Consider the following 72089-nt stretch of genomic DNA (forward strand, 5'->3'; position numbering starts at 1 on the left):
TTCAAAATAATTTGGAGGAAACATGCATATGATTTTATAAATTGATCTATTTTAAATTATGTTAAAAAAAAGCTCTATGTCAATGAGGGAGTTATAAACAACCATTTAAAAAATAAGTGACAACTTCAATGCTATCAAGAAGATTTATTTGGGAAAAAAAATCATAAAAAACAGCACCACATTCTCAACTATGTTTACTGAAAGGGTGTTCATTGTAGTAATGACAGCACACTTTTTACAAGAAATCTCAATAACAAAAAGTTAATTGGGAGGTTTTTTCAAGCAGTTATTTGTCTCTAAAGTCCCCCTTCTGACATCATTTGAAGAAAGGCAGAATAGCAATTCAATCAATATATTTTAAAAGAACATTTAAAAAGTAATAATAACACCTTTTTATGAATCAATTTTATATTGCATCATTAAGAGTTGGGAGATTATTATTCTTCAGAACCTGTTTTTGTAAACCACGTAAGGTAATTTTATTTCCTTACCTTAATTCTCATTTAGGTATGTTTTAGAAAAAAATTACTGGAAAATACAATAAATGCACTTAAGCATATTTTGAAGATTTGCTCTAAATATAGAACTGAAAATATTTATATATTAAAATGTGATCCACTTTTTCTCATTATTTAAACATTTTAAATATCCATTTTGTACAACTCTTTAAAGTCAGTGTTAATATTAGCAGAAATATCAACAGTAATAATAATGCATCCAGATTTTTGGTTTTTACCACAATGATAAAATTTGACATGTAAGACATACCTTTTTCTCTATTTATTGTATAGTTGCGCTAATGGATTTTCAGTTTTTTATTTGCTTATTATTGAAATTTTCTTGTTCTATTATTTTTTCCTAGATTTTTAATGATGGGAGGTGGAATTAGAAAAGTAATTGACTTTTTATTTATTTAGTGTTTGTGACTCCAAAGTACCTGTCTTTAAGCATTTTAGGGACACTTTTTATGACAAAATAGATACCTAATGAATTCCACCTCAGTTTTTCCTATATCATTGTTGTGGTTTGACATGGAAGTAAATACTTTCAGGAAGATGGGTCAAACCAATGAGTGGTCAAGTTTAGATATTGGCACCTAAAGTGACCACTGAAGATAGGGATACGCCTCTGAGAACACAGGGGGTTAAAAGCAAGAACTCCCAAGAGCTCTCTTTCTTTGGTTCCGGTCAGGGTGCTGTGCAGATCTCCCCTGCACAGCCATGGGGCTGGGTGGGGGAGGGGGAAGCCATGCGGCCTGGTCGAGGTGAGCCGAGGGGTAGAAGGACTGGAACCGAGCAAGCACCTGTGGACGGAAGGGTGGAGAGAAGCAGAGATGTCTTTGTCGTCCCTTCCCCCCCCAGAGGGAAGAGACAGTCCGGACAGCACCTGTAACTTTGCTGGCGGAGGAGAAGGCGGGGGGGGAAGGCGCCCAGCCTTGGCCTTGGGAATCGGCTGCTGGGCAGAAATTTCAGCCGTACAGGGAGTCTGAACTTTTAACCCTGTCCTGGGAAATGAAGTCTTTGTAAAATATTACTCCTCCTTGATTTGAAGTAGAAGAGAGACAGTCTGGGATCCAAGATAATGGAAGAGGAAATTGTTGAGTTGGAAGGAGATGATGGAGTGGCTTGTGGCTGGACTTTTCTTGTTAGCCATAGACTGAACCAAATTCTCCTAACAGAAGCTGCACTTTGGGGGGTGCGTTGGTGAGCCAAGAGACCTGTTTCAGTGATTACCAACAGAGGAGTGGAGAGAACAGAGGAGAGTTGAAGAAGGTGTGGAGAGGCCCTCTGTCTTCAAGGAAGAAGAAGAGGAGAAGAAGATCTCTGTTCTTGGACCCTCGGCCCCAGGGGAAAATGTGGGGGACTGTAGTCCCGAGATGAGAAACTAAACTGTTGTCTCTTTTGGTCCATGGCAAAGCATCCTTAAAGGAGCCCTATGAGCAGTGTGTCCATGCACAGTGGTGAGAGCACTGTGACATGGAAAGGAGAGTGTCACACTGGCAGATTTTCTCTGGGTGGTTGCCATGTGTGACATGGAAACACAAGGGTGGCAATTGTGTTTCCTGGGGAGTCTGTGGCACAGGAGAGATTCCTGTCTCCCTTGAAGGACTGAGTATTTGATTATCTGAAGGGTGGCAACTTGATCAGGATCCTGGGTGGTGTCTCACTGTGGGGTTGTTTGGAAATTAGGTGGGAGGAGGAAGGGTGTTTTGAAAGGTCTTCATCCAGGATTTAGTGTTTGTAGTTTTATAGTAGTAGTAGTTTAATAAAGTTCTTTTCTTTGTTATTAAGCTTGGGCCTGCTCTGCTCTGTTCCTGATCACATCTCACAGCAATTATTTAGGAAGGTGTATTTTCATGGGGGCACTGGCATTGTGCCAGTGTCAAACCATGACAATCATACAGTAAATTTATTACAATAATAACTGCTCTGCTTTGTTTGTAGGCATGCATTGATCTGAAAGAATTTATTAAGAAACAAAATACCTGTTTATTCTGACAAATAGCTGTAAATTATACACACACTTGTTTTGATTCAAAGATGCAGAATCTAATTTTTTATATAATTTAATCAAATTTACATATTCAGATTTTCCTACTTGTCTGGTTCTATTAAACATACACACAAATTTGCTAACTAAAAATATTTTTAGAAGCATATATATTCATTTCCAGCCAAATAGTATTTTTTTTTTAATTTTATGCCAGCATCCATGAATTTAGGCCCTGCAACTAACATACAACAAAGCACACCTTGCTGGCTGGAAATTTAAAGATACTTAGCATGGAACATGGAATGGGGTACTGAGTAGAGTACCCCAATCTGGAACGCAAAATCAAACTTTTTGTAATAAATATCATTCATGGTCACAAATATCTTTCAATTTTCACTATGAAAATCAGGGATTAATAATTTCTTGTTCTTGCCTCCTACATAGAAGCAGTTCTAAAAAGCATCAAACAGCAGTGAAATTTCTTTACATCTTTTAAAGTTAAATACTTCTTCTAAATATCCTTTTTAATTTAAAATCCAAGAACATGACCAACTCTGCCATACTTTTTTAAATTTTTCAGTTTATAAATTAACTGAGCAATTCCCTCAGTTCCAATAGATAGGTACTACTCAAATAAATTACTCCTGTGATTATGATTAAAGGAGTAAGTTCTCCGAGTGTCATAACCCATATTCTAAATTTCCGTATGACAATTGAATATTCATGAGAATATATAGGTATTAATTTTGCATATCCATAACTGTTGTTTGAGAATTTTGTTGGCCTACAGAAGAAGGATGGCCTATTTATGGCAGAGTCAACATTTATGATTCATGTCATGGTGTAACTTGGGTTGTAATAGCTCTTTTAGAAACAGGTCTAGTATATTAATTAATTAAATTATTATATTAATGAAAATGCTTGAACCATGTGTCCAGAAAACACTACAGCACTCGTTTTCTGAGGCTGTTTTTTATCTAGTAGACTCTTTCCAAGACAAATCTGCAATGGATAGTAGTAGTAGTAAGCAATTTCAGATGTCATCCTGGTAGAACTATGGCATTATTGAATAGTCTAGTTTGGTAAAAACCTTTAAGATTATCAAGCCCAACCATTAAGTTAATACTGCCATGTCCACCACTAAACTATGTCTAAGAAAGGCAACTCTGAAACAAGGACAAAATTAGGCATCTAGGGCATTGTAAAGTAGGTTGATATTGAATTGTGTGGAGCATGATAAAAAGTGCCAGTACAGAAGTACACCTAAATTTTGTAGAAAATCTTAAAATCTCCTGTTAATGACTATTAAGACTCTTGTGGGAATACCCCAGTGTGAACTGATGTGTAACATCAGTTACCAAAGTACTGGAAGAAAGGTTGGGCTGACTGAAAGGATAGAAATTTGGGTGGACTGCCCATCTGTTGGCTCCAGAGTACCTAGCAGGAGCCTGATTATGGTGTTTAGATGTGCTTTGCCTCATTTTTGCCTGACTTAAATCTCTTTCTTTGTTAAGCAGACACTTGGCTATTTTATAATATCCGACTCAATTCCTACTGCTTGATCTTGTCTGTTTTGTATAAATATTGAATTATTAATTAGAAAAAAAGTAGGTTATCCGAAATCAAGCATGAATATTGCAAACCCAGGGTAAAACCAAAGGAAAATGGGGATTAATTGCTTTGGAGTTAAGTCTCTTTTTTGCTCCCTGAAAATTTTGAATGTTCCCTCATTACAGTCTTACTGGTCAATAAGAAAATCCACAAGGGATACATTTAGCCAAGCTTTCTGGCCAGCACTGCATAAAAGCATGTGGGAAATCACAAAAATTTTCCAAGAGTGGGAAAATTACATCTCTCTAGATCAGCACATTACATTTCTATTGCTTGGTAATAAGACGACACAGCAAGTTTACCACACCAGAGGGACTTAATGCCTCTTGCAAAGTACTCGTGTTTTGCTTACAGTTCTGCACAATTTAAGCTAGTATTTAAATACCATATATTATGTTAATTTCTGTAAGCCTCAGCCAGCATCTGACTGTCATCAGTAATTTCTAGATTCAAATTAAAGAAACTATCTTAAATTTCTATGTAGACATTTAGAACAATAATGCTAAATATTCTGATGCTCACCTAAATAACTTGCTCCACTTAAAACACATGAACCAATCTATTTGTTAAATAGCATTCTCTTAAACGGAGAACACAAAAAGAATATTAATAAAAATAAACCAATAGTAACATAGGTAAATACTATTCCATCCAGGACATAACTTCAGGAATAAAACCAAAAGCATTTAATAGTTTATGAAACATGCATGAAGCAAGTTCAGTTCAGTCATTTCCTTCATAAGTGGTTTCCTCATGGAAACATTTTACTTTGTTGGGCAGTTTTTTGTGTTTTGGAATTTTTTAAATTCCTTTCAAAGGTAATCAAACAACATTGAAGAGCTAACCACTCCTAAGATTTCCACATTGATCTCTCCATCAATATCTTCTCTTTTTCATAAAATATCATGCAATTGTCTTTTGAAGTTCATCTTTCTTGAGTAATTTTTTTTGAGGGCAAAAATGGTGTGGTTATGGATGGTTTACTTTTTTTGCTTTATCCTTTAACTGCCTAATATCCACAAAGAAAGCAGGCCATGGGACCACAAACCTAAAGAACAGTAGGTCTGGAAAAGATGTTTTAGCTCAACCCTTGCACTGTCACAAGTTCAGGAATGCTTTGATGATAGTACCATATAGTGCGTTGTCTGTTTAAAAATATCATAAAATTCTACACTGTCTATCAGCAGTGCTTCCCAGTCAACTGTACTACAAACCGCTTTCAGCTGTCCTTATTTCAAAATCAACTGACTACTTCAAGCTGCTTTCTGAGAATTAATGGAGAAGAATCAGTCATCTATAGCAATCTGCAGTATAATGGTTCCTTTTTCCACCCTTTTGACTTTCTTCTTTTAGTAGCCAGAGGCTTGAATATATCTGTAAAAAATTTAGTCATGTTTCAGGCCATCTCCACAGGCAATCAAGATCATTTTGAATTCCAATCTTGTCTTCTAAACCTTACTCAATCCAGTAGATTAATGGAACCTACACTTCTCACTTCTAGGGGAAACCATTTTTTGCTGATCTAAATACTGACTGAGTCAAGGAAAATTTCTGAAGGTTTATACATATGTCTTTTTAGTTGACAGTGAATTGTTATAACTCTTATTTTGAAACCATTTTTTCATATATACATATGTATATATTTATTTATATATACTTTACTAGAATATGAGCTTAAGAAAAACATAATAACAATGTAAAAATTACTAAAGTTAATATTTTTGTTAAACTTTAATTTTTATTTTGCTATTATCAATATTAATAACTTTAAGGTTTTTTCACCTGACGTTTTCATACTAGTCCAAATTTCTCATCGTGGTTTTTAAGGGGATGTAAAAAAGTAAAATTTTTTTTTTATATAGAATGCATTATCCTGCTCAAGAAAACTGGAGGTTTGCTACGTGCAAATGTACGTTTTAATTTACAGAATGCTTCTCCAAGAATTATTCTTCAATGCTAAGCTGAGACCAAAGGCAAGAATCTAAAATACACTCTAAGGAGTACATGACTTAAAATTGCTTAATAACAACATTGAAAAAGTTTTAAATTAAGTATATTTCACTTTCTAACAGGGAATAGCAAAACATTCATTAAGTTCCGCTTCTCTTCTCATAGATCATCATGTAATTGCATCTACATAAAATATTTCTCAGGTATCATATAGATACATGACTGTGCTATAAGAGTGGAAATCTTTGAATAGAACTGGAAAAATTGCATTAGAAGTAACTGATTGATATCTATGAACACTTCTATATCATCATATATATTTAAATAGACCCTTAATATTTTTTTTAATTATGAGGGATTTTTCACTAGACAAGTAATTGGACATTTATATTTCACAGAAACTCGTATTCTGAAAGTAGATTTTATCACAGAAATCAATTTATGACTGAAGTGAATTAGATAAGTCATATAAATCCTTAAATTAGCACACTCTTCTCTGGAGAAATGAGTATAACCACGATGAACTTTAGGGTCTGATCTCTATCATGCTGGAGATCACATTCTGTGTTTATGAGGAAGTTACACTTTAACAGCAGTTCACTCAGTCTGTATCATTCTGCCCCTCAACAAAGAGTAGACTGTTCCCATTGGGAGAAAAAGCTGGTTTCCACAAATAACATTTTTTGGTATGTCTAAGGCAACAAGTTTTTCCCACATTTGCTATAATATTCTTAGATTTATCAACTGCATGTTGCAATGGTCTTTGAAAAAAAAAGCTTATCTGAGTGCTTAACAGAACCCTCCTGCCTATTCCAAACAAACCAAATCTACCAGAGCATCATTATTATAAAAGGAAATTGAGTTCCATATTTTGAAGGAGGCCTGAATGCATGATATAAATATCCTTAATGTTTGATATCATGCTTGCATAATATTACTATTTCCTGTGCATCTGGGAGTTGTGCTAATTTTTTACTTTTGTGCTTTTCCACTATGTTGTTCACATCTTACATTTTTCTTTTTTTATTGCAGCCTTCCATAATTATTTACATGTCCTTGCACTGGATATTTCTTCATATTGGCCCTTTTTATCCTGCCCATCTACTAATAATGAAAGGCCAATGTTCACAGTGTTATTTCTACACCTCAGCATTTTATAGTGCATAATTTTCATACAAATATTTTTCATAACACACCCTTCCTTCCTTCCTTCCTTCCTTCCTTCCTTCCTTCCTTCCTTCCTTCCTTCCTTCCTTCCTTCCTTCCTTCCTTCCTTCCTTCCTTCCTTCCTTCCTTCCTTCCTTCCTTCCTTCCTTCCTTCCTTCCTTCCTTCCTTCCTTCCTTCCTTCCTTCCTTCCTTCCTTCCTTCCTTCCTTCCTTCCTTCCTTCCTTCCTTCCTTCCTTCCTTCCTTCCTTCCTTCCTTCCTTCCTTCCTTCCTTCCTTCCTTCCTTCCTTCCTTCCTTCCTTCCTTCCTTCCCTCCCTCCCTCCCTCCCTCCCTCCCTCCCTCTCCTAAAGAGAGTAAGACTAAGTCAAGACTCCTAAACCAGGCTCATATTTTTCACAACAGTATTTCATAAATATATCTAGGACCTTCAGTGTCTGAAATTGAAAGAAGTTATGTGTCTTCCTTGATTGTTACCTCTTTTTTATGTCTTTATCCTTCACTTGGTACTATAATCCCCTTGTCATAACTTTCATCTAAGTACCCAAAAAATGGATTTCTGCTTCCAGCAAGAAAAGTATGTGAAAGAGTGACAGGTCTTCTACCTGGGGGCTGTTTCAATGTTTAATGCTCTTGTACATAAACATGAACTTAACAAAATTCTTGAGGAAGCTATATTTTTGACAGGTAAGGAAACACAAAACACTGTGGTAACCAAAGAGCTGAAAAAATATTAATTGTGGATGCTCAATAAGTATTAACAAGTTTAATTACAATAGCTGTTCTACTGGATGTGAAAATCTGGGGGGTAATTTTCGAAATGCCAGACAGTCAAAAAAGGATATGAAAATTCATGCAAAATTCAATGCTGGGATAAGGTCCACATTTGTGGCAAAAGTAGATATATAAATTATCACATTATAGGGCTAGTTCTACAGTACCAATAACTGATCATGGATATTGCTTACCCAAATCTTTGATCATGCAATTGCTAGTCTGGCCTTTGGGCATTGGTACCTCATTTAGAATCCAATCGCTGTGCAAATTGTTGTACGAATTATAATTTTCTCATTTATTCCGACTGAGACTATATTAACTCGATGACCCTATAAGAGATCTTGAGTTTTCCCTTTGCACATAACTAGCTGCAGACAATAGTGCAGCTGTTTTATCCAGGAGCACCTGCAAACCTCATAAACTCTGTGGAGCTCGTCAAAGTTGAACCTCCAGTGGGGGAGTTCAGAAATACATGTCTGCAGTCATAGAGATGTGCAACATTTTTCCAACTACTCACCTGAGGATGAACAACCTTGAATCAAAAACTACTTTAAATACACATTAAAAATACAGAAATCCATAAGGCAGAATATCCTTTCCAATGTAAATTTGTTAAAGATCAGCTAACTCTAAGTTATCTGACAAAACACTTAAAAACAGTCAATAGGACTTTTGACTCATTAAAGCCAAAATAGCGACTCTAGATTATGCTAGTAAATAATTTTAAAATTAAATAAAACAGAAAAGGGCATGCATGACAAGAGTGTTGATGCTGTGTAAATATTACTGAATATGAAGAATTCAGTCTCATTTTTATGGGAGAAATAAGCACAGCAGATATGAAAATAATTTTTAAAAATTAAATAAACCCCAATATAGAACACTAGAAAACAAAGGGTGCTGAAAAGGTAACTGTAATTTATATAATAATAGCTGGGGGTGGGGAGTGGGGGTAGGACAGTTAAATCAGAAATTCAAAATCTAAGAATAATAATAGATAGGATAAATTAAAAAAAAATTGCATGCCCCGAATAAAATATATCATAAATCTTCTTTATAGCTATAGTGAAATACTGAAAAAAGAGGCAAACATAGAGAAGCAGACAAGAGAAAAGTATTTTTAGATGAATTTTGAAACAGATGGAGAATCATGTGGCTACAAACCCATTTAAATATATGGGACTTTAAAAATTCAGGAAAATGTTGGTGGTGTTAGACTGAAAATAGATATCTATATATCAGGACAAATTCAAAAAACATGAGAAGTGTAACTTAGATGGTGACCTGAGGAAAACAGGGGAGGGAAGAGGTATAGGGAGAAGGAGGGAGGGAGTGAGAGAAATGTTTCTTATAACTGTTTACAATTCCTTTATGTTGGTTAATCTTAGTTGCCAAGAAGCTGAAAAATGTACAAGGTAGAAGTTAAAATTATTGTATTTCCTGCATTCCATTCAAAGCTTCTATTTATCCAACCTCTTAAATGTGTAATTTATGCTAATTTTACTCTTTCTGAGATATTTTAAAGCATTTGTGGAAAAGTTTACATGACAATTAATATCCTTTAGGGCATGAACACTTACAGTAAAACATTTTTTACAGTTGCCAGAAGGAGTCATGGCTAGGACCCAGAGGTTATTCTATATGACCTCACATCATTTTCAGGGAATGTGGGAAGGACTCACTTCCAAGTTGAGGTAACATGTTGGATTCTAAGGGTTTTTCCTAGGGGCTTGAGCAGTAAGGTGTCCTTTCTCGCACCCTCTGTCATCAGTATTGTTTTTGTAACTGTTAGTTTTCTTATCTCATTGCTGTTTCCAGTAATTTGTTCTTTTCTCAGCCTGTGATCTTTACCTTTTTGTACCTCCATTTTACTTCTCCAGCCTTATACATAGGACGAGAGGGTAAGGAGGAGTGAGTGAGTGGCATATTGTTTGATGTGGTTTCAGTGGCAACATTAAATTAGATAATACCATTCCTAAACCATGACACATACAAATTGTCATCAAGAATGTAATCAATGACACTTTTATTGACATATTTCTCTATGTATGTTTACTGAATCTCAGAACATGAAGTTATTTTTCTTGTACGCATAAATTCTTATCTAGCTGCTATGCAAAAAGAAGTTGAGATCAAATTTTTAAACCATTGTTAGTATTGCAGAGTGCTATTCCTGATACATGTTTCATTGTTATTATACTGATTTTTCAGCATTGCGTCATAAAAGTTCCATTTAACACTGGGACAAATTTTATTGAGTATCAAGAATAAATTTGTGGTGAATTCACTGTGGCAGGCTGCCAGATGCCCACCAGCTGCTCTCTCCCTCACCCTGCTCAATAGTACACAAGAAGAGTGTTAGATGGAAAACCTCATGGTTTAAGATAAGCACATCACTCAGTAGCTACCATCACTCATGTATCACTCAGTAGTACAGCAAAACCAGACTTGATTCAGGGAAAATTAATTTAATTTATTGCTGATTTAAAAAAGAGTAGGATGGTCAGAAAAAAAGAATAAAACGAAATATCTTTTCCCTATCCCTGCCTTCCTCTCAGGCTCAGCTTCATTCTGTCATTCCCAGTTCCTTTAGCTCTTCATCCCCAAGCAGTGCAGAGGAACATGACAAGGGGTTTGTGATCAGTTCATAACACTTTATATATCCCTCTTCTTACTCTTCACAGTATACCCCTGTTTTAAAATATGGTCCCCAACATGAGATCAAGTCCTTCAGAAAAAGACTGCTCCATTGTGAGGTCTTCCAAGGGCTGCAGTGTGGTTACCTGCCCTGATGTGGTCATTTCCACAGGCTGCAATGACTATCTGCTTCACAGAGCTCCTCACATGCTGCAGCAGGACAACCTATCTCACCAGACAAGAAGGAAAATGTATGTTTCAAATAATGTATTGACATATACCTGCACCCTTTTAAGAGAATTAATCAGCCAAAAACATACATTTAAAAAATTTAGAAAGGGTAGGAGTCAATTGCCTTTAAGAAATAAATTAACTAGTACTAATGGCAAAAAAACCTCTTGCACAGCATCTAAACTTTCCATCAGAATTTATTAATCAAAGATTAGCTCTTACTGTGATTGTGTTCAATTTTAAACAAAAAAAAAATCCTTTGCATGTTTTTAAGTCTGAGTATGTAAATGTGAAATTGTCCATATTTGAGATGTGGAAAATGAAATTGTATATAAATCATGTCTATCCTTCTGAGGATTTTATTTCTGACTCATGTTGATGCCCAAAAATTATTCTTTACCTTTTTTCATTACTGTTGGAAATGGCTGCCTCTTACAGTAAATGAGGTCTTATCCAGACCTAGATGTTTAAAAAAATGATTGAGTTGGATCAACATGTTGGATTTGTTATAAAGGAATTAATTTTAAAGACATTACAGTGTGCACTGAGAATATTTAATATTCATCTCTTTGTTCTGCATCCTGAATCCAACTTGCACATGTGCTCACCAGAGAAGGACATGAAAGCCAATATTCATTTGGCATTTTTCCTTTAAGCTTCCTCCATACATCATGCATTTCCAATGTTATTCAGTTTGAGGTTATGGGCACAGAGCTAATGTGAGCATTGTACTAAAGCCAGCTAAACCAGAAAGAACAATGCCGACTACATGCCAGTGTTTTCATTTTCTGATCAAATGTCTTACAGTTCCAAAAAGCCAGAGGCATTTAATATGCCTGTCTGGCAAGTAAGATCAATATGCATGTTTAGGAGGTCTAGGAGAAGGAAGAAATTAATGAAGATTCATGTATCAATCAATTCTTTTAAAGAATGGGAAGTAAATGTAAAACATTATGTTAATGAAAATTCAGGTTCCACAAATTAAAGCTGTATTTTATGTTATATATCTTTGGGCATAAAGCTAATTTATCTTGCTGTGCACAGTGCTTTCCAAGCAACAATGAAACAGATGATGAACCTAGGTGAAACAAGGGTAAGACTGTCTACTTCCCATAATGCTAAACATTTTTTTCTAATTTATTGCAAGAACAATCCTAAACATTCTACAAAAATTATTCTTTATTTTTAATTAATTTTTAATTTTTAACTTTACTTATATTTCGCATACATTGCATTTTCTAACAGAAACTGCCAGAGGGATCCACATCAATGCAACTTGCAGATTCCTTCTTTCAACATGAAGGGTACAGCTTAAGCATCTGAAAGATCCATGGTCCTTATTCAAATAGACTACACCAGAGACAATTTCTTAAGCCTTAGAAAAATTATTGCCATGTTACTGATAATGCAAATAATGACTCACTTGTGCAACAGTGAATGACTTAAGCTCAAACCAAAACAAAACTTCATTAAATGTATGTCGTTTATACTGAAATGTCCTATGGAAAATAAGCAATAAATAAATACTGACAGCCCTGTTTTTATGAAGTTTTTGGAAAGACAGAAGTGTAGTGAGAAACACTTGTGTTTACACAACAGGTTTTGTGTTTATAAACAGCTTTAAAAGCTTTCAGAGGAAATTTGTGTACTATGTTATTTGAAAGAATGGAAAACATTTATGGACAACAAAAAGGGAGCATTTTACAGATGCACTATTGCAGTAGAGGCAAAAGGAAGAAAAGTCGCACTACAAATACTTCCTTATTTTGTTTCAGAAGCCATAACAATATGTCTATTGTTTTAGAAACAAACAGGAAATTTAAGTGCTTCAGTAGCAAAGCAAACAAATTTGTGTTATGGACAAAATCAGTGATGAATGCTGACTATATAAGAAAAATAATGTATTCTTATAATGAGAAATCATTATAAGTGAAGAAACTAGCATTTATTATATTTTAGTGCTGAAAATAAGTTATAGTGTGGTGTCTTCTATCTTGAACAACTTTAGTTTAATCACTGGGAGCTTGATATCAGTTTCCATCAGTGTGGGCTCTTGAATATGATAAATGGATGGCGTGGGGTCATAATGCATGCAGTAAAGAACACAATGTACTTCAGTAAAAATCAAAGCTTTTATCTTAGTTGTAAATGCAGTCAATTCAAATAGAAACTATGACTAAATCCCAATAGAAACCAAGGTGATGATATGTACCTGTGACGTTTCGTTTTTCTTTGCCCTGGTCCCGGGCAGTGGGGGTGTCCGGCTAGCGCACTGCTTCTCGGCGAGACCGGGGCCGCCGCATGTGTGCGGAGCTCTAGGGCTGTGCCTCCGTGTGGGTCTGCCATGCCATAGCCAGATGCTGAGGCAAGACAAAGGGTGAGAGAATGGCGCACTCTGTTCACGTGGTTGAGAACCCTTTATTCCTGCATGGCTAAAGCGGTGGATAATGCAGCTGTTCTCAAGCCAGCATGGGCAAGAGTGGCCCCGAACAAAGGGGGCACGTTGGGTTTTATAGGGGGCGGGCCGACAGGGGCGGAAGTCCCCCTCGCCAAATGGGGACAGACAACAGGGGAGTGACGTGGGCTACGGTAACAGATGGGAACACGACAGGGGTGTGTGCTGGGTTCCGGGACAAATGGGAATGCAGGGGTGGGGTAACAGACACAGAACTCTCAGGAGTGGACAAGGGGGTGGTTACTGGACTGGCATGGTGATACTCCAATGGTAAGTGACCTGGAGCGGACCACCACAGGGGCAACATGGGGGTATGCAGGGGTACACAGAACTGGCTAGCTAAGATATATCAGAATCCCTAATTTGAACCCAAACCCGGGATGCAACATGTTCCAATGTATTTAAACCTTCTTGATTAGAGACTTTGGAAAACAGAGCCATACAAAATTAAAATAAACAGGGAAAAAACTGTTTGAATTATAGTATTATCAGAACTTCTACAAGTGCTTTATTTTGACACTCTCTTGCTTTCTAGTTGATGTAAGAGGTCCTTCAAGATGCTCTGCCCAGGGGAGAACCCAGATGAACAACTCCTTGCAAGAATAAAGCAAAATGAATAAATAGCTCTAGAATATATTGCTGTTTTTCTCAGGCTTATTGTCAATCTTAGTGTTCCCAGAAGGCTCCTGAAGAAAACAGATCCTGATGATGATTTTAACATATCTCCGGTTGAACTGGTGAATAGATGTCTGTAGTACAGACATAAAATTGTTGAAATGAGAAATCCTGTTAAAAAGATGAAGTTCTAAAAATGAGAAAAGGAGACAATTAAAAAAAAAAAAACAGACCCATTTAAATAAAACAAAACAAAGGCAAACAAGGATACAGAATAGCAATAAGCTAGCAGAAATTATTAAAATTCCTATTTCAAATCAAAGTGGATGGAATTATAACAGAATTCCTAATGGATACAAGCTTTGGCTAATAGGTAGTCATTTTCCCCTTCTCTAACCCCTTAAATGGCAGTATTCTATTCCATATGCAGTCTGTAGTATTTGCTGGCACTTGACCCACAGCTTGTCCTACATGACTGGCAGTCCCCAGTTCCTCATATCTTTCCCCAGTTTATCCTATGCTGTAGCATGGAGGAAGTCTCATGCTACTAATTTCCCTCGCTGTGTATTTCTGATGCACTCAAGTGTGGCACTGGTGCACTTCATGGTTTCCTGATATGAGGTACTAAGGCTGAAGCAATACCCTAGGAAACCTTTGGAAATGTTCCTCTTGCAGTGGGGATGTTCAGTCAGTTAGCACTTTGCTGTCTGTCAGACTGAAAACTGCCATGAGCATTCTTACTGGTAATCTGGTTGTGAATGTATGGAGTCTCACAGTGGATAAACATCATGTCCTTCTCTCTTTGCCTTTCTTTAGTTGTTAATCAAATGCATCTGTGGTACATGTCAAATTTTCTGGATGTTCTGTGTCCTACTCAGTAAAAAGCTAACTAAACATGCTTTACTATGTTTAATTTTGACATTTTATTTAAATTTTCTTTCTCTCAATACATTCTGTATGATATGCAACTGTTGTAAATGCATAATGATCTTCCTGTTCAAATTATGTGATAGTAAGGAACATTCAAAATATGTCATAGTTAAGCATGACTTACATTCATATCTGGAAGTGCAAAAGGAAAAAATGAAATTGAGTGTATATTGCAGTAAGATCAACCACCCAGAGAAGGCAGGGGCATACTAAACAAGAAAGATAAAAATTATTTGGGAATAACATTTACACCCAAGAGGGTCAGTAAGATGTTGAAGAACATTATTTTTTATTGTTGTTGCCAGAATCACTGGCCTGTCATGGGCTACCAATATCTTCTCTGCTGTTGATCCATCAGCAGAATATTCCCCATGGCCAGCTTATTTCACTGGACTGAATAGGCAGAGGTGTTCTGCAACAAAGTCACAGAAACTACTACACAGAATAGCAGAGTTGATTTTTCCCTTCCTTACATTTTCCAGGTGCTCTTTCCACTTTCACAATTATAATTCTTGGATTATTGTTTTTGATATTCAGGTCAGCTGGTGCTTAGGCTGAATTTATCTTTTTGCCACCTGGTGCAGGATCTACTGACTTCTTTTGTTTCTACTCCATTACTTAGGAAGTTAAATTGCTAATCACAGCTGGGTTCACCCCATGAAAGAATAAAATGCATTGTCATTAAAATGATGACACAAACAAGCAAGCAAATAAAAATTCTCCTTAAAGCTGTAGCTGGGAATTTCTTCCACCCACAGTTAGTATCAAACACACACAGTCATCTTCTCTTTGTTATAAGTCATCTTCTCTTTGTTATACATTTGCCATTAGCTTTTAGAAGAGTAAGCAGCTCCTCATCAAGATATACATTCCAACATATTGCAGCACCTGCATTACTTTCAGCCTGGAAAATGTACCATTCTAAGCTGGTAAAAGCAGGATTCTAACATTCAGATGTACAAGATCTTTTCACCCGGTCTGCCCTTGGTAGTTGTACTTCCTATACTGCTTTTATATTTTTTCCTTCCTCGAATGCTGGTCATAGTAGCAAGCTTTACTTAACTTACCCACACCAACACTAACATCTCCTGTTGTTCACAAGCCTCTTATAAGAATTTGACATATACGGATCACCAGAGAAGCAGAATGACACTCTGAAAACATGGTAACAAGTCCAAAACACTTTAAAGATACTGGAGAGATTATCAATGGGATTTGAAAAATGTCAAAAATCTCCGTAAGACACATAGGGGCATTTTGAAATGCCATATATTTGAATGCGAATGAGCAATGCATGGTATAAGTGACATATTAGGTGGACAAAAGTTGTGCTTCAGTTCTATTCATATTCCATGCATTCAACTAATTGCTCAGCTGGTTACATATTTAAAGAATGCTTCCTGAAGCCCTTGATCCAGCAAAGCATTTTGTTTACCTTACCCAAGGCACATGATGTAAACCATAAAAGATTTGTCACAACTGATTTATACTTAAACATTAGTTCATGTAAGCTTAATAGGTCAGTGAATGCATATACACGTTACAGATTTTCTCTGTACAAATTACCATATTTTAATTCTATGAAAATTGTTAATTAAACTTCTGTTAGCACTTTTAACAGTTACTTCAGCAAGAGCTTTATTAAAAGAAGTTAAAATTCTATGCTTCTGAATTCTTAATAAGCTTTCAAATCATAAATCTATAGGAAACATGGTATTTTTTAAAAAATTTTGTTTGTTAGCAGTTCACTTGCAGAGCCACAAATATCTTACTTACAAAAATGTCAACTGAATAATTTTCAGAAAAAAAATCCATAATGATTTATAGCTAATTTCACATCACCAAGAATACCAACATTGAATCTAAAATATAATTTATTTGTTACACTAGGCTCCTTGCAGTTCCTTTCTTGACAAGAAAGCAGTCAGATACCAGAAGTCCCATTAAATAGAGTGCAGGTCAGTTAAAAAGAATTCTGTGGCAAAAGCTAACGAACATTTCAATAGCTAAGGCTGTTTTCTGTGTAGGCAACACTCTGGAAGACTGGCAACGCTCTGGGCTACAATAGTGCCAGTCTCATTAAGGATTCATAGTTTTCAGAACAATATAAAACTCTCCCAAGGAGCCGCATGTTAAGAACTGTGATGAAGACTAAGCCAAATACACAAAGGAGACATTGGAATATTCTGAAAAAAGTGAAACTTTTGAGCCTTTTCACTGTTTTTTTGTATGAGAGATATTTAACGCTATGAGCATGTTTCAGCATACAGGTGAAAAAATTACTTGCAACAATTGAAATTGAATAAAAAATGATAATACATTGTTCTTTTGCTACCTTGAAGAGATGGAAGTTGTGTAGTTATCTCTTTAGAAATATTCTCCACTTGTCCTTTCTTTGATAATTTGAAAAAACCAAAACATATGTGAACGTATTAATATGATCTCTACTTTAATGCACTGAGTTTCAGTGTTTAAACTGCAAATGACATCAAGCTGTGTTTTCAATTAATTTTTAAAAGGAAACTCCTTGCAATTACTGTGGCTAGGATTCCCATCACAGAGGACTAATATCAGCAATCTGTTTCTAATTTTACAATTATATCAGAATTTTTTTCTAAACTGAGTAGGCATTTTGCATGTAGGAGACAAGTCACATAAGATGTAAAATTTGGAAACTTATACTGCTTTATATTAAAGATATTATGCAAAAATGCTGGCAATTTTTTTTTCTTAAAAAACCTTACAGCTCACACCAAATTATTCTTAGTACATTTCATGCTAATAATTTCTAATCAGTTTAATGCAATTATCTCCACATTATGTCCAACTATTAAAAAAAAATGTACTGCTGTTCTGTACTGCTTTCCCCAGGAACAGAAACAATCCTTTTGTTTTGTTAGAGCATGTTTCTAAAAAGACAACTGGTTACTTTTCAAAGACCTAAAGAAAAATGTCATTTGAATATTTCTATTTTTTTCCCTTGAAGTTTTTCTCTTACAATTCTGAATTAAGTATATGTGAAAAACAAAAACTGATAGAGGAAAAAGTTCTATGATTTCATAAAGATGTTTTGCAGGAGAAGGGATTTTGGGACTGTGGTTTTTCTTTTGGTAGGATTTTTTTTATTGTTTGTTTTAGTTTGGAATTGTTTAGGATTTTTTTTCCTGAGCTGAAAGAATATGTTCCATGGTTTTTTTTTTTAGATGTGTTGAGTCCAAGGGATTCTGAGCACTCTTACTTACCTTGTATGAGGAGACTGCATGAGTGGAAAAGGCTACTCAACAGCAATACACTGTAGAACTTTGCTGCAGTTTAGGGATAGATGGAATGGTGTATTCATGCATTATGGATGTGAGGATGCATCCAAAGACATTCTTGGGATTTCCAAATATTTTCAAACATAGGGACAACCAGCAATGTTTAAACACACAAATAAACAAATAACAATAAAAAAAAACCAGAACCAAATAAACAACCCATAAAACAACAAGAGAAAATATGTTTGTTAAAACTGTGGTGAATTCTGCAGGTAAGTTATATATTCATAAAGTGAAAAATATTCATAATTAAATACTTTTTCATTATAATGCAGTAGCTAATATGTGTAGACTGTGTAGTCATAGGTTTAAAAATCATAAGCAACTGAGTACAAAACAGACTGAATTAAAAGAAATAATTTTTTTTAAAATGTGTAAAAATACAGTCATATCTTGATCTAAACATATTTATTATATAAGATACACAACTATAATTTATCACTATTTTGTCTTCAACAACATTTTCACAGCTTAATATTTTTTAAAGTAGCTGGTCATAGAATTTAAGTAGGACACACCTTTAAAGGGCACTGAAAATTAAAATCATCTGTCACTGTTCTTCAAAAATTTTTGAGAGGAAAATTGCAGTGCCTGTTCAGTAAACAAGCTGTGACATGTAAAAAAGATCAGGAACACCATGTGGGTAACTGCTGAAAACTGAAAAGGGTATGAGTATTCTTTAAACACCCACATTCAATATGTGTAACTTTATGCAAGATGGAAATCACAGGAGAATCAACACTATCAGTTAAGTGAGTCATGGCTGATAGAGACCCAATACAAACGTATGACAAAGCTGAACCAAAAACTGTTAAATTATGTAGGTTTTCTTCTATGACTTGAGTAAATCTTAAACTAAGGGGGAAAATATATTTCTAATAGTATTATTTTTATTTTTCTCTCCTAATCAAGAAGAAAAATCACTATATGGGGGGTTTCAAGTGTACTCCAACGTTCTTTTAGTAAATCTATAAAATATACGACCAGTAAGCAAATTCTTCCACTAAAATAAAAAAAAATATTATAAAGAGAGATGGTAGGACAGAAATCTGCATTTCATACTAAAAACTTTGTAACGCAGTTTTTAAACTATAAGTATTTCAGCATTGTTCAATGGCTAATAGGGTTAACACATCTTCAATAAAAGCATATCCAAAAATAAGCATGCTATCAAATTCCTTACAAATATCCCCTTGCTGTGTCTCACTCAGCATCATTGCATTTCTACTCCATCCTCCTACATGAGGGAAAAGTGAGAAACTGGGTTCTCACCCCTAAAAAAGAGGTTAGTTGCTGCTAAGATCCTCATACAACTAGCATAATAAATGCTTCAGCTTGACACCTCTGCTCTCCCCTCTCTCACCACTTTTAAGATATTTACTTCTTTAAAGCATTTTCAAAATGGTCTCTCAGATGCCAGAAATAACCTAGCATAATTGATTCTAACCCTAGGTTCTACCAGTAATTGACTTTTTTGATTTCTTCCTTTAGATAAAAAATAATCCCTTGTGTTCTGTTTTTATTTCCTGTCATCTATGAACAACATCTTTCTGATTTCATGCACATTTATTTACATAAGCAAGTTTTAAAAAAATTTTGTCTGGAATTTCAAAGCAGCAATTGAGAAGAATGAAGCCAAATTTAATTAATTGGAAGGAACAAAATATTATTTGACTGAATACTTTTAATCATGAGTGAAAACCTTGCATATCAGAATACAGATGCAGTAGATGATGAAGCCATAAAGTCTAAATAGTCTTCAGAGATCTGGTGTTGCTCACAGATGCTTCCTGCCTTTACCTGATATATTTATTATATTTTTTTATTAGAAAAATTACATCATGGTCTACTTTGAAGTGTTTTAGATGTTTCTCAAGAGAGGATAATAAGCTAATTACTTCCTTACACTTTTTTTTCAAATAATTTAATAATTCCATATTAAACTATTTTTTTCTGTGTATTCTAAAGAACTGTTTGGGTTTAAAAGAAATGTTACTGGTGTTGATTCATAGAGACTTCTCAATTAGCATGAAACAGTCACTATAAACAGATACATATCATCAACTGTGATTCTTTAGATTCAGATGTGCTTTCCACAAATAGCCATGTTTCATAAAGGATTTTTTCAGTTTTGAAGGTCAATCAAGCTTTTCTCCACTTATTCCTGTCATACCAAGTCTCATATTGGTAAAAATGCCTTCCCTTATGGTAAGTGGTATGCATAAGAAATGTGCCTTCCTGTGTGTCCAACTCCTCAGAATCAATTTCATCTTTCACTAAATTTTAAAGCAATTGAGTACAAATTTGTAGTAGTGGAATACCTAAAAGTAAAAAAAACCCCAAAATGCATTTGAAAATATACTTTAGGGAATTCATTTTTTCCTTCTCCAATGTCTCTAATAATTTTTAGATTAAGCCATAATTTCCATCAGGGATGCAGATCCAACTTTTAGACACCTCAGATTTTTTTATCTGAGTATAGCTGTTGTCATGTAAAGTAGACTATCTAAGCTCACAGAGTTTAGTGGAAATCTGAGCTAAATCTACAGGTATACAGGTGTCTAATACTATCTGATGACACATGGAAATCAAAATCTATCCACACAATAGAAACAGAAACAACGTAGGACACGTTAGAAGTTCATTAGCAGACCAAAGGAATGACAGCTTGATGCCAGTTCTGATATGCTAGTGCATCACAAGCAAATTTCTTGAGGTACAATCCTGTAGAAAAACAGTGAAGATTCTTTGATGAAGAGGGGTTTTGGCTACTGTAACATCACTAGGATAATGTTACAAAAAAAGTCAAAGGATATCCTTTTCAAATGCAGTCTAAGATTCCTGAATTTTATTTCTGTTCTTTCATGCTGAATAAAATTCCTATTTCTAGTAATATAGTGTTGATACAACATGTTAAGGCAGATGGTGCTACTTCCTACCTTAAACACTTGGATTCAGAGTATTTATTTCTATTAAAATCTGAAGACATGGTGCTTAAATTTTATGAAACTTGAGATGAAAACTAGGGAATCATCAAACTTATTACTATTAAACGTATTAATTATAGTATCATTGATTAGTACTTTAAATATCAAGTACAATATCTGCTTCTTCCTGTTTTGGTGGGGGATTTTTTGAGCAACTGACTCAGTTCTCTATTACTGTTTGCAAAAAAGAAGAAATAACTACAGACGTATGAAAAAAAATCTATAGGATTTTATGAGATGTTAAGTTAAAAACTAATTTTTGAATATGAAAATGCCTATTTCCTTACATTAACTGGTATGTCCAGTGCCATTTCAAAACAGATTTCCCAGCTTCCACTACAATTAGAATTTTTTTTTCTCTTTAACCTGAAGACATTTTAATGCATTAATCTTGGGTCCTCAACCGCATTAAAGCATTCATATTGAATCATAAACTGGGACATCAGAGAAACAATTCAGATTTTATTTATTAGATGTGCTGACATCCTGCACCTTTTCAAAACCACATTAATTCACATTATCATGTGATGTTTATATTTTGGTGGAAACATTAACATTCACAGTGTAAGTTGGGACCTCATGTATTAGTTTTTGTAGAAACATGTAGAAGTTAAATCAGCCTAACAGTGAAATTTTCTATTTACATTATCAACTCAGAGATTCAATCATAGGCATGAAACATCAAAAATACTTATTTGAAGTATTTGTCTATTATGCAGTGTGGTACAAGCCACTGTTTTCCACAGTTTCAACCCAAAAATAAGTTTATTAACTGCCCAAATCTTTCCAATCAATAAAGAAAGTAATTCTGGCAATGGTAGATAATGGCTTTACTGTAGTGCCCTATAGGACTTGTTAAAGGATAATCAGTTAATTTCAAAGAAGATTGAAAATTATATCAGAAAACAATTACTTCTAAAAGTAATATATGTAGATTCTATTCAAATGCATGACCTAATGCTTTTATTTTCTTTTTCTCCTAATAAATTGTTTTAAGTAATACAATTTGGTTAGAGTAATTGAAATAAGAACTTATTTCTAAGAAATAAATGTGACAGGGAAATGCCTACATTTCTACTAAATTTTAACTTTCATTTAATAAACTGCAATTGATGATGAACAAAAGTTTTTAATCAAATAATTCAGACAGAATTCTGCAATGCTGTAATGTGTTGGATAGTATGAACACAAAAAATTGCAGCATTCTGTGATACATTTGGTTTATGTGGTGCTGGCACATAGCTCTGACATGATTTACATTTTCAAATATTTACTTGGAGTGCTGTGGTGGTATGATATACAAACTACAGATGCTATTAATCAGAGTATTTGGTTCTGAACACTGATATTAGCTCATTATTTTTCCTGCAGTTTAAATGTGTTTCCATTAAGTCAAAATTTTGCCATTAGCATTAAGTGTGAGTCAAAAGGTTGATATTACAACTTCACTTGTAATGTGTTCTATGAATGTTCAATCTGCAAGCTATTAAGAAGAGATGAACCAATCAGAGATAAAAATCATGTACAATCTAACTCCTGGCTGGGTGCATTTGATTGCAATCAAGAATCATCTGATCATCTAACTAGGAGTGCTGAAAATAAAATATACTCTGAATTTTGTGATATTTCACTTAAAAGATGTATAATTCTGTCTTCCTTTACTCTGGGGGCTTTGATTTGCAGTCTGGTTGTTTTCCTACTCATGCAATGATCCCTGAAAAAAAAATATGTTACAACCATAAATACATCTGTATGTCCTACATAATAGTTACAATACATACAAGCACACAAAACAAACAGATTTAGAGGTCACTTTAATAGTAATGGAATAAAGAATTAGGTAATCTCTAAATTATATACATTTCTGAGTTTAAACCTGTAATATGACTAAACTTGGCTTTTCTCAATTCTTCCACCTGCTTTCTTTAATTCCGACTTAGAAGTTTCTAGTAAAGAACAAAATAAATTTCATCCATCTTTTAACATTAGTTAGTATAAATCTTGCTAATTTTGTAAGTCTATGAGGCATAGAAATAGCACTAAAAAGTATTCAGATAAAATGTATTTTTAGTTCACAGACATCACTTGCTGTTAATTTTAGTTTCTGTTTTGCCTTCCTGACTTTGAAGTGAAGATTTCTTTATAAAAACTTGTTATATAAAAAGGGTATTTTTACATCACTGCTGTCCCTTTTATCTGTAATAATGATGTCCTAATCTGAATATGATTAGCTATATCCTTACTATTAAGAAAGAGAATTCTTACAATAAAGTGCTGCACTTATATCTGTCTTCCTTTCAAGATGGTTAACAAAACTCCTGTTTCATATCTACTTTTGTTCAGGTATTATCACGCAATATTAGAAGTTACTCAGGGATTACACTTCTCTTTTTGGTTTGTGTTTTTTTTGTTGTTGTTTTTGGTTGGTTGGTTGGTTAGCAACACATCATAGTCTAAATACTTCCATAAGTATTTTAGCTCAGAATAAAGAGCAGCAAAAAGGCATATGATATTATTGAAAAATAAAGTCTGCTATGTAAGATAATTCAAAACATTAAAAGTATAAGTTTTCCAAAATGTTCAACAAGCACATGAATTTTCAGTGCATGTAACCTTTAAAAAGTAAACTTTTGTGATCTTTCTTTTATATTTAAATTTTATTCAATTTATTAAACAATCCCCATCTGACTTAAAAACAGTAATTAACTTTAGATAACATCTGAATTTTTTAAAGTGTTTGCTAAAGTGATACTTCAGCTTTTAAATATATATGGCATTTAATCTTTAATAAATTACTGGCAATATATTTCCTTTTACACTGAAACACTCTAAGAGACCCTAACATTTTTAATAGGCTATCACTTTTCAGCATTTACTGAAAATCAGTATTATTCCTCTTTTAACCAAATTAATTTTGTTGATTAGGTATAACTGGGTATTTGTCAGTAATGGTTCTCATAGTTTTTTTTTTTATTTAGACGCCTAAAAAATCATAAGTGGAATTTGAATGACTTCATGCAGATATCAAAATAGGATCTTAGAATTATAGCCAGAAAGGTATCTCTTACCTTCCTTTATTATAAAGCGACATGACATGACAACTTTGCATGCAGAGATTCAGTTTTAAGGTGGATGGATTTCACCTTTCTAATCTTCTATAAAATGGTCCTCATATTATAGCACCATCATTAAAAAAAAAAAAAAAGGTAATAATTTAATTGAGTTGGAAAGAATCCCTAAAAATCATCTAGTCCAACCTCCTTGCCATAGGCAGGGACATCTTTCACTAGACCAGGTTGCTCAAAGACTCATCCAACCTAACCTTGAGCACTTTCAATGATGTGAACATGCATAACATCCTGAGCAACCTGTTCCACAGTTTCACTGCCCTCATTGTAAAAAAATTGCACTATTTGCAATCTAAATTTATCCTTCTTCACCTGGAAAACATTTTCCCTTGTCCTCTTACCATGATACAAAGCCTGTCTTTCTTATAAGTCACTTTTAAGAACTGAAAAACAGCAATAAAATTTTCCCAGAGCCTTCTGTTTTCCAGACTGAACAACCCCAACTCTTCCAGCTGGTCTTGAATATTATCATGTGCTATCTGCTATTCCAATACAATACATCATATGCTATCTGCTATTCCAATACAAAGTGAGCAGTTATAACGCAGTTCAGAGTAGTGTTTGACTCAGACTTTGCGTGACATGGATTAAAACCAAGTAAGATGATAAAATATCAGGCTTGCTTATTTTCCCCAAAATCCATATCTATGTGATCTTCATGCTTTGTTCCAGCAAAATCAGGGATTGCTACATCCTTTTTTAAAAACACCTTCTGTAACTTCAGAAGAATTTCAGATTTCTGAATTGCTGCATCTCATAATAAATGTGTGTAAATGCAACATTAAAAGTCTCAAAAGTATCATGCAATAGCCATTAGCACATAGATTTTGGTAAAATAAAAAGACGGTGCCCTGAAGCAAACCCAGCTCTTCAATGAAGACAGATTTTCCCCCATTTCCTGAAAATAATATTTTGTAAGATTTCTGGAAGAAGAAACCCAAACCAGTAGAGAATTTCTGATAAAGACAAGCTGACAAAAATATTTTTTAAATAACACACATAATTCTTTTAAGCTGTGATCACATGAGGACTGATATATCTATATTGCAAGAGAGAACTGAGATGGACATGAACTGTACTGTTCAGAACTGCTTGTCGTCAAAGAGGATTATTCAGCTCTCTAAGGCTGGCTGCTCATCATACAATGAAAGTTGTGCTGATGTGAAGGCAGCTCTGATGAGGCCTCACATATACATTCATGCAGCTCTCTTTCATTTTGCTATTGATTGACTGCAGACACTTTACAGAATTTGTCTTAAAACTGTTAAATTGATCAAAGCCCAGTAATGTCTTTCATTGCATTTTCAGCTACTAATTCTTTTAGATGATCAAGGCAATGAATCAACTGTAATTTTTGGAACTTGCCCTGTGCAAAACCTTATTTTTTATTATCTATTTTTAGTTATTTTACTGATGTCTCCTCTGTTGCATTTCCAGAATATTTTCCTTGAGGAGTTAATAGACTAGGAAAAATAGAATCAGGATATATATAATATGGCTTCTGTTGTGAGATGTTATTTTTTCACTCCATCCAGAACTTTCAGAAAGACATTATAAGAGTTTTTTGAATAGCCATTTTCTCATAAATAAAGTAATCTTGTCAAAACACTAAAAGTGCCAGAAGAAATTTAAGGACAGACTTAACACTATCAGCCCAAAAAATTTATTCCAGATGCAAGACTAACCTTATTTTCAAAAAAAAAAAATTAATAAATTGATTAAATGTCTTTGACATTTTATCCACACTGTGAATATTACTTGATGTGTGAACATATATTATAGAAAGAGATATTAAAGTAGAAAAAAATACTGAGGAAAAAAAAATAAATAGATTCCCATCCCATTTATTCTCTTGAGAACAAAACTGATTATTGAATATAGTTTTAATTGAGTTTAGGACATTCTACTGTATTTATGGGAAAACACATTAATTACAAGTATGTAGGTAGACATATGCAAAAAAACCTGATATCAAATAAACTTGAAAGCTTTTCCACTTTTTATCATTCCTTGTCTTTTTTTAATGAAAATTCAAAAGAAAGAAAAATAAAGGCTGTTTATTTTTCAGAGACACTGGAATTCACTAGAAGGAAAGTTCCAGGTTCTTTGAAAAGAGGACAACAATTCTGTTGTCTAAATATGGGTATCTAGAGCCATTATATGAAATATACATTTATTTACATATACAACTCTGGCATGGAAGGGCAAGACTTAAAGGACCCACTGAGAAGAAACAAGAATTCAAGAATTAGAGCCACAGCATCTGAAAAAGCCCTTTATTTTCCATTTTCAAAAATTTTCTCACACCCTGATGGTTATATTTCCAGCTGATGAGATGATAGAATGTTAAAAGTACAGTTATTTCTGTCTCAGACCTTGTTTTGGTTCAAGATGTAAGGTAATGTATAAGCAAATACACAAACATAATTTTTTTTCTACTTATTTGAGCGTTTTGTTTCAAACAGAATCACAGAATCATTTAGGTTGGAAAAGATCTCCAAGAATTTTGACTGATCACAACTTTGTTAAATAGACTATATCACCAGTGGCCATGGTCAGTTTTTTCTTGAGTGCTTCCAAGGGTGGTGACTCCACCACATCCCTGAGCAGTCCATCCCATGCTTAACACCCTTTCCTTGAAGAAATTCCACCTGATGTCCAATATGAACCTCCTCTGGTGCAACTCAAGTGTATGTTCTCATGCCATGTCACTGGTTGCCTGGGAGAAGAGACCAACCCCCATCTGGGTACACCTTTCCTCCAAGTAGTTCTAGAGAGAAATATGGAGCTCCCTGAGCCTCCTCTTCTCCGGGCTAAACAACCACAGCCCCCTCAGCCCTCTCACAGGATTTACTCTCTAGTCCATACATCAGCTTTGTTGCCCTTCTGTGGACACACTTGAGCACCTCAATATCTTCCTTGAAGTGAGGGACCCAGAACTATGCACAGGACTCGAGATGCATCTTCACCAGGATGAGTTTTTCCCAGGTACATGGCTAAACATGCAGTGTCCTCTGAATATCTTTGTAAGAGTACAGATGGACACATTCACTTTGAAATAAAAGCCCCACATTTTAAGGGAAAATTTTAAGGAAAACAAGCAGTTTTTATTGGTATTTATGACCTAATAAATTAGACAGCAAGTAAGGAAAAAAAAACTTATTCTGTTTGGTTTATGCTGGGTTTAGCTCATCTAAAAATAGATGGTGGAGAAAAAAGATTTTTGTCTACCACAATAAATGAGACAATCTAATTAATATATGTATAATATACTCATGGATTTACCTCCAAGTAATGTTTGCTAAAACACATTCAACAAGAGTCAGGGCTAATGATCACAGTTCCAAATAAACACCATTGTCATACTTACATCAGCATATTGATGACAAACTTAGTATATAGTGTACAGAAACTAATTTCATGCTTCACTTTCTACTTATTTTCATGTTTAGATAAGCGATTAATGTCCTTCCAGCTGTTTCTGGATGTTGTAGTTTCTGGGAATAGTACTGCACATACTCAAACAAAATTAATTAAATGCTGCATAACACTGTACTTGTTGGAACAGAATTATTAAAACAGATGCAACCAGCCATAATATTTAAATGCAAAGGTTTCTCTGTCTCAGTCTCTAGATGTAGTGAATGGGGAAAATCTAGAAAAAAATATGAGAAACATGCATAAGGATATTTCTCTAGAAAAATTCTTGGAAACTGTGTTAAATACAGAGATTTCATCAGTTAAAGCATTTGTTTAAACAGTTTAACCCTCAAAACACAATGCACATTCTTTCAGAGCTAAAAGAAATTGAAATTCTAACTTCTTATGATGGAAAACTTATTATTTAATATATTCATCCACCACTAAAACTTTTATGTATTCAATATTGTTTCCTTTTTAAGTTTCCATCTCTTCTGGAAAATATCCAGACCAGGACTAAAGAGATAGAGATCTTGCACAGACTTCATAAGAAAGAAGTCATAAAAGTTGGTTTTGTATTGCTTCCTTCTCTGTTGCTGTTGCCATTTGGTCAACTAGTATCATAGTTGTAGTATTTTAGCAGAATCAGATTATTTCTACAGTAATCAAATGCCTTTTGTCTATGCGGTCCTCTAGAGTTCTGATATGGTTCCTTTCTCCAAATATTACCTAGGTCTCCATCAGAAACCCTCTGTGTGCGTAAAAAACAAACTGGCTAGTTCAGTTCAGAGTAAAATATTTTACATCATGGAAAAAGATATTTTGCACATTTCTTCTTTCTTTCCTGATCTTTTTCCTCCATTCAAGATGTAATTGTTTTTTAAATAGGCCAAAACCTAAAAACACCCTGAATTCTTGAAGATGAGTTTCCTCTGGGCCCAGTTTCCTCTGGGCCTCTTTGGTCTGTTACTGACTCTGACTGTTGTGACACTCATAGTAATCCCATCCTTAAGAACATACTCCACAGTTTTGAGGTACACCTATGTTCATTCTTTTTCATACTGCCATGACTGTAACAAAACTTACCCTTACCTTTGTTGACAAAGTTCTGTCACCTCAGCAGGAAAAGGGAAGAAAATATGGCAAAAAAACTTGTGAATCAAAATCAATTACCATCATAGGCAAAACAAATCTGACTTGATGGAAATTAATTTATTGCCAACTAATAACAGAGTAGGATAATGAAAAATGAAACAAAATTGAAAACACCTTTGTCATCCCCCTTCTTCTTCCCTCTCTCAATCTAATACATTTTCTGTCTCCTCCTCCCTTTAGTGGTGCAGGATGGATAGAGAATATGGGTTGGAGTCACCTTATAATACTTTGCCACTCCTTCCTTGTCACTCCTTTCTCCACTCTAGTGTGGGGCCCTTACAATAAGATTGAGTCCTTCACAAACTTCTCCCATGTGGGTCCTTTCCATAGGCTGCAGCTCTGCAAGAACTGCTCTGGGATGGATTCCTCACAGACTATAGTTCTTGCTCGAAAATTGATCCTGTGTGTACTCATCACATACTTCAGCTCCTGCCAGGAGCAGGCTCCAGAATGGGCTGTTCCTGCTATGTAGATTCTTAGGGCACATTCACCTGCTCTGGTGTGGGGTCCTGCATAGGCTGCAGGTGGATCTGTGCTCCACTCTGGTCCTCCATGGGCTGCAGGTACACAGCAGCTTCACCATGGCCTGCACCAGTGGCTGCAGCGAAATCTCTGCTCTGACACCTGGAGCATCTCTTCCCCCTCCTTGTTTGCTGACCTTGGTGTCTTCAGAGTTTCTGCCATATTTTCTCACTCTTTTCTCACACAGCTGCTGCACAGCAGGTTTTATCCTTTCTGAAATATGTTTTCACAGAGACTCCACCAGTATTTCTGATGGGTTTGGCTTTGACAAATTAAGGGTCCATCTTGAAATCAATGTTGGACACAGGGGCAGCTCCCAGAGTCTTTTCACAGAAGCTATGGCTTAAGCCTTCATCCTACTAGTAAAACATCGCTACATAAACCAAATGCAGTAAGAAATTAAAATTGTTTATTTAATAAGTACCAGATGTTTGCTAAAAGGATGTGGCTGGGCAGCAGAGAGGTTTCCTGCTTCCAAAATGCTGGCTGATCCTGGCTAGTTCAGACAGAACCTTTAATAAATAGAAAACAAAACCAGAGTTTCTAGAGAGACATGGAGCAAAGAGATACTAAAACTGGGATAAGAAGAAAGTCTATGGCATTAATGGAAACTGGAGGACAGAGGACACAGTACATAAAAAGATATACTGTCAGTCCTCAGATATAATAAAAAGAGGTTTTTTACTTCAAATCTTTTGGTCCTCCACATCTTTTTCTTCCCTGTAAAGCCCCCAGTTTCTTCTGCTGAAGTGCAATTTAATTGGGTAAACCCTTTGATCAGTGTACATAATGAAAAAGTTAAAGATCCATGATTCCTGGCCCTTGACATTATCACTCTGTTGTTGATGAAGGACAGCAGCAAAGGACATCTCGGGTTCTGTGTTCTCTTATAGAGCTGCCAGTAGTACACCAATCCGCATTTTTTAGGATGGTTGGAAAACGGCCCTTAGTACGGTGCTGAGGAGGAAAGGGGACAAAGAAAAATTTTAAAGTGCTGTATGGCTTTTCCTCCATCTACTTTAAGAATTCACTCAATCTCAGTGACAATGAAGAGAAAAAAGTGAGATTTGGTATTACTTGCAATATCTTCCCCTCTGCCTTTCCTTTTTCGATAGCTCTGTTCAATTCAGACCAGAGCTACATTTCATTTAACTGCTTTCATCATACCAGAGCTACAAAGGAAACAGCCTGCATTGAGCCTGGCCAGAATGATTTACTATTACAACACATCACCCCATAGGCTTAAAATGCACAAAAAGCGATTTTAGCAGCTCTCTGTGGGATGCAGGCAATACAGATTTCATGTTGTAACACAAGAGTAAGAGCAGATATAAACATCTATACTAACGCTCTCTAAGCAGCCATGGAATCTCTGGCTGAAGGAGGATTAACTTCTTGTCAGGCATTAAAATCTATAATAAGAAATAGAATAAATGAATGGAGTTGGTGGGTGTTTTTGTTCAATGCAGAAGGGATCTAGAAGGTCTGCCAAGAATCCAAAAGCTTTGAAATGGGAAACGAATTAAGGGCTGTGAGTACTTAACCAGTTAAAGGTTAAGATAACTGTAAGCTAAGAATACAGAATTATGAGTTTGAGAGGGGCCAATATATAGTGACAAAACATTATGATTAAGCCATTTTTACTTGTGATAAATGATACAGTTCTTTTCCTGAAAAAAATTTCACTGGATTCCTAATTGATTGTCCAAATGGACGGAAAAAGATATATGTAAGACTGAACAAAAGTTTTATTTTAACTGGGTACTTTTCATAAATGTTACTGAACAAAAGTTTTACAGAATTGCTTTTGATGAAGGCATTGCGGCTTATTGTGGTTGGGTTAATAATGACATTTTAGCTTCACAGCAATATTCCAAGTTTTAAACTTCATTTACATTTCATATAGGAGCTTTTGTTCTTAAGACAAAATTATCACGAAACACAACGTTTAGGGTATTTTCCTTAAGGCTGCCCACTTAATTTTTTTTAGTGAAGTCCAGTCTGAATGCCCAACCCTTGACAAATTATTTGGAGGTGAGGAGTGATGCAAGAAGTCAAAAAAGATTTTGCCATTTGGTTTAATGAAACAACAAGTTAAAAAAAGAAAGCATTCTCATTTAAAAGCTTTGGTATAATATATTGTTCATTTACATTGTATTTGTATGTCAGTAAAATAAACTTCCTGCAAAAAAGGCAACATAATCCATAATCAGCTACTCAATTAGTGAGCAAACACTACAAATATATTTACTTTGTATGAAAAATCAATTGGGAAAGTGCATCATTCTCTTTAACATTTATTTGGATACCAAAAATATACCCAGACACAATTATTTAATTTTTCTCTCCCATAAAATGAAATGGTTGTTCTAAAATAAAATGATTGTGCCATTAGGGTTTGTTTCTTCATTAGTTTAGCTTATCTAGTAACACAGAAGAACCTGAGAGTCAGTGAAAGTGCATTTTTTCACTATTGCATTTTCAAGCAAAATGCAGACTAGGAGTAGTAAATGTCTGCTGGTCCTAAGATTTCATCAATAGTGGGAATAATCACAGCTGTTCCACTGACTGAAATATTGAAATAGGGCTGCAAAGAGATTTAGGATTTTAAAATGCTAGGTAAGTGCTAAACTATTACGTGAGCAATGATTTTTTTTTAACTGAAAAAGCAAAAATAAAATTTATGTCTGTACTTCTATAATTATGTTGCTTGGTATTACTTTGCAGAATTGTAAGGTTCCCTACTCAACAAAAAAAAGCAAACGCTGTTTGTTCTCTACTCCATAGGACTTACAAAGCCCGTCTTCTCATGGGTTTATATTCATTATTACCTTCATGCTCTGCTGCAACCAAATGCCTATACAAGTGCTTATACCTAAAATGGTGAGTTTTTTTCCACATGCCTCAGTCCATGTAAAGGATGTATGCAGCTTCTGGATCCTAAGCTGGTTCAGCAATCAATTGAAGATCTGTGTCTGCTTTGGAACCGTGCCTCTGTCTTCCTGGAAAACATATCTCTAAAGTAAAATACAGGACTTATTTCTCCCAATTTCTTCCCCAGTGTTAGGATAATAATATCTCCAAGCTCTGCTTTAGTTCTTAGGCCCTGAAAACATTAAGTGTGGGATTTAGGTCTCTTAACAGTTCAAACCAGCTACTTTAAAGCAGGTTACTCCTACCCTCAGTAGATACTCTTATCTACTGAGGATAGGAGGAACCTGCCTTAGAAAACAGAGCAGATTTGGCACAGAATAGAGAGAATATATCAACATGCTTCCAAGTTAGTCGCTGGAGGTCAAGGTGGATAATTTAGGACACTCCAGATGGTGTTGCATGCTTTGGGAACACCTGAAGAGAACACTGAATAAAAAAATCTACATGATATCCAGGTCTCTCAAATCTTATTATAATTAACAGTGATAGTCAGTACACTCAGGTACAGCTGAAGCTGGAACCCCAGAGTCTACTCTAAACTTAATACTTACTAGAACATTGGGCAACAATCTAGAGATTTGGAAATTCAGGAGTGCAGTTGTAGATGCTTATGGTCTGTATGATAAGTCATCCTAATTATTCAATTATCCCTTATTATTCAATTCAGTTATGAATCTACAGGTGGGGAAAAAAAATATCAACCTGGTCAACCTGGTGATAAGAGTTTTGAAAAAGGTATATCAAGAGAGGGAGAAGATGACTCACAGTCATGGGAGGAAGGAGTGGACCAGGCTTGAAAACATTTATGTGAAATAAAAAAATCTTAAAAAAAAAAAAAAAAAATTAAAAGCAGGACTAAAGGAGGACCACCCTGATCTTATGGACACAAATGCAAATATAATGAGAGTACAAAATTATGAGGAAAAATCAAGCCACCACACCCACTGATCTTATTTCTTTAATTATTCATTAAATTAACATTTTAGTTAAATCCTTATCTCATCTTATTTGTAAAATCTTGTGGTTGCTTGACCCTGGCTTCATGCCAGCTACCAACCAAAGACACTCCATCTCCTCAACTGAACAGGGGAGACAAACTACAGCAATGGCTCCTGGGTTGAGGTAAGGACAAGGACAGATCACTCACCAATTATAGGCAAAACAGACTCAAGATGGGGAAATTAATTTAACTTATTACCAATCAAATCAGAGTAGGATAATGAGAAATAAAAACTTCATCTTATAACACCTTGTCCTCACTCTTCCTTCTTTTCAGGCTCAAATTTAGTAATGAGTTTTTTGCCTTCTCCCCCTCAGTGGCACAGAGAGATGGGGGATGTGGGTCAGCTTATCACAGGCTGGCTGTGCTGCTCCTCCTTCCTCAGGGGGAAGACTCCTCACAATCTATCCCTGTTCCGGTGTTGGGTCCCTCCCATGGGTAAAAGTCAATATGAATGCCTAAACTGTTATGTAACTCACTGTTTCTGAAACTAAAGTTTAGAAATCAGATATGGCACATTGCATGAAATTTCTTACTATGAGAAAAAAAATAGAAGGGAGAAACCCTTTGCTTTACTAGCAAGATGATTTTTATTTCTAATAGTATAAAGTGCTCCTCTGTGTGACATCAAAATCTTTTCCTTTGTTTTCCCTGAAAGCAAAGTATTTAAGTAGAATTCAGAACTAGATCAACAATGGTAGATCCTTCATCCAAATACTACATAGTGTAAGCAGTTATTTGAACATTTCCAGATTAGAATTTTGCCCTTTACAAATATGTTTTATACATACAAGAGGGCCTGTTGGCTGATTATTTTCTATCACATCTGTTTGGATGGCATCATGCCCATTCACAAGCTCATCAAACCCTTGCCCAAGGGCAAAGCTACCAACCAAGCAAACACTAGTTAAAAAAAGGCCAACAGAGAAGATGCAGTAGGCAAAAATAATGTACTGCTAAGTAAGGAAAATAGGAAGCTCCTGTATAGAATATAGATATATACAGAATATATATAGATATCTATATTCTATATAGAATAGCATTTTGTTACATTGAATGTGAAGTTTGGAGGAGTGACAGAGGGGTTTTTTCTGAGATAACAGCATGGAGTAAGTGAAATGCTGAGATAATACACAACACTTTGCTAAATGTGTTATGGTAGGTGCAAATATGCGTACAAGTACAGAAACAAATATTACCTTTGCTAGCAAATCATTTTGAAAAGACAGCAATGGTGCTACTAGTAAGATCAATAAGCAAGCAGATGGTGATACATGTATTTGTAGTATTTCGCTCAGCCAGCATTTGAAATGCTTTAATTAGTTCAGCTGCCCAAGCCTCTTTCTCTCCCATGTCATCCCTCACTTATTATGTCAATAGAAAAGGAAATATTAAAATTATTATAATTATGGTACAGATGGAAAAAGTGGGAAAAAAATTATAAAGGTCATAAAACAAGACTGCAGAAATGCCTTGGATATAATACAATTTTGTTTTCAGTCATGGAATATAATTTCAGAGAAAAAAATTGAAATTGACAGAGTACTTAAAGCGGAACTTTACAAATAAATGAAGATTGATATGGATAAGTAAAATCTAACAAAACAGATTAAATTTTTTATAATTTGTGATTATATTGTGTTTATAATCATAATAATGGGCTGTACTTACTCTTTATTTTAAGGTTTGGTAATAAACAACACAAGAATTTTACAAGAGCATATAAATACTATTGCTGAAGATATTGGGAATAGTTACTAATAATAATCACAATTACTGATGTCTGGACAATACTCCTGGGTTGAAAAAAAATGGGGTTTTCATTTTTGTTTTCTGCATGCCTTTTATGATACAACAACTCTTCCAGTAACTCTTATACTTGCAATGCTAGCAAGCAAACAGAAACTATGTCCATCCTGGTTCTCACATCAGTGTTTCTGGACTTTCTACACATGGATTTTTGTATTGAAAAAGTGAAGAAGGGAAGTGAGAAACTCTGTGTGTACTTTCTGAACTTAACATGCATATGTTAATTTCTAAGTCTGAGTCTAATTAAAATTATTACATTAACAGTGATTTAATGTATTGCATTCCTTCTTTTAAAAAATTCAGCTACTTTGCCCTGGAATGACTTTTTCTGTGTTTTATGGTAAAATTACCTGTCTTCCTCAACATGAAGATGTGCCTATAATGTTCCACACAATTTCAGTTTGCATGGAGTGTCTGCAATTATGTAAATTATCTCACTTCTGCTCTAGCTTGTGCCAGTCCAAGTGCTGTCTAGTAACCAAAGCAGTTAATTTTCATACTTTCATTAATGATTTTCTTAATGAAAATATTTGCACATTTTTTTTTGTAAGCAAATTTGTAACTTAGATTCTTTTATCTCTTTCTTTATCTTTTTCAAAATAACACCAAGGACAAAACTGATTTTCCACAATCAACTAAAGTAAAATTTCAATTGTGAATATATTTAAACTTTAACTACCACTGCTCTGTAAAGCATAATAAGATAAATAACTTGTGTTGCAACAGGAGATTAATCTCAGAAAATAATGGCAAACTTCTGCTAAAAATTTTATATTCATATTTCTGCCTTCATAAGCAATATCAGAGCAATTCCATTAATCCCCATGATTAATATGATACCACAGTAAAATTAGAAGATACATGTTAATTGACAGAAAAAACATATACTCTTGCTATCTTACTAATATCTCAATTTAGACTATGGACTGAAAATTCTAGTTAGGGCTCTAGTCACCATCAGCAAGACAGTGTGAATATGTGGGAATGAACAGATGTCAGTCAAGGTGATGGACTACACTTCAGACCTCCACAATAAAATTTCTAACTGATTTGTGTAAGAGAACTCTTCCAGTATGGATTTTGTGCTGTCCTGCACATTGTCACAGACATCTCTCACTCTGCTTAGACCAATTTAAATGTTTTAATATGTTGAGCAATATCCTGGATAAAATCCCTTTGATTTGCCTACTGTCAAGGCTGAACAGCCCCAAAACTTGTACCCACTCTTCATAAGACAGTGTTCTGGTCTTGTGATGAACTTAATGGCCCTCCTCTGGACTAATTCCATCAGATTAATATTTTTCCTGTGTTGGCAGCTCTAGAGGTGGACATCTGCTCCAGGTAATGTCTCTCAGGAGTGGACTAGAGGGGGCAAATCACCTCAGTTCTCCACCTGCTGGTCACACTGCTTTTGATGCAGCCCAGAATGTGGTTGTCTTTTTTGGGCTGCAAGTATAAATTGCTGCATCACATTGAGCTTTTCATCACAAACATTCCCAAGTCCTTCCCCTCAGGGCTATTCTCAATTTGTTTACCACCCAGTCTGTATTTGAGCTTGGCACTGCTCTCACCCAGGTGCAGAACCTTACACTTTATCTTGTCAAACATCATAAGTTTCTCATGGACTGTCATGAGGTTCTCATGGGGCCACCTCTCAAGCAGCCTCTGCATGGTAGCCCTTCCACCCAGCATGTCAACCACACCAGACAGCTTGGTGTTGTCAAGCAAACCTGCTAAGGGTGCATCCAGTCCCACCGTCCATATTGCTGACAAGGATGGTAAAAAACTGCTGGAATCCTTTCCACTTGAGAGACATTTGACATTTTTCAGATTTAGTTCAAGCAGCTCTTAGCTCTTAGGAGTCCAAATTTGCAACACCTTCACTGATCCATTTAACAAATCCCTAATGACTAATGCTTGCAATGCTTGCAAGGTAAATTTGCATAACAAACAATTTCAAGTATTTGCTTAATCTGTGTTAATTATTCATTGTTTCTTTCTGTCTGTATTTTTAAAGTCCTGTCCTCATTTTAGTTTTGGACCCTTTATTTACTTGATACCTGGATACATATTTATTTCCCTAGCACTGGAACATACTTAAGAGTACATATCCTACTACAGAAGGCACAATGTATTTGTCTTCCTTGAAGTTTTGTGCAGATTTTTCTTTCGGTACTGTTTCTACAATTACTATATAGAATTCTATGTAAAGTTGACCTTAAGGAAAATCTATAAAAAGAATCTGTGGGTTTTTTTCAATACGCACATACACACATACATGCATATATATATATGGATAAAATCAGAAATCAGATTTTGTGGATTATATTCTTGTAAATACAATTTTTAAACTTTTTTTTTTCTAACTCATTTCTTTTGTAATGCATAGAATATGAAGCAATTATGGTGAACTTTAAAATATAATAATGACAAGATTAATCTGACACTTAGGATGAAATAGAGAGTAGACTAGTTAGGTATTGTTGAATCTGGTAACTGGGAAAAAGCAAGGTTTTTTTAGTTCCCTGACCCTAAGTCTCACCAGTAGAGAAGGCGAGTTTATGTTCTCTCTAGACACACGAAATCACATCTATGCAATACACATCCACTTGCAAGTACAGCCAGTGAACAAATTAACACAGGATACACAGCACTCACACAAACACAGTGACAGCATCTTTGATCCATTCTGTTCTATGGCAGTTCAGGATGAAGGTCTTCCACTAGATCCCCAGACTGTCCCTGTATCCTGCTTCTCCTCAGTTGCTGGCATCTTGCCACGAGAGTTACAGAGATCTGCAGGTCAACATGCATGGCTGTACACACACGCCCCCACCTACACATGCACACACACATACAGACACACACATCCCCTTGGATCTTCCTGTCTCCAGTGGCCTCATGTGTGCACACATACATGCAAATGTGATTCTCAGTTGACCCAACAGCCCCTCTGCCAGTTGCTTTAAATCAACTGATCCCTCCAGTGGCCAGGTTTCAGGCTCTCCCTTCTCTTCACTACCTCTTCTGGCCCAAGCTTAAGGCCCCCAAGACTTTTATCCAACCAGATGATTAGTCTGACTTGGTATTTGCTAGTGATCACTCACCACTGTAAATAACCTCCCTTGCTCCAGTTGCTTGTATAAGAGAAATATTGTCCCCTCTGACCCATGATCCTAGTCCATCTGCTGTCATATAAATCTCTGGATACACACACACACAGGTACACAGAATATATGAAAGAACATCTCACCCAGGAAAATAATTAGAAGTGGAATTCAAAAACTGTTCATCAGGTGCAGAACACGGTCATATATATGTAGTGACCAGTAGCCTGTTAAACACACAGCCATACCTTCTACCCATCAATTTTCCCATGATTGATCCCTCCAAAGAACCTTGATGCATCCTTTTCTCTGCCTTTGATTCTTCTTCTAAACATCCCAGATGTCCTGTACAATCCCAAAATGCACTTCCCTTGCATCTTGTAATGGGATCCATACCAACAGGCATTTACTCTTCTCAGCTCTTGATGTGATCTGAAGATCCTCTTCCATTTACTCATGGTTATGGAGGTCATTATTGACTCAAGAAGCTGTCAGGAGGAGCAGAACCAGCATATTTGTTTCACTGACTAGATTATGAGGATTTCACTGTTTGCCACTGCTCTTCATGCTTGTGGAGAAGAATCTTTTATCATATACCCTGTAACATTATTAATTTTTTTTTGGCCTGAAAGGGAGTGACTAAATGAGAAAAACTAGGTCATTAGAAAAACTTAGGCTAGGACTCTCAACCTTCTTGCAGAGGCAACAAGCAAATGTTGATGAGAAAGGTTTTCAGTCTTGTGTTGAAAAACAGCAGCAGACTTCAGTATTCATTGAAAGTTGCTTTTTCTGAGCAGAAAATGAACAATTAAGACAAATAATACTCATGTGATCCCTCCTCTCCTTCCTTCCTCCATTCCTTCCTCCCTTTCTTCCTCCCTTCTTCTTCCTCCCTCCCATTGTATCCTTTCTTCCTTTGCTCTGTCTCCATCCTCGTTCCCTCTTTTTTCTTTTCTTCTTCCAATCTGTACAATTAAATATTTAAAGGTTTTCACCCTGGTTTTACCCTCTCTGCCTATCTACATTACTTATTGCCAGATAAAAAAATCCTTTGAACCTCTGCCTCCTCTGAAATATCTTTGAGACTTGAGATTATGTCCTTAGCATTGAAGAAAAAAAAAAAACTGAATATAAGTTTTGCTGAAATACAGCATGGAAGCAATTTTGAAACGTTTGCAGATTTTTTTCATTACTACTTTCTAAGTAGCCAAGAGCAGAACAGGAATTAGAAAAGATTAAAAGCCTATTTTGCAAAGATTTCCTAGGCTATAACTTCATCTGGGGATATGACAGGGTGCAGAGATCAGTAATAATTTGGTATCTACCTGTATTATAGATTAAATAAAAGACAAAGAAGTATACTTAATTTACTGTAGGACAGTGGCCCATATGCCTTATAAGGCAACAAAAATAAATGAATGAATAATTTATTTTTTGCATGAAAAGTAAGTGGAAGTAAACTGCATACCATAAGCATTGTTCAAGTGACATTTGAACAGCATGAGAAAAGAGAAAATTCAGCATCAGGGAGGAAATAACATCCAAAATCCTACTGCAGACTGAGAGAATATTCTTTGAATAGCATTTCAGAAGGTAAGATATAAGATATGATTATGCTAAAATATTATGAATTTGTACAATCAACTGTCTGTTTCAAAACAAAGAAAATATTTACAATACCTTGATAGCCTTCTAGAACTGAATTCTGTTACTAACACTTTTTCTTATGTGGACAGCTGAAGGTCAACAGTGATAAAACCGAAGTTAGTTCCAAGTTCTTCCAAACCCTCTCTTAAAAACACTGTTCATATATTGCAGTTAGAGTTGCATTCAAACTTTACAGCCTGGGTTTCTTGTTTCCCACAGTCACACATCTTCTGGGAAACTTCAATGATCCCCTTTTGTACAAATCATATTTCTCATAATATTTTTGGAGGGAAAATATGTAGTGATGGTCTGCTAGTAAGAACCTGTGAAAAGATGAAGTCTCCAGATGGTTCTTCAGAACTAGGACAACCTTCTGGAATGCTATGAAACAGATCCACATACATTCAGTTCTATGGTCAAAATAGACAAAAAGAAAGCTTTATAGCATAGTATCAAGATATATCTCTTAAATATTCCTGGGAACAAATGTAACCCTCTTCAAACAGGTGCATAAAATACACTCTAGCAGATTGCTTTTTCCATTTTCTTTCCCTTAAAAAAGCTTTCAAAATGAGATGACTGCAGCTTTTTCTTCATAATATCCATTAATTATAGCTAAGAAAAATATAAAAGAGAATTGCCTTTTTTCCTCTACTTAGTATGGATACTCCATCAGAAAATTTATTGAAAGAGATCATTAATTTGAAGCTACTCATTTAATCTGTCTGCGATTAAATTGTGATCTGTAAAAATTAAACCGACAAAGCAAAGGAGTAAATTCTATCCTGTAAAACATTCAATAATTTCCAGTTGACAAAAAAAATGGTGTGTAGAAATTTTATTTATTTTTTAGCATCTGAAATTTATCATTCTTGGACATCTTGAAAAAACAAGCCTTCTGCATTAATTCCTGTGAAGAAAGACAGGGTTTACTTTACTTTTCCAAAGAGGTTAAAAATGGTTAATCTTCTTGTGCATATTTATATCAACATATATAGAGAGCCTTAAGGTCTAGATATCTGTGTTTTGGTAAAGTAATGTTTAGTTCACCGTCCAAATATATATTTGAGAAGTACTCTTTTCAGTATTTTTTTTTAATTGAAGAATGAATTTTTAAATGGAGACAAAGATGATGGTTGAAGTGTTGTGTAATGTGCCAGCCGCTTTTCCCTTACTTTTGCAGTGCAATAAGAAAGTGTTATGTGAGTAAAAACCACTAGATTGAGAAAAGAAATACCATGTTTAGAGGAAAGAAATATTCTTGTTAGATTTGAAAATTTTAATTTTGAATGCAGGCAAGCTATGAAAGCTGTTTATCCTTTCTGAAAGAAAGTTAAAGACATAAAGGATGTGTTTAATAGCCAAGAAGTCTTGAGGGCAGGAGCTAAGTCAGAGTGGCTCAGGGAGGAAGAGAAACAATGTGAAACAACCAATGATACCCCAAGGAAAATGAACAGTAGTCCCTGGTAAACAATCAATTTATTAATAAAATCTGCCATAAATTATCTAATTCTGTTAAACTTAATCTACTCCATCTCTTTTTAGACCAAATTAAGAATGTGCAAATCAGTTATATGATAACCTGGCATATACTTTCCGGGGCAATGAAATTTAAACTTAATTAGACAAAAACGGAATGATGAATTTCTTCTTTACCATCCCTTATACATTTCTCAAATAGAACTCCAACTTGAAATTTTTTTCTCATAGCAGATATATCTACCTCTCTTTCTGTAGTCAACAAAATTGTAAATATTTTACATATACAGAGTAAATTTTAGGTAGCACTTTTTTTTTTTTTTTTTTTTGTTATAGATGAAACAATGTAGCATTAATCTCTGCAACCCACTTACCTTGATTTTCTTGACTGTAAACTGTACAATGTCTTGTCATATGTGAGCCAAGCACATGGTGACAATAATTTACATCAGCCTTTCTTTTTCTTAAATAACCTATTTTTCTCTGAGACTGGACTTTTAAATTATATTTATTATTCTTGTAGCTTGTTTTACCTTTGTTTTGATTCACATAATGTCCAGGAGATATACACCTTTTCTGAAAATAGATTTAGAGAAAGCAGTCTTCTAATACCTGCTGTTAAAAGATTTAAATCTTAAGGCTCATAATAATCAGACTACCCAGTGGATACCAGGAGAGGTAAAGTACCTTCTAGAAAAGTGCTGCACTTTTTGCATTTTTCAACTTATTTTTCTTTTTTTTGACCTTCTGAAATAGATTTTATGAGAAACTGTTAAATAGGTGGGCATTTGCATAGTCATTTATGTAAATTTAGAAGATCAACATAGACTACACTGTCCAAAGTGTGCATTCAAGTACAACAGTACTTGCATGTATTGTTTCCTCAGGTTTTAAGCAAGAAAAACATGATAATCCATTGAAGATTTGTTTCTAAAAGCAGTAAATTCTTGAGACAGCTTCAAATAAACGTTACTGGGAATTAGGTTTTGTCTTTTAATAAAGACTTATTTGAATACACAATGACTATATAACTAGTCAAAACAAAAATTAATATATAAAATGTCTTTTTTTTTACTTTATTTAGGAACAAAAGTATTTACATCTTTTGCATTTTTCTTGCATCAGCCACTGATTGTTTCACCTGCTAGAAGCCTAATATTGCCAATTAAACACAATACTGAATACAAAGATAAATATAGTCATCAGCTTCATGTAGCTACCTAAATATGTTTGTATTCTGTGTCATCCATTTTTTATAAACTGTATCCATACACCCCCCTCTGCTACATTAGCCCCATCTCTGAATGTGTTTCCCTGTTTCTGTATACAAACATCATGTGTTTGACATATTTAGGGCATGCTGAAGTTATTCAACTTACACAGATTGTTGTCATCAGCAGCAGACCTGATTTACACCCAATATATTATATATTTCATTTATATTGTGCTAGTGATATATGTACTACAAGTTTGACAGCTCTGGTTGTCCTGTGGCCTTGTCAAAACTGCAAATTCTAAATGTGTCAGAAGTCCTCAAGCCCCATGGGAACAAAATTTATATGTAGAAAAAAGAAGAAATGTCTCAGCAACCATGAACACACGGTAGACTCTGTCTTACTTCCTGCAATATTATTTTCTCATTGAAAATTATGAAGCTGCAGGACATTGAGTGTGTTTTAGCTTCAGAAGTGTTACCTAGGAAACTCTTCAAGTCAGAAATCACAATTATTCCATTCTTCTGCTTTCCATTTCAAAAGAGTCATAGAATCATAGAATCTTTAAGGCTGAAAAAGACATCCAATATCATCAAGACCAATCTTTAACCAAACACCACAATCGTTGTCAACTAAACCACAGTACTAAAATGTCACATCCAGTCTTTTCTTTAACACTTGCAGAGATGGTGACTCCACCACTTACCTGAGAAGCTCATTCCAGTGTTTAACAACCCTTCAAATGAAAAAAATTCTTCTTGAGGTCCAACCTGACCTTTCCCTGACCCAGCCTGAGAATATTTTCTCTTATTCTACTGCTTGTTGCCTGGGATAGTTCTACTTCACCCTTTCTCCCCAAATCACAAACCCAAGATAATGGCAAGGTCTAATCTTGTACAGCATACATTTAGGAAAGTCTTGAAGCATAAAAAACTTTTCTTGTAAAGAAAAACTTTTTATAAAATTTATATTCTTAAAGCATTAGTCTAGTGCTATTTTTCACTCTTATTATGCTAAAATAGCCCATCTAACCTCTTATATTTTCTTATTCCAATACGAGACAAAGCTAAATCGCACAGCTAAGCGGAATTGATGGGCTTTTGAAAACCTGGAGACAAACCAGGAATTTGTAATGGATGAGAATTAGAACCTGGCAGTTCTGAATCCTGGAGTGGGTTAGCAGGACAGTGTCAACTGATGCTCAAGGGAAGGGGAGAAGGGGAGAATAGAGATGGGGATAGGCATATGAAAGGGGTTGGTAGTGAGTAATACAGGACTTGTCAGTGTGCTTGTCTGGCTGAATCCTGTGTTGATCTCTGCAGCCTGTCTTCCTATATCTTCCTGTTAAATCTTTTCTTAACTTTCACTAACCATAATCTCACTCTGTGTTTTGTGTGTGTGTGTATGTGTCCGTGTCTGTATGTGCTGCAAGGGCACAGGGGAGACCTGAGTGTGTGGGAGTAAAATTTGGAGATAGCTTCTGGAGTCAGACCAAGTGGTGGGCACTGCTGGCCATTGGTATTAGCTACAGGAAAGCAGAAGCTGCATCTGTAGCTCACACCTGAGTTTCAGTATATGGGCCTGATGTCCAGCTACTAGGTCAGGAAAGATTCTGGACTGGTCCAACTGAAGAAGTGACAACAGTCCTGACATTCCCAACATACACCAATCTTATCTTCACTGGCTTCTGGATGATTAACTGTGGAGGTATTTATAGAGAAGAAGAAATTGCTATAGTGAAGAATAATCTTTCCCTAGTGCCCTAGTTTTCTATTCCCAAAACATCGATGCCATTGGATTTGTTTGTTTCACTGAAAATCTTGCCACAGGAAAACAATGAAATATACTGCCACTGCCTACCAGAGCCTGGGCTAGCTCTCTGATGTTCCTGAGCAGTGATGAAAGTGGGGAGCTGCCCTGGCTGGGGTGAAGCCACGGACAGAACCTTAGAGCTCTCACAGCTCTTAACCTGGGAAGCATTGCTCCAAGGTAGCAAGACAGGGACTGGGTGAAGAAAGCAGAGGAGTCTCTCCAGGTATTGAAGTTCCAACTGGTTTATTGAAGCTCAAGGGGTCAGGACGCAGAGAGAGCAGACACCACTCCAATGAGGTCAAAGGGGCCAAGACAAGGAGAGCCCCAAGCACCTCAGAGCATAGGATTACAAAGCATCACAAAACAGGGGGTGGATACAACAGGGCAGCCAATAGGGCAACACTTAAAGTGGGATTTTGGGGTAACAGCCAACCATGATGGGGGGAGGAGAGAGGGCTCAGTTAGGGATTGGTTCAGGGAATGAAGGACAGGGAACTTTCCAGAACAAGGGGCGGGGCTACTTTAATGGGCAGGAGAGAAGGGGCAGGGTTGCCTTGACAGGCAGGGAAGGGTCTGGAGGGGACACCTTGAAGGACATCTGGAAGGGAGGGCACAACTTAGGGAGATATCAACATGGAGAAAATATGGGGGACAACAGAACATATCATTTAACACTCAATAAAACTTAATAAAATAAACATGAACCACAACAACGTACTTTACAAGTGCAGCTGTCAGTCTGCTACTGTCAGTCCAATCTGTGCTTTAACTAGTATATTAGTCCAGTTAAACTAGTTTACTAGTTTACTACTACTAGTTTACTATAGTTTACTACTACTATACTAGTTTAACTAGTAGAATTAGTCTAGTTACAGATATTTCTGGTTTTGAGCACCGCAGTCAACTGCAGTAACACAAGTCCTCCTACCTGCAGAGAGGTGAAGTTTGTGATGGATTTCTTGTCTTTTTTCTTGGAGGTGCATGATTCTGATGCTGGCATTGTGCCTTACTTTCTCTTTATGGTGGGGGTCATGCTTGGAGATCCCTCTTTGCATTCTCTGTCCCCATTGCCTGCCTTTAGGAAGTCCCTGCATGGGATGGGAGCAGGAGGGAAGAACCAGATCCAACCAGCTAAGGCTGCTCTGGCCCTCTGTCCCTGCTGTGTCTAGTGATGGGGATGGGAATCCTGCTGGTCTTTAAATCTCCAGAAGCACATTGATCTTCTTTGAAATCATGCTCACCACCTCATGAAGTGCATAGAAAAATGGCAATGGCCAAACTATTCCTTTTGTTTTCCACGCTTCCTGTTCTGTATTTCATAGCTACAAACACAAAAAAGGAAAACTGTTTCTATGGGAATAGATGAAAATTTGCTAAGAGAAATTGAGTTGTGTATTTTTAGCATTATACCAGTAATAAATATACTGATTGCCTGGTACTGAAAAATATCCACAGAAATAATTAAACATTATTATTTTTGAAAAATTATGCATCATCTTTTTTTGGGTGGGTGGGGGTGATTTTAAGTAGATGAATCCTTTGACAGCAGAGGCTGTACATAGCTCTCATAATACCTATTCTGAAAACTGATTAATTCTGGTAAAAAAATTATTGGAAACACCTCTAAAACTGGAATAATTCAAGATTTATGACTGTATTTTTCCTGCCTATGGGTGCAAATTCTCTACTGTATGAAGCCAGGCAAGTAGAGCTGGACCATAGCATTCTGAGAAAGAAAAAAATCTAATAATTTCCGAAAGAAAATTATTACCCAGATCAATTCTTCATTCACTATCTTACTTTTCCCATAGACTAAAAGTTTAACAAAAATTTATTTCCATTGTCTCAAGAAGAAGCAAAAATTCTTCATAGACATTGCTGCTTGCTTTTAAGGTTTGAAAACTGGATATGCAAATAGGTTCTTTCAAATGCTAGTGGCAATGTACTATATATGTACTCTGAATTTGTAATTATTCTTTGCCAGCTTTTATTGTTGTAGCAACCAATTCACTTCAATTGGAGATTTGTACGACTTCTAGCATTGCAACTTCCTGGAGTCTGCATATTTGACCTTTTACCAGTACTAATTTCATTCATCCTCCTAAATACAACATACAGCAACAAAGGATTCTTTGTTGAATGAAATGTTCTGACAATACTCTCATCTATTCAAAAGGATTCTTTGCTGTTTTAGTGAAATATTTCTGCACCATATTTATCTAGGTATTCATTTTTCAGACTGACCGGGGGGGAAAAAGAAGAAAAAATTAAAAAAAAAAGATGGAAAAACACAGTTACATGGTAAAATATCTATTTACACTCAGTAGAAATGCTTTGGTCTACCTTTGCAATTATTTTGAACTGAGTACAAAGAAGAGTGGAAAGCTTCAGGGAGTAGGAATTTATGATCTTTAAACTCAAAAGCTTATATTTCAAAAGTAGCATACTTTATTCAAAGGTACTCCTTTTTTAAAGTGCTCGAATAACATGAAAATCCTTAAGAATTATACAATATAGGACACTTTTATGATTAAAATAATTACTCTTTTGTCTGGGTTTAATGCAATTCAGATAAAGCAGTATGTATTTTTGTTGTTGAAATTTTTATTGTCTTTTTATATCAGAGGTTCTTTTATAAAAAAAGGACTAAATTATGTGTTTTCAATATAATACATTCTAGAGGCAGTAAGTGTCTGGGCTTTTAATTATTATTGTAGGAAGAATGTTTATAAGCAACATATATTTACATTCTTTAGAAAATCATGGATCTTCCATTTGTATTGTATCTTGAGAGAAATTAAATCTAAGTTGTTTGAAATCAAGTCAGCTTAATAGGCAGTTGAATCATGTCATAGATATCTGTGAAAAATTCTCTGTTACCTTTAAGATTTGATAACATTTCTGACTTACAGTGAATCAAAAGGAAGTGATATCACTCAGAACGAATTTAAAAGCCAGTTACTGGATTGTCTTTGCCATTAGCTTCCCTTGGTTTTGAAATGAATCTGAATTTGCTTAAATTCTCAGGTAGGCAAAAGTAAAGAAACAATTTATTTATATGCTTAGCACAAACCTCAGACATATCTACAACATATTTATCTTCCACTGCTAAATTAGTGCTAAAAGTTTCATGGTTTTGACTTCATAGAAACTCAGAATGTATGTATGTTGAAATTTACAAAATCGGTCAACATTGAACTTAATAGTTTACCTTCAAATATGCTTACCTTCAAAGACCTAAATCAAAGGTAAAGAATTTTGTTGGCTAACCAAGAATACAAGTAATCTAATTATTCAAAAAATATTTATCTATTATTATTATTCAGAAACTTCACAGCATTTCCTGCATGAGGTAGTTTCAGATAAACATCCTGCATTAAGTTCTATTTGTTTAAGCAGTGCTATCCCCAGGAAGAGTAGCTTGCCTTCCTTAATAACAAATCCATTATAATTTAGCTAGGAGATAGTAGTTCAGCAGCTGTAAAGAAAAAGAGGACCATAAATTTTGTGTATACAGTTAATGCATCTGAAGAAATTGATTAGATAAGATTTATGTGTTGGCAGTATTACACCCCACTGCTGGTGAAGTGGAATTTAACGTAGGTTCATTACCTGAGACAGAGAAAATCACCTAAGCCTGAATTAAAACTGGAAAATGACAGTTTCTAAGTAATGCTTTTCTCTATGACCCTTCTATATTCTTTAGAAGGTTTTAGGTATTCCTTTTTCTCAATACTACTCTTTATACAACTTAATCATTCTCAATAGGTAAATGATATGAAAAAATATTTAGGTTTTGTCAGCTGCATGGGAGAGAAATATTTTGCAGTCATCTATTGCTAGTAATTTCAGAATCTATTCGAATATAAACAAGTACTTTTCCTATATAGCATTCTGTTGTGTTCTGATCTACATGGGTTTACAGTAAATATATAATTACATTTTTAGTATGGGAAGACTAGATAAAGGGAATATATTGGACTGACTTCCCTGACCTGCAAACTTTCTAAGACGGCTCTTTGAATTTATCATGGCACTCTACTGTAATGACTTATATACGCAGGACATGAATAGAGATGGACAAGTAAAAATCCCTATCAAGGTCTAAAAATTCTGATAGACTTTTAGGAGTATCATTTACAGGAACACTGAGTTGTTAATATTGGAATTTAGGCATCTAAATTCTACTGTTCTTAATTTGTCATTAAGACATTTAAATGACAAAGCAGATTTCATTCCTATTTACTTCTTTGGTTTTGGTAATTTTTTGCTGAGTTCTTGTTCAGTCCAAAAAATGTAAAACATAAACTGCAAAAAATTGACACCCCAGGTCTAAATAGTCTTAGTTGAACTCATTAAAAAACTCACATTTCTTTCAGTAGTTTCTTCTGAACTCAGATGTGCTCTTGACTTCATAATGACCCAGTTTCAAAAAAATACTGCCTGGCCTGTCTCCTGGTAGATGGGATTTTGAGATTTTTTTTTTTCATTTTCCCTAGAGGTATCCTAGGTGTCCTAACTTCTGCTGAGCTGTAGTTCCACAGAAATATGTTTTTTATCTCTGTTGCTAAGTCTCTTCTCATCAAAAGGCAGTTTGCTGTTTTTAACTCCAGGTAGAAACTAAAAATACAAACTGCATGTGAAGAGCCTGTTTTAAACATCCTGCAGGTTTCTTATTTTTCTAATAGTCGTTTACTATACATTAAATCATACAGAAACATTTAACATTTTTCTTACTTCATGGAAAACAACAGATTATCGTTAACACCTGACATGGCATTCAAAAGTTTTCCATTTTCTTCATTGACAGTACTGATTTACTACTACCTAAATTAGGAATACAAAGAATTAGTCACCAGTGAGAAAGTAATTATGATGCTACAAAGCCAAAATTAGGAATTTAAGGTAGAAGGTTAAAAATAGTTTACTGGTTGGTTTTACCTTCAGCTAGGTCCCCCCTCTCCAGGCTGAGGACTTCAAGTGGATCTCTAAGTATAATCACAGAGTCTGTTGATGGGAAATTTAGGCAAAACCCCCACTACAACTCTATCTATTATTCTTTTCAACAGGAAACAAAAAATACAAGTTTGGTCCACCAGAATGTTGTTTTTTTTTTCAAGCACAGATAAAATTTAAATCAAGCCACATATGAATATAAGGATAAATTATTTAGGGTTTTTTTCCTCTCTCTTCTGGAATTATTTTCTGGCTATGAACTATAGTGTGGGTGGATAATGTGGCCATAACAGAAACTAATTTAGCAATGTGAAATACTCTAAGAATATGTGTACCTTCCCTTTCCACCTATACTCTTTCACGATAGGCAATGAGGACACACTGTCCCATATTCAAAGTCAGAAAAAACTAATTCAATAAACTTATGAGACACTTTTTCTTCTTTAGTAGTGCTGGTACTCACAGGAAGAGATGAACTACCAAAAATGCTTACAATAAGATTTCAGAAATCTTACTATATTATTAAAAAATCAAAATCAACAACAAAAAACTCAAAATAAAACAAGCAAAATATCCTCCATGACCTATAAAAAACATATTTAATTCAGTAGGATGCAAGTTTGACTCATTGAAAGAAATCATGAAAAGTCCAAGAAAGACTTTAGATTAGCTATAAATAGCTTGTGATTAATTTAACTGGTAACTGGTAGCAAGTCCGAGAAATAAAAAAATCCAGAAAAATATCCTGTCTTTAGAATTTTCCTTTGCAGAAATGAAAAAAATAATGGCCTTTTGTTTTTAAAATAAAAGAAAGTTAGATGAAGAAGTTTTACAATGATAATAAGATATGAAGTGTTCAAGGATCTGTTTTGAAGAAAAGCAATAAACCAATTTTGATAGTGAGACAGTGGTTGTACAGTAATTAGCAAAACATAATACTTAAATACATATTTGTCTTCTGATAGCTCTTGTATTTTTTAAAGTGGATTTTCAGTGACCTTACAGCCATACTCACGAGTGGCTGGGCTGTGTAAATAAAGCCACAGTTTAAAAGCTACTGAAGAAATATGGGATCATATCAGGGACTCCTGAAACAGCAAGCAGAAGCTGACAGGAATAGCTTGAAAGTGCAGTCGTGTCAAAGGCTACGATCACAAATCACTGATGTTAATTTCTGATTACTACAAGAACACAACCTTGGCAGATGGACAGAACCTCTTTCAGGGCTAAGAAAGAAAACTGAAATGAAATCTCAAGCATCTCTAAAACACGCCATATTGAGTAAAACTTGGATGCAATATCGAGTTTATGGATGAGAGAGCAAAGAGGAAGTAAGTAAATTGCATTAGCAAATATTTTTAGAAATTACATAAACAAATCCAAGAGTCAGGAAGAAGATTAATTAATGCCCTTTTCCTTTAGGTATATATGTCAAAAATATCTGAAATACATGGGTTACTGAAAATATAGACTGAAATCAATTAATCCATATAGTAAGGACCTACCCTTACACAATGCCTAAAAATATGCCTTTATGGTTTGACTGTGATCACTGATACATACATAGAGTGTCAATTTTCCTTCTCCCCACAAATTCTTGTGCGTTGTGACATTATGATTATATTTGAACCATGTTTCCTAAGTTTTCTTATGTGATAATGTATGGCAGTGACAACTATGGAGAATAAAAAGCTACATTACATATACTATTTCCCCTATGGATTAGAGTACTTAGGCCGATAAGGAATGAAGATGGGCTTTTTTTGCATTTTTGACAAAACTATCCTTTTTTCTTATGCTTCTTACTTTAAAGCTGATTTTTAAAAGTATATTGATAAGCCATTTTACAGATAAAAATTAGGCTGACAGATATATAATTCCTCCAGACTTTATTATCTTTAGTTCTTAGGGCATGCATATTCTTTTTCTATAAATTCTACAAAGTAACAAGCATTACTTGAAATATCTTTTTGACTAGTTTTGTTGCTTTAGGGTCATTTCCTTATGCTTTGTTGTACTTGAGATAACATAAAACTTTTGTTGCTTATTTTTTCTTCCTTCGGGCCCATATTCTTATCTCCCTGTCAAAATTATTTGTATGCTACGCAGTATGTGATTAAAATTAGTCTTTTTTTTTCAGTGATGGCTGAAACAAAAAAGTGTAACAAGCTATTGAAGATATTTCCATATCTATTACATTTTTCTGTTCGTCTTCTGTATTGTATCTGTACACTTGTATGTTTACCTATATGCCAAAGGCTTCCTTGTTAACACTTCTTTTACTAATGCACATGAATTAATCTTTCTATATTTCTAGATTTAGTATCACTTATTTGATGTATTTCTTCTTACTGATCCTTTACAATATGGCTGTCTTTTGACCTATGCAATCTCTCTTTGATTTCCCAGTCACTGACCAACTCTTGGTGCATTCATTTCAATACTACACTATCTTTATTTTGTAATGACAGTTCGTCTTTAGGTAATGATAGCTTGTCATTTCAAGTTAATATACCTCATTAAATAAGTTCCAGTTCCTTTACATTGTTTTAGCCCACAGATTATTTTTGTAGTGATTTTATAAAATTCATGTTTTCAAGTATTACGTAAAATCTGGTAGTTAATCTACTGACCTTGTACGTTTAAAAAAAAATAAAGGGCTTTATTTATACAGCAGGACTTCAAAGTGGTCACTTAATTTAAAATATTCTTATAAGTATTTTAAAGGGATTTCTTTACATTTAATTGTACTTTAAAGTACAAAAGCAGTTGCTAATGAAATAGTGATTAGACATTGGAATATGTTTCCCAGGTGTTGGGTTTATTTAGTCAGTTTTTTTATTAATGTTAGTTAAGTTTGTTCCTTGTGCTCCCCCATTTTTCCCCTCACAGTGATTTGTTCCAAGTTGTTTACCCTGAGAGTTCCCACCACTTGGATCCCCAGGTACCTGTCAATCTTCTCACCTCTCCCTGTTTTCTCCTTGTTTGGTTCCATCAGTCAGGGTTTGTTCACTCCCTGTGGGCTGTCAATCCTGTCTCTCATTTGTCCCCATTGGGTGAAACAGGTTTACACCCCTGTCCACCCACTCCCTATTTAATCTGCTGCCATCTTTTGTTTCGTCGGCATTTTGTCACTGCACCCACCCCGAGAGCACCTTTTTTCCTGCCCTGCCTGGGGGAATAAAGACTCTTTGGGCTCGCAAACAAGTGTTCTTCTCTCGTCTCTTCATCTCCTCTCAGTGTGTGAAGCTACCAAAGCTGCGTAACCCACATCACAGCACTCAGCACTACCAGGGTGGCAGATGCCATTCCCTTGGAGTGCCCACTCACATGGTGGCCACCCAGCCTCACACGGGCAGTGCTAGCCAGCGCATCCCGACTGCTTGAGGTTGTGGCAGGTAGCTGCCACACCGAGGGATGTTGTGAGTCACAGTCTCTGGAAGTGTACAGAGATGGTTTAGGAGTGATCATGATGGTGCTAGGTTGACAGTTTGCGCTAGATGATCTTGAAGGTCTCTTTCAACCTTGATGGTTCTGTGATTTTGTGAAATCTTTAGTTTGAAAAAGGATTGTCAGTTTTGCTCATGTACTCTGCCACTTCTAAAATTTTAAAAGCCTCATTATTTTGCAGTTTCTATTGTTATTTTCACTGAACATTCTTAAGAGAACAAGGACTTAACATCTCCAATATTGTAATGATAAAGAACGATTCTGATATTTTTTCTAAACAAAGTGTCTGTTAAAGAAAAATGCCAAAACAAATCTGATGCTTTTACCTTGTTTTAAGCATTTCCAAACAGATGATTCCAAAACATTATTTTATACTAAATTACTGCTATGATTATCATGTTCTTTTCTCTAAATGTTTTTATAACCTTACCTGTGAATTTCCTAAGCCAGTGGTGGCTGCTCATTTCAGCAACCTTTTTGCATTAATTTCACTCTATTTTAGAAGAGACACACATTGCTTTTCAATTAACAATAAGGATAATTCCTAATCTCTTCAGTTACAATAGTGGGGTGTAGACTGGACTTATGTGTTAAAATACTATGATTTTTCAGAAAAATGTGTAAAAATAGTTTTAGTGCAATTTAGATGTTTAATATTAATCACAGGAATAAAACTTCAGTCTATTAAGATTACTGATAAAAAATCTTTTGCCATAATCATTCCAGGGAAACTGAATACATCACAGAACAACAGTTGGTGAGTGAGAACACAGTAAATCCTGCAAGAATTCCTGAAAACTTAAGGTATTTTTTAATTGAATTTGTGTTAAGCACACTAAATAATGGTGTTGATGGAGCTATTCACAGCGTCTCTCTGTGTTTTCCCAGTCCCTGGGCAGCTCCGGCACCTAGAGCAGGCACTGCCTCCCTCCGGGACCCAGGACCACTGCGTGTTTCCAGGCTCGGCTCCGTGCCGCAGTCTGGGCGGGAGTGCCAGTGGATTCTTGCCACTGTGGGCGAGAGACACCAGTAAAGAGTGAAGGAACGTCCGTATTCCCCATGTGTGCAAGGCTGAAAGTCCTTTTTTGCTGTGGGGAGCTGTGCCAAAGTGCCGCGACTCGCTCCCAGCTTGCACGTTATGAAAAATGGCCTCGGGCACTCCGAGGCACGGGATTATATCGGGGAGAGAGCGAGGAGAGCAGGGACCCTCCCGCCCAATGGGGGCAGGCGCCGTGGCGATGACATGGACCACGGCACCCAACGGGGACACGGCCAGGGCGGACCCCGGGCACTGGGGCAGACGGGGGATGGGAATTCGGAGTGAGGGGCACTGAACCCTCTGGGCAAGACGGCGAGTAGTCACAGGATTGGCTCTAACAGCCAGGGACCCGGAGTGAACAGCCGTGGGTGGGAGGAAAGGGGAACAGACACAGGGGGTGCGCAGGGGTACACAGAACACAGCTAGATAACAGATCAGAACCCCTAACCTAAACCCCAAACCGCAATGCAACACTATCCCTTCAACATCAACAGGCGTACAAATTTATTTTTTTAAACAGAAGAAGTGTAAACCATAAAATTATTTGACTCACTTATTTCTTTTTCAGTGAAACTTTGTCCTCTTATTTTGCTTCTTACATCTGTTTCTCAGTATGAGAAAAAAGACTCTTTGAAATGATAGCAGCACATCTTGTATCTGCTGACAAAACCCAGAAGCAATCACACTGACATGGCCACTTGTCTCTTGTTTATTATTAAAGTATTATTTTAACCTTTTTTATATCCCTAATTGGAGTCATTTTTCCTCTGGAATTTTTAAAAAATATTTGCTTTAAAAATAAATAAAACTTTTCATCCTGTCCTGCTCTCCCTTCTTTTTTTGTTATTTTATTGTTTGTTCTCTCCTTGAGGGCTTTATGTCTCTGTGTGGCTATACATATAGAACTTATACATAAAAGCTTAAGTACCCACTGTGTTACTTGATTATTTAATACACAGGAGCTGCTTTAGAGTAACATGTTTTGCAGGTATTTTTTTATTAATGACTTTTAAAGCATACACACTGAACTGTGGAACATTATGCCTGGTTTATGCAATGCCCATTCGTTACATGAAAAAAAGAAGTATTTAGATGTATGTATGTCATTATCTCTTTGAAACAACTATTTAACTGATATGATAAAAAATAATATTAAAACTTTTTGATTTACTTGTGGACAGAACTATGACAAACTACAACAATAATTTAGGCCTAATTAAGTTTGACATTTAGCCTTTTGCCATGACAGGCCCTAGCCACTGGGGTAAAAAAAATCTGACACTGAATATGTTGAATAGGCCAAACAGAAAAACTGTTTAATTTACTATGTTTCCAGTTTACTCAAATAATACCTATGTGTATATTTGTTCTTAGTGAAGTTGAGTAGTTGTATTTTGTTATATATGAACTTAAATGCACAGATAATTTTTGATGGGACAAAATTATCATGGAGCTTTCATAATGCTTTTACATACTAAGATAATTCCCATGCCAGGTAATTTTGTAGAGGTAATTTTGTAGAATCTTTCTTCATTTTTTTCCCCTAAGATTTTTAGGACCATTTGAATTACTTATTACTGTAATACCCTACTGTGTAATCATGACAAAACATATATGTACAACACAAGAGTTTCATCAAAGCCATCACAATGTTTAGGGACAATAGTTCAAATAAAAGGGTGTCAGTTCCTCCCTGTGAATGGAGCTCCCTGAAACCCAAAACAGGTAATTCCCTTCCTTTAAGAGACTACCATAGGAGATGGAGTCTTAGAGGAGTAGGGTTCAAACCTGAATCTGTAGCATTTTAGGTATATGACTAGGTTTCACAAATAATTTCTTCACATAAAGGTTTGTCAAATATTGAAATGGGCTGCTCAGGGAGGTAGTGGATTCCCCATTCCTGGAAGTGTTCAAGAAATTATTGGACTTAGCACTTAGTACTGTGCTCTAGTTGACAAGGTGGTGATCAGTCAAAGGTTGGACTCAATTCTATGATTCTAGGTTGCCTAGTACTGTGTCCAGTCTGGACTTGAAAACTCTATGAACAGAAAATCCACAACCTGTCAAGATATGACAACTTGTTGCAGTGTCGTCCTGGTGGAAAAGTCATTCTTATACCCCATTTGAATTGTGAATTTGCAGTCACAATTTATGACCACTAAATCATTCAAGCTATGATAATCATAGAATCACAATACTTGAGGCTGGAAGGTACCACAGGAGGTCATCTGGTCTAACACCACTGGTCAAGCAGAGTTACATAACACAGGATGCTGAGCATATGTCCAGACAGCTTTTGAGTATCTCCAACGAGGAAAACTACACAGCTTTTCTGTAACATCTCTGTACAACCTGTGCCAAAGGCCAGTCACCATCAGTAAAACAAGTGCTTCCTTGTGTTCAGAGAGAACCTCTTGAGTTTCAGCTCTTGCTTATTGTCCCTACTCCTGTCACTGGACACCACCAAAAAGACCCTGGCTGCATCTTCTTGCATTCTTCCTTCAGGTGTTATAGATATTGGTGAGATTCCTCCTGGGCTCATTTGGGCAGAGTTCATATCAACAGAAGAGTGGTCCTTCTGGTGCTCTGTGTTCTCTTTTGCAGCTGTAAGAATGAACTGGCCCTGTTATGAGCAGATCCAAGTTGTATTACAGGGTAACACTCTCAGCTCTCTCAGTCTTTTCTTATATGAGAGATGCTTTACTTGCTTAATGTACTTCAGGGACCTTTGCTGGACTCAGACCAGTAGTTTCATATCTCTTCTACTGGGTAGCAAAACCTGGACATAGGACACCAGGTGTGGCCTCACCAGTGCTTAATGGAAGTGAAGGATTATCTCCTTGACCTCTGCTTTTGTAAGTCCCCACCTGGAACACTGCATCCATCTCAGTGGCTCCCTGCTCAAGAGACATCGATCAGTTAGGGCAGGTCCAGAGAAGGGCCTTGAGAATGATCAGAGGGCTGGAGTACCTCTCCTATGAAGACAAGCTGAGAGAGTTGGGGCTGTTCAGCCTGGAAACTCAATCCCATTTCATCTCCTTACAACAGTTTCCAGATGAGGGAGTCCACAGAGTTTCCATATTAGGGAATGTATCAACCATAATGACCAATCTTAGTGTTCTTTTAATAGCATCACCTATAGTTATTCCTGACAGTAGAAACTGATGAGTGGAATGTAAGAACTTGCTGACAAATGTCAAGGCTTTGAAAGAATTATTTCAATTTGCATTTCTCACCTTCACCGGAAGTATAGATTTCAACATATTGTATGATTGTAAGAAAAGGATTCCTTTTCCTGTCTGTCCTGAACCTTCTGCCTTGAAATGCCAGAACAATTATCACCATTCCAAAAAATGTTTAATTTAAAATAGGACAATTTTTATTTCTACATATTGAACTGTGACTTGGCTCCAAAATAATGTTTTGGACCTTTTTATAGAATACATTCATAGCGAAAACACATAAAAATTTTACCTGACCTTATTTTTATTAATGTAAATTACCATGCAGCTTGTGAAAATAAATAAATATGTCAGACATTATTAAAATAAGAATTATCACTCCGTATTTTACAGAATAATATAGAATGTTATGCATTCCATGATACAGTAATGCTTCAATATTTTCTTAGCTTCGAAAAGAGAAACTATCTTTCACAAATAAAAAAATTAAAGTGCCACAATTGGTGCTCATTTGCATCATTATGTTTTATAATTAGCTATTGAAAATCACTTGGCAGGTGTCAGAACCAGTGCTTCACTCTCTCAAAGTGTATTAACTATTGTACTAGCATAATGATGTTACAAAATAGATAGCAACTTCTGAAAATAATAATATCTTTCTTCTTTGAATCTTTTTGATGTGATTTTCCATTAAACACTGATGTTTTACCATAGTATTTCCTTATCAGGTTCTCTAGACTACTTTCCTGAAGCCATGTGAAGCAGAACATTTCAGAGTTGAATTTTGGAAATAATCAGTCCAGCACTTATCTTAGAGGGTCTAAGAGTAAATAATAAAGAATCACCATAAACAGTTCCATAGAACAATTTTAAGAAAAAAACCACCAGACATACTTAGCAATTTTGCTATTTTTTCTCCTTAAATTTCAACCTCTTTATCAACACTCTATGAAACTAAGAAAACAACACCTGAATCTCAAATACTTGAATAATCCAATTTTCTACATTAGCTTTATTTATATCTACTTGGCTATCATTGTATTGAATTAAAAGAGAAAAACAGAAATACAGACTAAAATTACAGAACTTGCCTAAAGAGAATAATTGGATTTAAAATTTCTCTCAGTTAAAAGTATATTGAGTGTCCTTTGTACTAGGAGAGAAGAGACTTTCTAATAAAAGCAACACTATTTTCAGTGGTCTAGTAATTTTAACAATTGTTGATTTTGTTCTTAGCTCATTGAACCAAACCCTTCCCAGAAAGACACAATATATTCTTAAATAGCCAGATGGCTCCTGTGTACCCCAGAGCTACATAACCCTTGCATTGTCTATTAACACCACCATCTCCTCTTTTTCTGTCACAGGCAACCCAAAATAAAGTCAGGCATAGAGTATAAATTTTGTTAAAGGATGTAGTCTTATTTTACTGGATAGGACTCTAATCACAATAAATAAAATGCTGAGTTTCTGAATCTTGAACTATTTCTATATTTCAACGTAGAATCTGAGAGTGGATATAAAAAAAAAAACTCGCAAAACAACAAGCTACACATTGACATATTTGCTTAGGATTTGCCTTTTCAGATTCTAAAATTCTGTATTCTTTATTTATTGGTATTTGTATTTCAGCAAGGCACATGAAGCCTGCCTCCTTTTAATACATTTTTTCGATATGGATGAAGACCACCTCCATTAATATAAAATTCGTGGGCCCTTCACCCCTGGTCTGAGAATCTCCAGACATCTGATCCCACATTTCTGAAGAAGTAGTCTGTATTCAAAGTTAAATACTTAAATATCTAAGGCCACAACAAGACTTTAAACAACTAAAATCTACTAGGTAACTTGTAAAACACGAAGAAGCTCCAATGTATGAATCCATGGTACCAAAACATCTTCAAATCTTCAATTAGTTGTTTTTCTTTAAGCCATTCCAAAGTCAGAACTCTACCCTGTGAGGAGTTTAAAGCATCTAAAGTCACCCTTCCAAATTCCATTTTTAGAGCTGGACTAGTAGCTTTCAAGTATTGAAAAATAATATTCATAGTGTTTAATGTTATTTTGCCTATATTTATAATGCTAAAATGGTAGCCCTGAACAGTTTTTCTGAATACTGGCTTGTTCCATTCCTGACTACCTCTACTGACTTGTGGTCTAGAGACGACTTGTGTTGAATCTAATTCCAAGTGGTTCCCTTTCTTTTTTCCTTATTTTTTTCCTCTTTTTTTTTCTTCATTTTTCGGTAACAGAACACATTTATTCATCTGAACTGTGATCATGTAAAACATTCTCTTTAGTGTGTTTTGAGGAGATTAAAAGCCTGGAAAACAGCTATTTTTAATAGTGGTAGTGGTCTCTCACTGTATAAGGTGACAACACTAAATCCATTAGAAATACTCAAATATTGGCCCCAAAATATATTGATACCGGATGAAAACACAATTTTTTTGCTTAGCATTATGAAATGGAAGCTGAAAACTTTTCCATACTTTTGGAAAGTATACTGGTATTAAAATTACATTTATAAAACCAATGTGCTGGGGGAGGAAAGAAGTTTTAAAAGCTCATGCTTCAAAATAAAATACTTTTATAGGATCATGGAATCATTTAGGTTTGAAAAGACCTCTAAGATCATTGAAGTCAACTGTTAACACAACACTGCCAAGTCCACCACTAAATCATGTCCCTTTTACACATCTTTTAAATACCTCCAGGAATAGTGACTTCATTCCCAGGGCAGCCTCTTCCAGTATTGGACAACCCTTCCAGTGAAGAAATTTTTCCTAATATCTAATTTAAACCTTTAGTGCAGCTTTTCCCACTCAGAATATTCTGTGATTCTGTGACTTAGCTTAAGGCCATTTCTTATTGTCCTATAAGAAGAGACAGAACCCCACCTTGCTATAACCTCCTTTCAGGTAGTTGTAGAGTGATAAAATCTCTCCTCAGCCTCCTTTTCTCCTGACTAAACAACCCCAGCTCCCACAGCTGTCCTCACAAGAGGACAAGTCTCTTCACAACTCTGTTGCCCTTTTCTGGACTTGCTCCAGCACCTCAGTGTCTTTCTTGTGGTGAGGCATCCAGAACTGGACACAGCACTCGAGGTGTGGCCTTACCAGCACTGGGAACAGGGGACAATCAATGCCCTGGTCCTGCTGGCCACACTACTGCTGATACAGGCCAGGATGTCACTGGCCTTCTTGGCCACCTGGGCACACACACTGGCTCATGCTCACACACTATCAACCAGCATCCTCAGGTCCTTTCCACTAGGCAGCTTTCCAGTCACTCTGCCCCAGTCAGTGTTACATGTTGTTGAGACTCAATGCAGGACCCAGCACTTAGCCCTATTGAACCTCTGGCCACTCTGAGAAGGGATTCAAAGGAATTTAAAAATATCAAACCAAACCAACCAAATTAAGACTACATACAACATTTCACACTGTGCCATAGATAGTCTTTAATCTAGCGCAGATTTTTCAGTGTTTAATAGCATTTTGTTCAGTGTTTTATTCCTTGCCATTAATTTGTTCTGAACAGCCTTTGAAAACCAGACATGATTTCACTTGTGCTACATATTAATGTCACAGAATTTACAATATTCTTTCTCTTTTTGTCTATGGAATAAGCAAAAGTGATGACTCCCTTACCAAGAACAGACACAAACATACATTAAGATTATGATATATGAACAAGAATAAAAACATCTCTTCTTTTTATTTGCTGGCTGTACATATCTAGGTACTGGTTTTGAGGCAAAGAGAAAGCAAGTATATCAAATGTGGCTGAGATGGAGTTATTTTTCACCAGAGCAGCCCTCCTCGTGCTGTTTTTTGGATTGGTTGCTGGAAAGGTGTTAGTAGCAACACCAATGGCTTCTGCTGAGCAGCACTGGCACAGCATCAATGCTGTCTCCCCAGCATTGTGTCCCCCTTCCATAAACAGGGGTGGGCAGGTTTTTGGGAATGGACACAACTAGGATAATTGACCCAAACTGACCAAAAGGATATTCTATACCATATGATGTTGGTTCAGATGTAAAGGCTAAGAAAAGTAAGAAGAAGCAGGGCACTTGTTGTTTAAAGTCTTTGCCTTCTAGAATGAGCAATACAGATGCATTCCTGGGAAACTGTGTTTCACAGGAAGTGACCATACATTGCTGGCTAATAGAAAGTAGTGATTTTTTTTCCTTTGCTTGTGCACGTTCAACCTTTCACTTTTACTTTAGTAAACAGCCTTATCTCAACCTATGACTTGTTTTCCACCTTTTTTACTCTCCCCTGTCCAGCTGAGAAGGGGGAGTGATGGAACAGCTTTTTGGGCACCTGGCAACCAGACAAGTTCAACTCACCACATCAAGAAAAGAAAACAAGCTTTAAACTATTACCAGGTTTCAAACTCTTTTCCAAATTACCATAATTACTCATAATGGTATGTTTAGGAATCATGTTAACCCGTTCTGTTAGATAGAATATTTCTATGTTTGCATTTTGAGAAGTGAATCTCACATTATCATACATACATATATTTACAACAAAAATATCTGATATAGACCTCTTGATAATCATTCCCTGAATGGCTCCATGACCCTATGGTGCTCAAAGTGGACTACTAATCCCTGATGTCATTTTAGAAATTCCTTTTTGTCAACTTACATTTGAGAAGAAATTATGGAACCTATCTGAATTAACACAATGATCTATTTGGTGAACTACTTATACAAATCCAGTCATCCTAGGTGTTAATAAAAATGAAGATAGAATTTAGAGGACATCTTGCCTCATGCTACAGTAATACAAAATGTCTTACATGAAACAAGCAAGAGATCTTGTTGCTTCTGCATTAATGTTAACAAAATGTAAGAAAGCTTAGATGTAGCTGTCTAGAGTAAGTCGGACCTCTGGTCCAAGCCTTTAATAGCTACTGTAGAGATCATGGCAGGACTTCTATCATATTGCTAAGTTATCTATTACCAGCAAAGACTGTCCATGGCAAGGAAGGATTTCTGGGAGACACTTGGGCTTAGAAGATCAGTTCTTCTTCAGCATTTGCATGTACTAGAGGACAAAACTAAATTATTTGAACTGGCTTAATATTATATACTTAAGGTCCATACTTTTAGGCATGGATAGCCAATTACAGACTGAACCAAAGAGTTAGTCAACAGGTAAGAAATGTGAACAATCAGAGACGCACTGCTTCAACTCACTCCTTGATACATATCTTTTTCAGGACGTAGGACATAATATGCAAAAAGGGTAAATCTTATACTCAAAAGATATGACCTTCTCTCATACCTCTCAAGAGGTGACCTTCTCTCACAAAACAGGATGGCTCCAGAAATACTAAAATGCAAAGCTTAATTCATCTTCCAAAAAGGTAACAGAAATGTTACTAAGAAAAAAGCATATATTAACTCAACCAGTGCTACTACAAGAATTTAGTTAATAGAATTTTCAATTTTTGGAATTAAAAAGAAGAGAAATTATAGGGTTTTTTTGGTTCTTTTTCCTTTCTATCTTTTCTCTTTTTAAAATTCCAGATAAGATTGAACTAAGCATTGACTACTAATTCTAGATTTTCATTAAGGTATTAATATTCCAAGAAAAATAACAAAGAATGCTAAGAATCAAGCTCATGGACCTTAAGAATTAATTTGAAATAGAAATTAAAGGTCTCAGAATATTAGTAAGTGAGGTGCTGGACAGATAAACTCTTCCATGTGCAGCTCTGGAAGCAGGAGATGTTTTATCACTAGTCCTCCACTGGCAACAATCCCCTCTGCTGTTTTGGCATTGGTAGGTATAAAATTCTGTGTCAGTAAAGACAAACTAGGCAGTAATTGGGCAGAAAAATCGCTGGGACTGACCAAATGGTGATGCATATGGTGGAGACACGAAAAACAAGGATTACTTGTGCTGAGGGAGATGGATTGTTTCATTTATTAGATACCATCTGGGACAACAACAAGCAGCAGTTCACTCCCTCCTATCTCTTCATAGTAAGAGCAGGACAGCCAGTTCTCTGGCATGCTCCCCTGCTTGTAGTTGTAAATATCTCTCTCTTCCTCCTTCTCTTTTAGAATAGAAGCAGCAATTTGACACTATGTGGACCACTGCCCTCATTTCAAGTCAAAAAATTTAACTGCAAAAAAAGTAGTGTGAGAGACTGTAATGATCGCTGGCTTGAGACTTTTTAGGGGCATGTGTGGGGAAAAGGGCATGTCAAGTTTTGCCCTGGCAAAGCAATGCATTGCTTCATACAGCATCCCCCATCCTGGTGTTAGCGTCAGGATTCACAAACAATCAGAAGTGATTGTATATGAAGGTGTTTTATTGAAGCGCGTGGAAGCCCGGGGGTGAGACCCCAGATCTGGGCTTCAACGATACACCCCAATCGGTAGCTTATAACCCCTTCTACTCCTATGATTTCAATTCTAAGCTACTAAATTTAACCCTTACTTTATCACTGGGACTGTATCCAAGCCTTGCAGTGGCCACCAGTCCCTGGCATGCTGGAGGCAATTCTACACACCTCAGCTCTGAAGCCTCTAACCCAGCTCCTGAGTGGCCAAATGACCAGAAGTCTCACCTGGAGCAAAGGGCCAGAAAAGTCAAAAGGGATTTAAGCCAGAACACGAGGTGACAACATTGTCTTGTCTCTATGTCTATTGCATTTTATATCAGCTGGAACACTGCTGAACCAAGAGTGGTAACTATCTTCATTCTTTTCATTATTTCTTCTCTCCTTCTTATAATTTCTTCCTCTTGAACTTTGAATAGCCTAAAGTTGGATGGGCTGGAATTTGCTAAGTTAGTGCTTTGTGAAATGCTTTATGTTGATTGAATGTTGTGCTAAACATTTTTCCAAAATTTCCTGATTTGCCAGTAAAGTTTTTTGTTATTTTGATCTCTTGAGGAATAATTTGTAGATATTTTCTCCCATGCATCTGGCTCAGTGTGCATAAAAGAATCTCAAACCCTTTTAAGAGACTCATCGAGCAAGCTCTGGAGTCTTACAAATACCAATCAACTTTTAGTCGTAAGATATGAATTCTTCCAGACAAAATGGGTAATACTAGATACAGATATTGAAATGTGAAGTCTTTTTGAACCTAGCTAAGTTTAACAGATTAAGAAATGTTTAAATGATCCTCTCTATCAGCAGTAGTGGTGAGGGAATATTTCAGTAAATGTGGGGGGTTGACCCAGGTGAATGCCAGGTATGAACTGATGCTGGTCTATTGCTCTCCTCCTCATCTAGAAAGGGGAGAAAAAATAATTGTGACTTGTGGGTTGAGATAAAAACAGGGATGGATCAATCACTGATGATTGTCTCAGGCAAAGCAGACTTGACTTAGAGAAATTGGTTTAATTTAGTATTCATCAAATCAGCATAGGATAATGAAGACTAAAACCAATTGTTAAAATTACTTCCATCACTCCCTTCTTCCTGGGCTCAAATTCACAGTTTTCTCTACCTCCTTCCCCTAACAGACCAGGGAGGCGGGAAATGGGAGTTGCAGTCAGTTCATCAAGTTTTGTCTCTCCCACTCCTTCTTCTTCATGTTCTTCCCTTTCTCCATTATGGGGGCAATCTCACGGGACAGATTGCCAATGAGATTCTCCAACATGAGTCCTTCCAATGGGCTGTAGATCTTCAGGAACTTCCTCAGTGTGGATCCCTTCCATGGGGTGCATTCCTTCAGGAACAGACTGCTCCAGCATTGGGCCCTTGTGGGCTCACAAGTCCTGCCAGTAAACCTTCTCCAATGTGGGCTTCCTATGGAACACTTGCCTTATGGGTAAGGTGGGAATTGCACTGAGGCAAAGTACAAGAGTGAATATAGTCATTTGTCTTTGACAGCCTTGAAATATTCTCTGCTGGAACTTTTGTCTGAGAGGAATGGTACCATTGTTGCTGGATGGCTGAAGTCAAACATCTCTCAATGTTTTAAACAACAGACCTCAGTGAGGCCTTTGAAGCCATCCTGAGCAGCAGCAGGCTGCAAGCAGAGTCCCCCTCTCAGTGGAATATGTTTCAGAGCATGTGTGATTACACTTAAATACACTATAGAAAGTATAGGGTAAATATTGCACTCTCAGATCTATAATTAAATCACTGTTACAATTGCAGTAAATTTGATTGAATAATTTCATAGATCTTAAATTAGTCAATTGATTAAATGCTCCTAACACCTTCAGACATAAACCATTGATCAGGTTTGAGGCTAAGTTCACAACGGTGTCCACTCTGAACCTTATCACTCAACATTGTCCCTTTTCACCCTGGCCATTTTCCATTCTTACCCTTTTAAGTCCTGGGTTTTGTGTAATTAATTCTAAAGTGGCTATAATTTTATTTGGTATGCTTCATCCATTGTAGAGTAATGGAGATTTAAAATCAACAATTTATATGCTTTCCATTAAGGCATCCTTATTTTCTATACAAAGAGAGACTTTTTTTAATGCAAATTTAAGGGAAAGTTAAGGAAGCTGTCTCTTCACTATATTTATTGAAAAAAGCACCTAAAATATCACTAATGAAAGGCTAATAACCTGTGTAACATAGGCATCCATTTAGTAAATCTTACATATTCAATTAAGCTTGGAATATGTCCATTACCATCAATTGAATGGTCTAGGCTGGTTGTTCCCAATGTTTTTTTAGCTGAAAGTAATTTAAAAATTAGAGAAACTTCGAGTCCTGATCTGAATCATTCCTGCTTAAATTAAAGGCATTTCCTGAGAATTTATGGATCATGTTAAGGAAACCAAAGCTCAGTTGAATTTGAAACTTGCAAGGGATAGCAAGGATATCAAGAATATATTTTACTCCTTTGTTAATGCTAAAAAGCCGAACAAAGGACATGTAGGATCACTGCAGAATGGGTTGTATGTATGTATTTAGTGACAGTGGGCACAGTAGAGCTTTGACTCACTCTTCACCAAGGCCTGTGTGATTAGCTGAAGGGTTCAGGGAGAAGGAGAGCAACCAGAAGTGAATGGGGATTGAGTCATGATTTACTTGTGACAATTAGATCCATATAATTCCCACCACCCAAAGGGATGCATCAAAGAATGCTGAGAGCTGTCAGAGTTCCTTGTAAGGCAACTTTCTACCATCTTTCAAAGGTGTTGGATACCAGGCAAGATCCAGGCACCGGAAATGTTGATAAGTGTTGAAACCGCTGTAGTTGACATTCCTAGGAGAGCACTGAATAACATTAATAGCTTTTACAGAACATTTTTCATCTGAAGATCTGAAAGTTCTTTGTATTGGACTAGACAAAGTCTTGAGCTTCTTGGTCTCATGTCAGAGCTGACCCTATTTTGAGCAGAAGTTTGGACTCAAGATCTTCTGAGGTCCTTTCCCACCAGTACACTTCTGTGGGCCTATGATTTTAAAAAATACACAGTGCACAGTTTTCACTATTTTGGAACTACTTAATTTTTTTTTTTTCTATTTCTGTGCATGCAATTTCAGGTTTCCACTAAAAATACAGTACTGTTACAGGTAATTTAGCCCAACTAACTAACTTGGTAAGAGTTGATGGAGAAAAAAGTGCAACCAAAACAAGATGTTTGGACTAGCATTATAAATCCTTTCTGAAATCCTGGACAGCACTAATATGAACATAAGAGTTGGAATTCATAAAAAGAAGCAGCAATGTAGATTTTGTTGCCCTGTAATTGCTCAGTTCACTTAAATTGAAACAGGCCCTTTGGCTGTGAAGCAATGCCTTACGTGACTTGGATTCCTCATTTTTGCAGCTGGATAAATTGGGTTCCTTTTTCAAAGTTATTTTTGACTTATTGTAAAAAGTACGTTAGAAGACTGGACTATTGTGTACAATAATATTTCTCTCCAAAGTATTTGTTTTCCAGAAACACACATAACCAAGAATGCATACATTTAGCACACCGTTTGTGGGAATGGCATTATTGGGATGTTTATACAGTCTGAAATGCTTTTGCAGAAGATAGAGAATCCTAGTAGTGGGAAATATTCTGCTCAAAAGTAAAAACAAAATAATAACATACTTTATTTTTTAGCAGTTTGTGAGATAAATGTTGATTTTTCAAGTAGCACTGGGTAAAATTATTATTTGAAGAGAGTTCAGCTTCAGACACACACACATCAAATATCTAAGCTCCCACTATGATCACTGTGAGCTATTAAGTTGACCTATATTATACTTCTGAACCCAGTTAGCTGCGGCAGGAGTCCGTTCTTTAAACAATGTTTCCTAAGGCCATTTTAGATGTCCTAATTTACTCCATCTGGCCTCTTACTCCTGCTCCAGAAGATCATAGGTAAACTGGCTCCTCTGCTGTATCTGCCAGCTCCATATGATTGCACTGAATAACCTAAAATGCCTCAGAAAATAATATTCAACATCTGAACGTAGGCAACTGAATCTCCCATTTGAACATACCAACTCACTCTATACACAATCTAATTATTTTAATGGAATTGAATCTAATTAATGTGCTGGTGACTGAAAGAAGAGATGATTTGAATAACCTGTGACAGATGAGCATGAACAGAAAGTTGACATACTTGAACTCTGGTCAAAGTTCCACTGGAACCTGCTGTAAAGTCTATATTTTTGTTTCTTTTTCATTTTCAAGAAGATAGTGAGACTCAGCTTTTATTATATAGCACTCTCAGATCTTCAGATGAAAAAAAATTAATAAGAATTTTTAAAATTATTCAGTCATTCCCTAAGGATGCCAAGTAATGACAAATTCTTCTATTACCAAAGTTGTTATCAGCTATAGTCACTAGGAAAATAAAAGTGTAGGCTATCTTTATATCAGTTATTTAAGAGGAATTGTTTCAAAATTTTAGGTTACAGTGCTTATACTCTGACCTTGGTGTCTACAAGTTTACCCAAACCAAGCAGCACTTTCTGCAAAACAATGTGACATCATTACCCATCAGGGTTTCCATAAAGCTATCATCAGTCTGTTAGTTTCATAGCTATAAAAGCTCTTATTTTATTGCTCCTATCTCAAGTTAGAGATATTTGGCCTTGGTAGTTTGAAACAGCATGAGAATTGGAAGAGATACATCAATTTTGATACTTCAGAATGTAAGTATTCCTCTGAAAACACACATGCACACACTCATGCATCATTTTTTCCTAAAAATCATAAATATTTTTTCTTTCTAACTGAACAAACTAAGTATTTGAGATTATTAATTGAAGAAGAAAATATACAGTCAAATAAATTTTGCTTACAGCAGAGAAGTAACATACAATTCATAAATTTATTTCATTTCTCTGGAGTATTTTTTTATTTCTATTCATAATCATGTTTCATGGAAATGAGAAAGTTATCATCTTACTATCATTCAATCTGCCCTTCTATACCTATGTTAGTAATGGTTTGTGTGCCATTTCAAAAAATCTGGTGATTTAACCTAAATGTGTTGAAAAATAAATCAGAAGGAAAAGCCAAATAATTTTATATGACACTTCACTTCTCTGCTTATTCTGATGAGATATGTGATGAAAGACAGAAAATCTCTTTGTGCTCATGTTTTATTAATTAAAATAAAAAATTAAACTAGAAGTTTTAGGTATAAATTCAGACAAGTAAATGTGTTATGAACAATAATGCCCTTACCCCTGTGAAATTCTCCCTTTTTTTCTTATATGTTCAATTTCTTACACTTTCTGCCTGCTTTCTTTTTTTCCTTATAACTCTTTGGCTCCATATTTAAGTTTAGCTGCTCAGTGTACATTCCAAGTATTGGTTTGGGGCTTTTTTCCTTCCCTATCTTCAAATGCTTGAAGCCTTTTTAAGGTAAATCCTCTTACTTCAGCATTGCTATGGAAGCTTAAGGCATGACAAGTCTTTAATTACAGCTGTCTCCATTGTACCTTTTACATATGTTTTTAATTTCTCACACATTTCCCTTTTAATGCCATTTAGTTATCCCATTATTGCTGCTAATTTTATTCATTTGAGAAGCCATTAAGAAATACTAAGCAAATTAAATTAGATGGATTTCTGTAGTAAAGCAGATTTATTTTTCTTTGTGAAGGAGGAAGAAAAGAGGAAGATTAAAGAAATTAATCTGTGTATTTGTAACATTATTGAAGGAACAGTACTGAATATGTATTTATGAAAAATATTGTTTCTTAGTGATTAGAACAGTGGTCTTATACTCATAGATGAGTTTATGATTTGTTTGCTGGACTACCTTGGGCAAGATAACTCACCTTAACCTATGTCTTTCTTCAAGTCTGTTAAATTAATGTAGTTTCAAAAGCTCAAGTGTTTTAGGTTTTTTTTAGCTAAATAGTTTTTTTTTAGCTAAATTAAATTTTCACAATGGAATTTAATTTTTAAAGAAACTACCACTGCATCTACTTAGATCACAAATTCTGGGAATTTGTTTGGATGCTGATTTGTACATAAATTTACATCTAGATTTGATTACTAGAGGAAATTCAGCTTCCAGAAGCAAAAGAATATCAGTGCTGGGATGCCCGCAGGAAGAAAGATGTCTGAACTCGAATGATTTCAGAAGGCTAATTAAATATTATATTATATTATATTATATTATATTATATTATATTATATTATATTATATTATATTATTATATTATATTATATTATATTATATTATATTATATTATATTATATTATATTATATTATATTATATTATATTATATTATATTATATTATATTATATTATATTATATTATATTATATACCATAACTTTATTACACTAACAAGAACTATCACTAACTAACTAGAAAACCCGTGACTCTCTCCCAAGAGTCCCGACACACACATTCATCCAATTGGTCAATGAATGCAAACACCATCACCAGAATCCAATTAAGCAATCACCTTGGGTAAACAATCTCCACAACACATTCCACATGGGCACAACAGAGGAGCAGCAAATGGGATAAGAATTGCTTTGATTCTCTTTTCTCTGTTTCTCTCACTGCTTCTCTCAGAAGAAATCCTAAGAAAGCTAAGTCTCTCTCTGTTCAGAGGGCATGTGAATACCACAAAAGAGCTTTTTTTTTCAGTACTGCAGTTTAATATAGTTCATGAAGTTTAAGATTCCCATTACATGACAATGCATTCAACAAAATTCTTTTTTCTCCACCTATTTTTCAGGTGATTACTGGTAACACTGTATATAAGAAATATGGATGCATGAAGTATCCACTACTTTTTTGGAATGACAGAATAATTATAAAATGGAGTGAAAAGGTAATTGAATTGTCATTTTAAACATTAAACTAAAATGATCCAAAATTTATTGTATTGTTCTTTTACAAAACATTAAAGCCAATTCTACAAGATTTGTACTGGGGTCCTCTGCAGCTATGAATAATCTATGGCTAAAATAAGTTTTGTGCCACCATAGGGACATAAAAAGTAGCAAATCAGTTTCAAAAACCTGTTCTTCCATCTCAGGAAACATGTTTTATCAAGTTTTTTTAGGGGAAAAAAACCCCAACAAATTAACTATTGATGTAAATAAATGATGTGCAAAAAAAAGCACTCTCTAAAGATAATTAAAACAAGTAAGAACTTGTGTATGTTTCTAATAAAGAATGATGGTAGTTGAACACTTTCAACTTCAATAATTCTATCCAGCTTTGTACTGTCAACTTGACCACAAATGCTTACATTAAATATATTATTAGCAGGGTTTTTACAAACTTTCTCCTTCAAATTAAATGCAATTACCTTGAGATCTTCTCTTTATACACATTGAATTCCCATTAGAAATTCAACAAACATTAGACAAATTTCAAATCAATGCAGAGTCAATTGGTTTGCTTAGAAAACATCAAGAGGGCCAACTTGTCTATATATTTAATAGAAGGGCATGCAATTAATTGAAGGGGAAATAGGTAGGTGGAAATAAGAGTATGTAGAATTCTCTCCAGAAGCAAAGTTCTTAATAAATTATTTACTTCTATTAGTTGGGGCATTGGTGACAATACTAGAACAAAATGAAACCATAAAGCTGTCTACTAGTGGTGACTATAAAACTTAACAAATGCAGATTCATCTGTTTTAATAATCACTAATAAGATTTCAAAGTCAATGAATGAAAAGATTAGGAAAAGGGATTTGCTTCAGAAACCTTAATCTGATCACCATTTTTGTATAAATTCCTACACCACCTTTACTTGTATGAACTTTTCCCATTACACTTGTGTCATGGTTTGACACTGGCGCGATACCAGTGCCCCCATGAAAATACACCTTCCTAAATAATTGCTGTGAGATGTGATCAGGAACAGAGCAGAGCAGGCCCAAACTTAGTAACAAAGAAAAGAATTTTATTAAACTACTACTACTATAAAAACTACAAACACTAAATCCTGGATGAAGTCTTTCCAAAACAACCTTCCTCCTCCCACCTAATTTCCAAACAAACTTAACAGTGAGACACCACCCAGGATCCCAATCAGGTTGCCACCCTTCAGATAATCAAATACTCAATCTTTCAAGGGAGACAGGAGTCTCTCCTGTGCCACAGACCCCCCAGGAAACACAATTGCCACCCTTGTGTTTCCATGTCACACATGGCAACCACCCGGAGAAAATCTGCCATGGTGACACTCTCCTTTCCATGTCACAGTGCTCTCACCACTGTGCGTGGACACACTGCTCATAGGGCTCCTTTAAGGATGCTTTGCCATGGACCAAAAGAGACAACAGTTCAGTTTCTCATTTTTGGGACTACAGTCCCCCCCATTTTCCCCTGGGGCTGAGGGTCCAAGAACAGAGGTCCTCTTCTCCTCTTCTTCTTCCTTGAAGATAGAGGGCTTCTCCACACTTTCTCCAACTCTCCTCTGTTCTCTCTACTCCTCTGCTGGTAATCACTGAAACAGGTCTCTTGACCCACCAATGCACCACCCTAAGTGCAGCTTCTGTCAGGGGAATTTGGTTCAGCCTATGGCTAACAAGAAAAGTCCAGCTACTCCATCATCTCCTTCCAACTCAAGAATTTCTTCTTCTTCCATCATCTCGGATCCCAGATCGTCTCTCTTCTACTTCAAATCAAGGA

This window comes from Anomalospiza imberbis, chromosome 2 (assembly GCF_031753505.1).
Source record: "Anomalospiza imberbis isolate Cuckoo-Finch-1a 21T00152 chromosome 2, ASM3175350v1, whole genome shotgun sequence".
Lineage (NCBI taxonomy): Eukaryota > Metazoa > Chordata > Aves > Passeriformes > Viduidae > Anomalospiza > Anomalospiza imberbis.